The sequence below is a fragment of the Diuraphis noxia genome, unplaced genomic scaffold, assembly GCF_037042655.1.
Source record: "Diuraphis noxia isolate RWA-SAM2 unplaced genomic scaffold, SU_Dnox_SAM2 contig0001, whole genome shotgun sequence".
Taxonomy (NCBI): Eukaryota; Metazoa; Arthropoda; class Insecta; order Hemiptera; family Aphididae; genus Diuraphis; species Diuraphis noxia.
This window is the reverse complement of record NW_028301711.1, coordinates 5,880,556-5,952,644: the sequence shown is the minus strand read 5'-3', so window position 1 is coordinate 5,952,644 and position 72,089 is coordinate 5,880,556. Positions and strand designations below refer to the sequence as shown.

Below are 72,089 nucleotides of genomic sequence, written 5' to 3'. Positions count from 1 at the left end.
AAGAAAATGTTTTAATAAAAATGAATAAATAAAAGAAAAATGTAATTTATAAAGTGTATAATGAAATTATATAAATGCAGACACTAACTGCGTGGTGGTTATTGCAGGCGACCACCAAAAATGACGATGTTACACAAAATGTAAAGCAATATTAGGTCGATTAGACTGATAGACGGGCTTCTAAGAATGGCAAATTAAGATAATATTAAATACAGATAGTACGATAATGAATATTCTGGGAAAACCAACACAAATTAAATTCGACTAATCTATTTTTAGAAAATTCAAAATAACTAAAATATATTCAATATTAATAAATATTGATATATCCCATGCCATCTGTTGGTATATGAACTAACCAGCTATGGTGGTCAGCAACATCAACCACTAACTGGGAAAATAAGAAAAAATTATTTCTAGGTGGTTAGCTACACTAACCACCATGCAATAAGCAGAAAAATTAAGTGGTCAACTGTACTAACCACCATGCCGGAAAGAGTTACTCCGGTTCGTCATTATATACATATAATAACTCACACAACAGTTTCACGCCTATCCACTCTCCTGAAGAAGTTACCTCACAAGTATGCAACCAAAACGAACATTTAATAGATGATTTGCTGAACATGGGCTAAAAGGACGTACGTTTCACCAGCCCCCCCACTTTTATATTATAACAATTTTTTTATGCAATTATTTAGCACGTAATTAGCACGAATTTGCACGACTATTTTTGTAATTTGCACGATTTTAGATTGTGCGTAAAATCTAAAAATATCCATGGGGGGCTGAAGAAATATTTCACCAGCCCCGCCAAACATAAAAAAAGGCAAAACAGAATTAATTCCTGTGCCAATATTTAGCACGTAATTAGCACGAATTTGCACGACTAGACCCGGAATTCGCACCTCACTCCCCCGCCCTACAAATCGAATTTTCTTTTTTGCGCATTTCCCCAGCCCCCCACAAAACTTAAATAATGTGATTTTCAAACTTTTTCTTGTCCCAATATTTAGCACGTAATTAGCACGAATTTGCACGACTAGACCCGGAATTCGCACCCCACTCCCCCGCCCACAAATCGAATTTTCCTTTTTTGCGCATTTCCCCAGCCCCCCACAAAACTTAAATAATGTGATTTTCAAACTTTTTCTTGTCCCAATATTTAGCACGTAATTAGCACGAATTTGCACGACTAGACCCGGAATTCGCACCCCACTCCCCCGCCCTACAAATCGAATTTTCTTTTTTGCGCATTTCCCCAGCCCCCCACAAAACTTAAATAATGTGATTTTCAAACTTTTTCTTGTCCCAATATTTAGCACGTAATTAGCACGAATTTGCACGACTAGACCCGGAATTCGCACCTCACTCCCCCGCCCTACAAATCGAATTTTCTTTTTTGCGCATTTCCCCAGCCCCCCACAAAACTTAAATAATGTGATTTTCAAACTTTTTCTTGTCCCAATATTTAGCACGTAATTAGCACGAATTTGCACGACTAGACCCGGAATTCGCACCTCACTCCCCCGCCCACAAATCGAATTTTCCTTTTTTGCGCATTTCCCCAGCCCCCCACAAAACTTAAATAATGTGATTTTCAAACTTTTTCTTGTCCCAATATTTAGCACGTAATTAGCACGAATTTGCACGACTAGACCCGGAATTCGCACCCCACTCCCCCGCCCTACAAATCGAATTTTCTTTTTTGCGCATTTCCCCAGCCCCCCACAAAACTTAAATAATGTGATTTTCAAACTTTTTCTTGTCCCAATATTTAGCACGTAATTAGCACGAATTTGCACGACTAGACCCGGAATTCGCACCTCACTCCCCCGCCCTACAAATCGAATTTTCCCAGAGTATCAAATATAATTATATAATGTGTATTTTTTTTTGTATGTGTATTAAATCCATCATTTATGATGCTACATGTTTTACGTTGCTTTTTGAAGTATGATAAGAATTTATATTATTTTAGAAATAGCTATTAATTCTACTATAGGGCAAAATTGTATAATTCAATTAGTGATATCTAATTAAACAAAAATAATAATATTAGTACTGTGACGAAACAGCTGTGAGCTGTCACATTAAAAAACTACAATGAAACGTGATTCTTGTAGAATAAAATATTAAATAAGTAATAATTATATAAGTAAAATATTATAGTTATAATTTGAATTAACTATATGAGGTTATAGTAACTTGTACATCATTTTATTGTATAATATTTTTTTTTTTTTGTATCTATCTTATGAACATTTTTAAAATATTAATGTAACTCTAAAACAAATTACCGCAGATACTTGAAATGTTGACTGAATGTTTAAATAGCCATTTTATATATTTGATAAAATTTTCAAAATATTTAGATTTGTTTTGAGCTGTTTACTGACATTTTAATTTTTCAACTTTTTTAGTTTTTTTTTCTATAAATATCGATAAAAATTTATTTTTTCGGTAGAAAAGCTTGAATTAATTTTTAATAATCTATAATATATCCTAGACAGATAAACCCTGTTTCAGTTCAGAATCGTTTTTCGTATACAATGATATAATATCATTGAATTCAAATTTCATTCCATCCATTACAGTAACCCACTTATAACCTTCTGTACAGCAGAGTGACATCTACGACTTACCAGCTTTTTTTGTTTTTGTTTTTCTCGATTTTTTTGAGAACTGCTAGAAAATGTATACTTTTGATCTCTCTTATGCACAAAGGATATTCACTTTGCTATCAGGCACCATCAACCACCCCCCCCCCCCATGTATGAAATTGCAACATTATTTTAACAAGTTATGCTGTACATAGACAAAAAAAATACAAATCATTTTAGAATCAATACATTCATCACTCTTTCAGAATCTAAAATTGACTATTATCTTTATTATAATAATTTTATTATTGTATTGATTGTTATCATTATATTATTACACCAGTTAATTATTATTATTGTATAATAGCTTGATTTAAAAAACCTTGTTAAATGCTACAATTTATAATCGTTTATTAGTTGTGTAATTAAAACATTTTTACATACCATTTTTCATAAGCCGGACAGCCTCTCTTTCTCTTATTGTTTCACAAGCCATTCCTTCATCAAACATTAAAGAAATAGCTTTTTCCTTAGTGGGTCCAATAAGACGACGTTTTTTTGTGGTTATATGTTCGTTTTTATAATTACCAATATACGTGCAATAAATTTATTATAAAATTACACTCAAGAAATATAAAAATGCACACTGCAGACCGTAAATCGATTACTGTCGACTGTCATCGGTCGCAATAACAATTACAAATGAAATGAAATGAAATGAATAATATCTAATGAAAATGTATAATTAGAATTAATATTGATAAAAAGACGCGCTAAATAATATAATATGGTCGTGATACTATCATGAAATATATATATGTACAACAAAACATGATTATATGATTATGATTTGATACTCTGGGAAAATGCGATTTGAAGGGCGGGGGAGTGACGTGCGAATTCCGGGTCTAGTCGTGCAAATTCGTGCTAATTACGTGCTAAATATTGGGACAAGAAAAAGTTTGAAAATCACATTATTTAAGTTTTGTGGGGGGCTGGGGAAATGCGCAAAAAAGGAAAATTCGATTTGTGGGCGGGGGAGTGAGGTGCGAATTCCGGGTCTAGTCGTGCAAATTCGTGCTAATTACGTGCTAAATATTGGGACAAGAAAAAGTTTGAAAATCACATTATTTAAGTTTTGTGGGGGGCTGGGGAAATGCGCAAAAAAGGAAAATTCGATTTGTGGGCGGGGGAGTGAGGTGCGAATTCCGGGTCTAGTCGTGCAAATTCGTGCTAATTACGTGCTAAATATTGGGACAAGAAAAAGTTTGAAAATCACATTATTTAAGTTTTGTGGGGGGCTGGGGAAATGCGCAAAAAAGAAAATTCGATTTGTAGGGCGGGGGAGTGAGGTGCGAATTCCGGGTCTAGTCGTGCAAATTCGTGCTAATTACGTGCTAAATATTGGGACAAGAAAAAGTTTGAAAATCACATTATTTAAGTTTTGTGGGGGGCTGGGGAAATGCGCAAAAAAGGAAAATTCGATTTGTGGGCGGGGGAGTGGGGTGCGAATTCCGGGTCTAGTCGTGCAAATTCGTGCTAATTACGTGCTAAATATTGGGACAAGAAAAAGTTTGAAAATCACATTATTTAAGTTTTGTGGGGGGCTGGGGAAATGCGCAAAAAAGAAAATTCGATTTGTAGGGCGGGGGAGTGAGGTGCGAATTCCGGGTCTAGTCGTGCAAATTCGTGCTAATTACGTGCTAAATATTGGGACAAGAAAAAGTTTGAAAATCACATTATTTAAGTTTTGTGGGGGGCTGGGGAAATGCGCAAAAAAGGAAAATTCGATTTGTGGGCGGGGGAGTGAGGTGCGAATTCCGGGTCTAGTCGTGCAAATTCGTGCTAATTACGTGCTAAATATTGGGACAAGAAAAAGTTTGAAAATCACATTATTTAAGTTTTGTGGGGGGCTGGGGAAATGCGCAAAAAAGGAAAATTCGATTTGTGGGCGGGGGAGTGAGGTGCGAATTCCGGGTCTAGTCGTGCAAATTCGTGCTAATTACGTGCTAAATATTGGGACAAGAAAAAGTTTGAAAATCACATTATTTAAGTTTTGTGGGGGGCTGGGGAAATGCGCAAAAAAGAAAATTCGATTTGTAGGGCGGGGGAGTGAGGTGCGAATTCCGGGTCTAGTCGTGCAAATTCGTGCTAATTACGTGCTAAATATTGGCACAGGAATTAATTCTGTTTTGCCTTTTTTTATGTTTGGCGGGGCTGGTGAAATATTTCTTCAGCCCCCCATGGATATTTTTAGATTTTACGCACAATCTAAAATCGTGCAAATTACAAAAATAGTCGTGCAAATTCGTGCTAATTACGTGCTAAATAATTGCATAAAAAAATTGTTATAATATGAAAGTGGGGGGGCTGGGGAAACGTACGTGCTAAAAGGAGATTATTACGAGTACTACCTGTTACATCAAAGTACATGGTTCATGAAAATTATTTATTGTGCTTAATTTTATTTTATATTTCTATTTTTACATTACTATAATTCGTATGTTAATAAGTAAATAAAGAATCATTACCTAAATGTTATCATTAATCTTTCACGCACACATACACAACGACGGAAATGTGTGTCTTGTTTTTCAATAGCCGGTCCCACTTTTTCTACAAGTAAGTTGAAACTTTCTTTCTTCATGCGATAAAAAGATTGAAATTTTACATCGTCTTGCATTAATTCATTAGCGGCAACAAATATTCGACAATTAATATTATTTTGTATGTATGGATATATCCAATATTTCCTTTTCTTTTTAATTTTACGTTGTCGATACCAATATGACACAATACAAAACTCGTCATCTTCAGAAGACGACATGATTGCTACTGAGCAACTGCCGAAATATCGCCTGTAGTGTGCACAACTCATGACGTCAGGTCGTACGATATTTTACTTGGCAACTATTTTTTTTTAATCGCGTCAACGTCGCGTTGCCCTAGTGGGACAAGAGCCTTAATGAAATTGTGTGTGTGGGCGGTTGATATATCTGATGAGGCCGAGTTTATCGATGCGCGTTTGATAGTTATATCCCCGTCCGTAATGCCGATCGTTGTTGATGGTGGCGTGGTTGTGTGTGTGTGAGGCGGTGGCGGTTTGCCAGCCGTACCGTCTCGTGTACGTGGTTGGTGGAGCGGGCGTTGTGTCCGGACTTGGCCGGCTTGTTTGTATGCCGGTTTTGGTTGCGGTAGTGGTGGTAGTGGTGGTGGTGATGGTGGTCTAGAGCTGACTCGACACGTTATCAAACCGTACCGATCGGGTCGGCGTGTTGGTGTGCTGTGGCTGGCGGTTCGCGTGCCGCGGGACAACTCGTTCCGCAGTTTGTTGCGTTTGATATATTCACGTGCGGGTGTTGGTGTGCGTTATCGGTTTTTGATAATTCCGGTGTATTCCGGTGTTGTCCTGATAACATGGTTCTTTGGTGGTGGGACGGTGATGGTACTTCCGGTTATGGTGCCGGTGTCTGGTATGACATACCCATCTCCAGACGTCGCATTATCTCTGCTATGCGACGTTGGTCGTCGCCAAAGCGGATCATGCGGCCCTCAAGCATGGCCAGTCGTGATTCCAAACTGTGCGCATGTGTTGAGGTCGCTGCCGATTGCCGTTCCTCCTAAATTATGCTGCGGTACATTTGGATCATGTCCGTGGCTTGTTGGTTGGTTGTGTTTTTGTTGGTGGTGTTTAGCGGTTGGCGGGTGTCTGTTTAGTCGTCCGCTGCGGTCTCGAGTGGTCCGGCATGGTGCGCCTGACTCAAATCCGAGACACTTCCGGTTGGCCTAATGGTCTCCATAGGCTGGAACCGGATGGCGTTGGCCTGCAGGTCCATATCCGCGAAATGCTGGGACAATCGGATTTCGGGAGCGTCTTTCATGCCCCCTTCCGGTAGCCCGCGCTGTCTACACTCGTAACGTAATTCCGCATCGGTCAACTCATTAATGTATTTTCCCGACATCTCGCCCGGTTGTTTTTCCGGTGTTATTGACGGGAAAATATATAGTGCGGTTGTTGTTGTTGACCGTTTATCAGTGTTTATTTACGTACGAATGTAGGTCAGTGTGGGTATGTTGTTGTTATGCTCGCCGAGTGATTACACTAGCCGGTTTACGAATGGATCTTCGCAGGAAAAAAATTTTTGTGTCCGTATATAATATTGCTTACATTTCGCCCCTTTTGTGCAGCTATCAAAATGTGATAACATAATTTTCATTATAAATTATATTATAATTAGATTTAATGGTTTTATATATAGCAATTGAAATTGAAATAGTTAAATAAATTTAATATAATGCACAATTCGAATAAAAACACGATATTCACTTACGGTCGTCATTTAAAAGCTACCATTCAACAATTAAGAAATTCATTTTTTTTAACGCTATAGACGCTGTGCAAGCTGTACGATAGCGCTTCGTGGACAAATATTGTACTAATAGGAGGGAACATCAAAACGCATTATTACTTAACGTGTATGGGATACAGTGATTTTTTTTTTATTTGAATGCTAATAAATAACTATAATAATTAATATTTATGTTAATGATAATTAAAAACAGTACACTACCTACTTGATAATAATTTTTGATTAAAATAATCATATACATAATATATTACATATGATTATATTATATGATATTATCATTGCTATTTTCTAAATATTTTGATACGTATTACGTAACTAAAAGTAATTTGTACTTGTTAGTTTTCATTGCTTACTAGTAATTTTATTATTCTATATTTTATTATTATTTTTTTTTTTTAAATCATAAATTCATAATGAATAATAATAAAAAAATAAAATGCAAAAAAATGTGTTGTGTAGTGAATTGTCATAATACCTATCAAACAGAACATAAATTATTCAGATTTCCAAATAGAAGTTATGAAAGAGAATTAAAATCAAAATGGATAAATAGTATTAAACGAATCAAGTATGTAGGTATATGATTTTAGTGTATTTATTTTCAATAACTATAGTATAAAAATTTCTATACTTATAGTGTTGATGGATCACCATGGCAACCAAAAATGCATGATGTTGTGTGCAGTGCTCATTTTGTTGGAAATATTCCATCTAAAAATCCCAACAGCCCTGCCTACACTCCAACATTATTTCCTAACACATATAAGAAGATATCAATTAATGAAATGCAGCAATATGATAGACATAATCACTACAGATATAAACAAAGAATGCAATACTATTGTAGTGATCACGTCGCCTACAGGTATCAGTAGTCAAGGATGATGTTTGGAAGGTGACTCTTGAGTTAATTACACAACGTAGAATTCTTCTTAATTAGATTAATTGTTTATTTATTGTGATAAAACATATATTTGTTTATAACATGAAAGCTGAATGTAAGTTAAGTATTCTGAATGTTGGAATAAATTCGGTTTGATTCGAATATTTTCTAAGTTCAAAATATTGTTTATAAGAAATTTTCTAAGTCCAATGAATTAAATTAAACAACAGACTGGCGTGAAGGTGCTCTGGCTAGTCTGGTCAAGTCGCGTCTGAATACAGGCCGTTTCGGGGTCCCTTATATAGTGCTACCCTCTACTCCCCATAGTCTACTTGCTCTTGTCGCTGTTCTCACGGATGTGGTATAATCATATAAACTGACGGAAACGCCACCCGCCCACATATGAGATCAGTACACATCCCGTGCAGCTGCATGCTTGATAATACTGTATCTATTATTATGACAGTATATTCCTAATTTGGGTATCGTTTCTTGGAATTCTTTTCCCATAGTCGTGTCTGACGTCCTGAGGACATGGAACGCCTATCGATCTGTTTCCCTAAATGTTCAGTTAATCCCCCATTGTTATGTAATGTTATTTGGTGTCCACTCCCAACTTTTACCTTTAGTAGTCTCTTATTATTTTAATAATCCATGGCCACTCCCTTGGAATTGTTACCCTCTCAGGTGGTGTCTACATAATTATTACCTAGTTGACCGTGAACTAAGCAATGCGGGACGCTAGTCCATAGCACTATCATACCATTTACTATGACAATAAATGACTCAAATTTAGAATTTAATGAAGATGTGGTATCAACTAATCGTAGCCATGATATTGGAACTCAAGAAGCTTTTGATGTTTCTGACGTCCAATGTTTTTCATTTGAATGCACTTTTGAAAGGGTTAATAATTCAGTTAGTACTGCTATGGACTAGCGTCCCGCATTGCTTAGTTCACGGTCAACTAGGTTATAATTATGTAGACACCACCTGAGAGGTTAACAATTCCAAGGGAGTGACCATGGATTATTAAAATAATAAGAGACTACTAAAGGTAAAAATTGGGCGTGGACACCAAATAACATTATATAACAATGGGGGATTAACTGAACATTTAGGGAAACAGATAGATAGGCGTTCCATGTCCTCAGGACGTTAGACACGACTATGGGATAAGAATTCCAAGAAACGATACCCAAATTAGGAATATACTGTCATAATAATAGATACAGTATTATCAAGCATGCAGCTGCACGGGATGTGTACTGATCTCATATGTGGGCAGGTGGCATTTCCGTCAGTTTAGAATCTAAACTTTAGATGATTATACCACATCCGTGAGAACAGCGACAAGAGCAAGTAGACTATGGGGAGTAGAGGGTAGCACTATATAAGGGACCCCGAAACGGCCTGTATTCAGACGCGACTTGACCAGACTAGCCAGAGCACCTTCACGCCAGTCTGTTGTTTAATTTAATTCATTGGACTTAGAAAATTTCTTATAAACAATATTTTGAACTTAGAAAATATTCGAGTCAAACCGAATTTATTCTATCATTCAGAATACTTAACTTACATTCAGCTTTCATGTTATAAATAAATATATGTTTTACCACAATAAATAAACAATTAATCAAATTAAGAAGAATTGTACGTTGTGTAATTAACTCAAGAGTCACCTTCCAAACATCATCCTTGACTACTGATACCTGTAGGCGACGTGATCACTACATCTGGCGGAGTCGAGTACGGAACCCTAAGAAGAACATCAAAAAAAATTCAAGAGGAGAAAAAGCAGAATTTTTCGCAAAAAATAAATTTTTTCGAAAATTTTGAAAAATTCCACAACTTCGAGTCAATAATTTCACGGAGGCAGTTCGACAGAATCACCGTTGGGGAACTGATCACTTTCCAACAACTCCGAGGGTCAAAAGAATCTACGTAGAGGTCAACAGTCGATAGCGCAGGAAAATCAGCTTCAGTCAAGATGAACCAAAATACGAAGACGACAGTATTGTGAGTTATAATTTTTGTGTAGTATTTAAGAAAATGTTTTTGTAAGCTTTGTGGGGTCGCGTCTCCTTTAGATTTTTTAGGATCTATCGTATAAAACACTTTTGATGTGTGCACCTACACCACCATTAGAACATTAAATTCATAAATATATTATTTTTATATATAAATATAAATTAAATGATAAACTCAGATAATATATATACGTTTAATGAATATTATTGATTAATAATATAATAAAATAAACAGGCACAAAATAAAATCTAGGTAAAATAAAATAAAAAGATAACGTTATAACGAGAAATAATGTAATGAGAAATAAATGAGTATTGATGAATGAAAATAAGTGAATTGATAATTTTGAAGAATATTAAAGGATATATATATATATATATATATAAATAATTGAGAATAATTGAGATTTTTAGTAAGACAAGAAATAAGACCTTAGATTATAAAGTAATTGGGATATTGATAATTGTGATTTTTTGAGAAGGCAAGAGGTAAGACCTTATGATATATAGTAATTGAAATAAATAATAGTGATTTTTTTGGAAGGCAAGAGGTAAGACCTTATATGTTGATAATTGAGAATTAATTTGGAATTTTAGAAAAGGCGAGAAAATAAGTCCTTAGTTTTATGAATAAATATTGAGAATAATTATGAGATTTTGTTGAAAAAGATATATATATATAATGTGTGCGAGCACAGTTTATTGAGAATAGATATTGAATATATAGTAAAAAGTAAATTATAGAAAAATGATGAATAAATGATAAATGATATATGATAAATGATAAATGATAAATGATAAATGGTAAATGAATAATTGAAGTATAGAGAAAATAATTGAGAATAATAAGAAATAAAATTTTGAAGTGAAAGAAAGTAATATTAGGACCGGTCCGAGTTAATTTTAAATAGTATATAATATTAGATATAAAATAGTATATAATATTAGATAAATATAATAGCATAAATATAGTCCACATTAAGTAAAAATAGTATGATAAATAAATTAAAGTAGTCTAGAATAAGTTATAATAGTTTAAATAAATTTGAATTAGAATTATTAATTAAGATTTAATAAAATAATAATAAATAAGTTTATAATTAGTTTTGCGATATATTTAATTAATTATTTTATTTGGAGTAATTAACCAAAAGATAAACAATTATAACATAGTGGCGTAATATTTAATAGTAGTAATAATATAATTAATGCGTTAGTGTGAGTGCAGTTTATAGTAAAATTAATATAAAATAAATACGTAATATAAAACGAAAACATCGCGGAACACGATTTTTTTTAATATAATAAATGACGTGTTACGGAATCGAATAAATAATAAAAGTAATATTGAGTATAGAAATCGAAGTTGAGAATAAAGGTATTTAGAAAATAAAATATATAGTTGAATAAATAAATAAGAATAAATATTAAAAAGTTATTGAGGAAAGAATAAATGTTATTTTTATGAAATAAATAAAATTATTTTTCAAAATTTAAATGAATAAAAAATATATTGATGAATAAAAATTCAGGAAATACAAGATATTTTGACATGAAGCATATTAGTAACATCTGACGACGAAACTAGAGACGTAGGTGTTCAAGTAGACAACAACGAGGGGGCTGTAGTAGTCCAAACAAATACAAATATAGTTAAAACAGAACAAACATTAATTAATTTAGATATATTAGATTAGATTATATTTTAAAAAAATTAGACCAGAGGAGTATAAATATTCACAAGATTGTGATAGGGAAAAATATTTAAGAGCAGTTACAGATAAAGAATTTTTAAATTTAACTTTTAAGTCTTCAAGTCCAGCAAGTGATAGTGATAGTACAATAAAAAAACGAACAGGTTTACGAACTGACAAAGGGGGAGTACACGTACAATTACCAAACATAACTCGAACAAAAAAAATAAAAACAATGACTGAAATGGATATAGATAAAGCCACAGCTTTGATTCCAGTGTGTACAGGAAAAAAGAATGTATCAGAATTTATTAATACATGTGATATCGCGGTAAAATCAGTAGATAAAAGTAATTTACCATTATTAATAAAAATAATAAACTCGAAATTAGCAGGTAATGCACTAGAGGCAACAAAATATAGAGACACAGAAAAATGGAAGGATATAAAATCAATTTTAAAGGGAGCATTTGAACATAGAGCATCTGAGAGAACGTTAACAATAGGATTAAATTTCGCGCGTATGAAAGAAAATGAGGACGTAACCAGTTTCGCAGGACGAGTTGAGGAATTATTTTATAAATTATGTAAGGAAGGTTCGAAAGATATGACAGAAGAGGAAAGCAAAGTATATAAAAAACAACTTAAAAATCAAGCATTAATAATTTTTGTAAACGGTTTACCGAAACATTTAAATTTAGCACTAAAAGCTAGGGATCCAAAAACGTTAGAAACTGCTATGCAATTCGCAAAAGATGAGGAAATGGAACATAATGCTAACTTACAAATGGAAAAATTACAAAAAGATTTAGAAAAACAAAATTTAAACGGAAATAGTAATACATCAGGAAATAATTTCAAACAAAATAATAATAGTCAAAATTTTAATCGCGGTAACAATAACTATGGTGGTCAGAATAACGGATATAACAATAATAATAATAATAATTTCAGACGTAGTAACGGTTATAATAATTTTAATCGAAGTTTTAATCGTGGCGGATATAACGGGTATGGACGACAAAATTTTGCTAATAATAATAATCAGAATATGACAACTAATAATAATAATAATAATAATAATAATGCATGTTATAATAAATTGTGGAAAGAATAGTCATTTAGCAAGAGATTGTAGATTACCAAGGCAAAACAACGATAGACAGTTCGGTACCAATAATAGGCAACAAAATGCAAATAATAATACGCGTACAATTAATAATAATAATGGACAACTACATTGTAGCTATTGCAATAAAGTGGGACATGAAATTGTAAACTGTTATACTAAATTACGTAGTGAAAGGAATAATTCTAATGTTTCAAAAAACTCGATGGTGCCAACTCAGGGTGTCAGGTTGGTGCAGGAGATAATAGACGCAGAATCGCCATTAAACAATGTTTACATGTAACAACCGTAATATATAATTTTAGTACAATTAAGTTATTATTAGACACAGGTAGCGATTTAAATATTGTTAAAATAAATAAATTAATAGGCAAAACGGTAATAGACGAAAATCAGAAAATATATTTAAAAGGGATAAATGAAAAAATAGTACCGACTATAGGAAAAACTAAAATAAAATTAATAATTGATAAAAAAGAATTTATAACAGAATTTCAAGTAGTGAATAAGCAATTTCCGGTTGAAGGCGATGGCATTTTAGGACATACATTTTTAGTAGATAATAATGCAGTTATAGATATTGCCAATAATATTTTAACAATAAAAGATAATGATGAAATAAATGATGATAAAATATGTTTTAGTTTAGAACCTAGAACGGAAACAATAGTATCGATTAACATTGCAGATAAAAACATGAATAATAAAAATATTTTAATAAATAAGCAACAGTTATCAGCAGATGTATATTGTGCTAATATATATAATACAGTCAGGGACGGGAAAATTATAATAAGTGTGTTAAATATATCGGAGGCGAGACAGGATATAAAAGTAGGTCAAGTTAATAGAATATCATACGAATACGACATTGACACTGACATTAATGAAATAAATAATATACAAAATAATAATGAATGCGTAAATAAAATAAGGAATTTGATAAGGAGCGGTCATTTAAATTCGGAAGAACGCGAATCGATAATAAAAATTTGTGAACAATATGCCGACATATTTCATTTAGAAAATGATTATTTAACAATAACAACAGCAGCGGAACACGTAATTAAAATACCTAAAGACACTACACCTATTCACAAACGACCGTATCGTATCCCCTTTTCACAACAAAAAATAATTCAAGAACAAATAGAACAAATGGAACGGGATGATATTATAGAAAAATCTATGAGTCCTTTTAATGCACCACTATTATTAGTAAAGAAAAAATCTGATGCGTCGGGAAAAGAAAAATTTAGAATAGTTATAGATTTAGAGCACTCAATGATGTAACTATAAATGAATTTAACCCTTTACCAAATATTACGGAAATATTAGATCAATTAGGACAGTGCCAACTCTTTTCCATAGTAGATTTAAAGAGTGGGTACCACCAAATTTCGTTATCTAAAGATTCTAGGGAACTTACAGCTTTTTCGACAAGTCAAGGACACTATCATTATAAACGTATGAGTATGGGACTCGCGTCCGCACCAAGTACATTTGCTAAGGCTATGGCTAATGTGATGGCAGGTTTAATAGGTATAAAATCTCTTGTATATTTAGATGATATAATTATATATGGAAAAAATTTGAATGATCACAATAAAAAATTAATCGATGTATTCGAACGATTACGTATTCATAATTTAAAAATAGAACCAGATAAATGCGAATTTCTTAAAAAGGAATGTTTATTTTTAGGTCATATAATTTCAGAACATGGAATTAAACCAGATCCAAATAAAATTACTTCAGTTATGAATTTTCCGACACCGAAAAATGTTAAACAAATTAAAAGTTTTTTAGGACTTAGCGGTTACTACCGAAAATTTATAAATAATTATAGTTCTATAGCTAATCCGATGACAAATCTTTTAAAGAAGGACGTAAAATTTAATTGGGATGATAAATGCCAACAAGCTTTTGATAAATAAAAAACAAAACTTTGTTCAGAACCAATTTTGCAATACCCAGATTTTACAAAAGAATTCATACTTACAACCGATGCTAGTGGTAAAGCACTAGGGGCAATTTTATCACAAGGCAAAATAGGGAGTGACTTACCAATTTCTTATGCATCACGAACATTAAACAAATCGGAATTAAATTATTCGACGACAGAGCTATAATGTTTAGCAATAATATTCGGAGTAAAACAATTTAGACCTTATCTATATGGCAGAAAATTTATAATATTTACTGATCATAGACCATTATTGTTCACGCGTGAACAATTATGTGCTGCGCTCTAGTAGTCGATCCGGCACCTACGCTCTGGCAATCACCTGATTTTAAAGTTTATCAAATGTAATCATTGTAGAAAAACAAAAATTGTTAATTAATTAAGATGATGACACTCAATCAAGTTTTTTCTGTTTTTTGAATTTATATACCTATCTTTTTATGAGTTTTTTTAGTAGCAATTAAGCACGATAGTGTTGCTTTAATTATTGTTGAAATTATAATATTAATTGTTAATGTGTTGTAATATGTATTTAATCCTATCAACAGAGATAGTTCAATCAGTATAGTGATGAGTGAATTATATTATACCTAGTGAGAAATATTATACATGATAAATAGTTTTATTATATTGTTATACCTTTATTATGTTGTTACTTGATATATATATTGTAATAATGTTATAAATTGTAAGCCATACAGGCAAATAATATCAATTTCAGTGCAGCTGGCCAGTTCCTGCACTCCACATTACCGTGAGTTATATTATATTATATTATATATTGTTTGTTGCTATACATTGCGAATTATTATTTTATTATTTTGGTTACCCCAAGTTGTTACCTGCTGCACTCAACCCCTTGTATACTGCAGGCGAACCCTCCGTTCACAAGTAAGGTTGTGTGTAAGCAGAGCTCCTTTATAGTTTATACAGTCCATTCCAATGAGAGCGTTAGGTGTCGGGGAACTTATCATATTGTTTGACAGCCCCCGCCCGTTCATTTGGTCCTTCGAGCCGGATTTGAGTTTTAGTTTTTAGAAATCAATTTATTAAAATAATAATAAATATATAGTACTTGTTCTGAAGGTGGAGATTAATGAGTTTATCTGTAAGTGGTAAGTAATCATAAAATTAAAGAATTAATAGTTAAAATGTCGACCCACAACGCAGATGAAAACCTTTTGGAAATGTCAAACACTGATTTAGTATCAACTCTAGTTAGGCGTAGAGGCCAAATTAAAGCGTCGCTTACTAGACATAGCACGTTTGTTAATAAATATATTGAATCGCCAAATGCTATATCTGAGGCTGAGTCCAGACTTAATGTAATACCAACACTATTAAATCAATTTGAGGATATTCAGTCGCGCATAGAAGAGATAGATGACGACAACGATGATGCTCATCTTGCGGCAAGGGAAGATTTTGAAACCCGATATTTCAGTGTAGCAGGCCAACTTAACAGGTTAATCCAACCGACAAAATTTGCAATGGCAAACTCAGGAAATTCTATAGACACCAAACAACAAAAAGCATCAGCTCAACAGTGGGAAGAATTATTAAGAAGGAGCGAGGGCAGCACTCTACGCTCGCGTTCATCATTGCCACCGCTACCACTAGAAAGCTTTGAAGGTGACTATAATAGTTGGCCTAGATTTTATAGTTCGTTTGTGAGCCGCGTAGAAAACGAGAAAGGAGTATCAAATGCAGATAAGTTCCATTATCTAAGGTCATGTCTCAAGGGTGTACCATTAGATTTAGTTGACGCATTAGAGATTAATGACTCTACATACACTACAGCTATAAAATGTCTTAAGGGTCGGTATGAGAGAAAGAGATTGATCACCGAAGCCCACGTCAGGTCGCTATTAGAGTTACCAAAATTGACAGGTTCATCAGCTAGTGACTTACGAGGATTCTTAGCCAACATTACAAAGCATATCGAAGCGTTAAGATCCCTAAAAAGACCAGTGGATCATTGGGATGATTTGCTAATTGGTATAGCAAGAAGTAAATTGGATCTAAGAACCTTAGAACAATGGGACCTATCAATCGGTGTAACAGAAGAAGTCAATTTCAACAAATTGACCGAATTTCTAGAGAGAAGGGCTAGCTCATTGGAGTCCTTTGAAGGACAAAATTCTAGCATATGTAATAACAGAAAAGGTTATAGAACCAACGAAAAAGGTGCATCAGTGCTAAGTGCTCAAGGAAGCCGGACAGTCTGCTGTTTATGTTCACAACCACACATGCTATTTTTTTTGGCACAAATTCAAAGCGATGCAACTGACGGAAAGGTATAACACAGTAAAAATGCACAGATTATGTTTTAACTGCCTTTCTCCGGCACACATTGCTTCAAGCTGTACTCAGAGTGGTTGTAGAAACTGCAAGTACAAGCACAACACGCTGCTACATGGTCTTCCTTATCAGAAAAAGGCAGATCCCGTGGGGACCAACAAGTCAAGAACAGCCGAGCATGATCACTCAAAGTCCCCTTCGATTCAAGGTAGTCTTGAAGTTAATGATGCTAAAGCTGCAACCGAACCGCCAGCTACGGTAAATCTAGCAGCGCTACACAGTCATTCAAACGCCGAACAAGTTTTATTATCAACCGCCATAGTATTTGTGCTAGATAGTAACGGCACGAAAAGACCTTGCCGTGCAATTGTAGACAATGGTTCTCAGATAAATATTATAACCAAATCACTAGTCAAAAGGTTAAGATTGAAGGGTGTGCAAAGTAAGTTACCTATAAGTGGTGTTAATGGAGCCAGTACTATATCTTCTGAAGAAGCTGAAGTAACAATTTTCAGTCAGAATGCTCAGTTCTCTGCGAAGATTGGATGTCATACACTCCATGAAATTACAAATGCGCTACCAAGTCAATCGATAGACTTTTCATCTTGGTCAATTCCGCCACACATACTACCACATTTGGCTGACCCTAAATTCTATTTAGCGTCTAAGGTAGAGTTATTGCTTGGAGCTGACATTTTCTTTGAAGTGTTAAAAGGCGAGAAGTGGTCGTTAGGCAAAGAGCTACCTTGGTTGTATAATACGTCATTTGGATGGATAGTGTCAGGCTCGATTGGCAATACTAAGTCCCGTATCAGTCCAAGATCTAACTCCTGTTTGTTGAACGTAGCTAGTTGGATGAAAAACGATCAAGTCAAGGCGTAATGTGGATGAAGCTAGTGAGATTATGTTTCGGGAAACGCATGAAAGAGACACAACAGGACGATTCTCAGTTTATCTCCCATTCACAGCAGATGTAAGAGAGCTAGGTTCATCATTCCAGATGGCACTGAAGCGATTCACAAATTTAGAAAAGAAGTTTAGTGTCGCGCCACATCTGAAAGATGACTATGTGAACTTTATGAATGAATATGCATCACTAGGACACATGAGTAAAATTGATGATCCAGTTTCAGATGCACCATATTACTATCTACCACACCATGCAGTGATTAAAGAAACAAGTCAGACCACGAAGGTCAGAGTCGTCTTCGACGCATCGGCAAAAACGAGTAAGGGAAACTCGTTGAATGATGTTCTCGCTCAAGGACCAGCAATACAGAGTGAGCTTTTCGACATAGTGCTACGGTTCCGCTGCCATAAGATCGTCATCACCGCTGATATCGAGAAAATGTTTCGCCAAGTTTGGGTTAATCATGAAGACCGGGATTACCAAAGAATACTGTGGAGGGACTCACCAGAAAAAGAAATAATTCATTACCGCCTAAACACTATCACGTATGGGACTGCGCCTGCCGCCTTTTTAGCAACAAGAGTGTTAAAGGAGATTGGCCTTTTAGCAGCTCAGGATAAACCCGCAGCCAGTAGAGCAATCCAAAGGGATTTCTACATGGACGATTTTCTCAGCGGTGGAGACACGGTAGAAGAAGTTGTAAGCCTATATCATGAAGTATTAGAACTACTAGAGAGTAGTGGTATGCGTCTGAGGAAATGGTGTTCTAGTGTCCCAGAGGTTAGAGCAGAGATAGCAACAACATCAAGCGAGCCACATTATTCCTTAGACCTTGGAGACGACGACACAGTTAAATCACTTGGCCTTATTTGGTGTCCCGAGTCAGACATATTGAAATTCAAGGTGAGAAACGCGAATGACACTCGAGTGCAAACTAAAAGAGATCTACTCTCATCGTTGAATAGTGTGTTCGATCCATTGGGATTTCTGGGTCCCACTCTCATAAGGGGAAAGATCTTTCTGCAAGAGCTGTGGCAGATAAAACTAGGTTGGGATGACACACTGTCTGAAGATTTTCAAATGCGATGGAGACGGTTCCTAGATGACCTAGCAACTGCTCATCAGATAAGCATACCACGTGCGATAAAAGTATGCTTGTCCGAAGAAGTTGAGTTACACGGCTTTAGTGATGCGTCACAAAGCGCATATGGCGCATATATATATTTTAAACAAGCATCGGAACAAGGAAAGTGGAGTGTGCGACTCCTTTGTGCGAAGTCCAGAGTGGCCCCTATGAAGAGCCTCACAATTCCGAGACTCGAGCTGAGTGGCGCTTACCTGTTAGCGGAGCTGATTAGTCGTGTATCATCGAGTCTCGAAATCTCAAACGATAAGGTATTTTGTTGGTGTGACTCTATGGTGGTGCTAGCTTGGATAAAGGGTGGAGCAGCACAGTGGAATACATTCGTAAGCAATCGTGTAACTCAGATCATAGAACTCACTGGAGAAAATAGTTGGCGGTATGTAAGTACAAGCGTAAATCCTGCTGATCAATTGTCGAGAGGAATTAATACTGCAGACCTAGCTACGTCTGAATTATGGTGGAACGGTCCGAGCTTTCTTAAGGAAGACAAAGCGTTGTGGCCACAAGTACGACACGACTCAAGTTGTAGCGAAGAGGCTCCAGAAAAACGTACGATAAAATTCACATTAAATACCATTGCAGCTAAGAACGAGCTAATGCATAGATACTCTAGTTGGACCAAGCTGTTAAGAATATCTGCCATATGGATAAGATTTTTTCAATGGCGCAAGTGGCAGAAGGATCCCGCATGCACCAAACCACAAGTAGGTCCCTTAACGGTAGCAGAGATACAACGGTCAAAGGAGCGCTGGATTAGAATAACGCAGAGGCAAGCGTTTCCTGAAGAAATTAATGCTTTGAGAAATAAGAAGCAGATTACGCGGGGACCACTTAAAATGTTGTCACCATACCTTGATAATGATTTATTGAAAGTTGGTGGCCGACTGGAAAATTCAAATATATCCGCAAGCAGAAAGCATCCAGTTATACTACCCAGGTAACACGTGGTGACAGAGATGATATATAGAGAATATCACCAGAGGTACATGCACGTTGGGCCACAAGGATTATTGGCAGCAGTAGGAGGAGAATTTTGGGTACTTCGAGGACGCGATGTAGCCAGAGCAACAGTTTACAAATGCCTTAAATGTTTTAGAGCCCGCCCTAGTTCGTTGCAGCCAGCTATGGGACAGCTACCTTCAGCCCGAGTTACTCCTAGTCGAGCATTTGCACAAACAGGGGTAGACTTTGCTGGACCTCTACTGATAAAGCTTGGACTACGAAAGTCTACCACAACCAAGGCTTATGTGGCAGTTTTCGTATGCCTCTCAATGAAAGCAATACATTTGGAAGCGGTTAGTGCTCTGACTACCGCCGCATTCATGGTGGCATTGAAAAGATTTATGTCTCGGCGGGGAAAGCCGTCGCACATCTGGTCAGATAACGGAACAAATTTTGTGGGAGCCCGAAAAGAACTAGAGTGCTATTTCAAAAGGCAGCTGACTGGGCGTACGATATCCGATGAACTAGTAGAAGAAGGAGTTCAATGGGTATTCACTCCTCCTTCGGCACCGCATTTCGGCGGTGTTTGGGAAGCAGCAGTTAAGTCGTTCAAACATCATTTTGTGCGTGTCGCAGGTGCCGCTATTCTAAACTTTGAAGAGCTGGCTACGTTACTTGCACAAATCGAAGCATGTCTCAACTCCCGCCCTCTGACTGCAGTGTCGTCAGACCCTGCAGACCTGCAAGCTCTTACACCAGGACATTTCCTGATAGGGGGGCTGGTACTCATGCTTCCGGAAACAGACTATTCAGAGATGCCAGATAACAGACTGAAGAGATGGGAATTGGTTCAAAAAATGACTCAAATGTTCTGGAAGAGGTGGCGTTTAGAATACTTGTCATCGCTTCAAAGCAAAGCCAAATGGTTGAACTCTACTACGAATGTGAAAATCGGAACATTGGCAGTTTTAAAGGATGATAATGTCCCACCCCTCCAGTGGAAGATGGTACGAATCATCGAAATACATCCTGGATCAGATGGCACAGTACGAGTAGTGACTGTACGTACTGCCAGTGGACAACAGCTAAAACGACCCACAGTAAAGATATGTCCGCTACCTATGGGTAAAGAAGAATGAAGCACAGGGCTTCATGGGGGGCGGGATGTTCACGCGTGAACAATTATGTGCTGCGCTCTAGTAGTCGATCCGGCACCTACGCTCTGGCAATCACCTGATTTTAAAGTTTATCAAATGTAATCATTGTAGAAAAACAAAAATTGTTAATTAATTAAGATGATGACACTCAATCAAGTTTTTTCTGTTTTTTGAATTTATATACCTATCTTTTTATGAGTTTTTTTAGTAGCAATTAAGCACGATAGTGTTGCTTTAATTATTGTTGAAATTATAATATTAATTGTTAATGTGTTGTAATATGTATTTAATCCTATCAACAGAGATAGTTCAATCAGTATAGTGATGAGTGAATTATATTATACCTAGTGAGAAATATTATACATGATAAATAGTTTTATTATATTGTTATACCTTTATTATGTTGTTACTTGATATATATATTGTAATAATGTTATAAATTGTAAGCCATACAGGCAAATAATATCAATTTCAGTGCAGCTGGCCAGTTCCTGCACTCCACATTACCGTGAGTTATATTATATTATATTATATATTGTTTGTTGCTATACATTGCGAATTATTATTTTATTATTTTGGTTACCCCAAGTTGTTACCTGCTGCACTCAACCCCTTGTATACTGCAGGCGAACCCTCCGTTCACAAGTAAGGTTGTGTGTAAGCAGAGCTCCTTTATAGTTTATACAGTCCATTCCAATGAGAGCGTTAGGTGTCGGGGAACTTATCATATTGTTTGACAGCCCCCGCCCGTTCAATTATCATGGTTATTTAATTTAAAAGATCCATTGTCCAAATTAGCGAGATGGCGTATTGAACTTGAACAATATAATTATGAAATTAGATATAAACCGGGAGTACAAAATTCGAACGTAGACGCATTAAGCAGAATGTATAATATTAACGAAATTAAGGAAGAAAGTTACGCAACATTTTTAGAAAAATTCGAAACAATAATGATAACAAATAAAAACGTAAAAGAAGTACACGGTGAATTATTAGAATCGCCAAGCGAGTATCATATACTATCAGAGATAGAAAAATATTATAATTTTATATCAGGAATTAGTTACGAACTTAAGAAAAAATTTGGGAAGGATAAAATATTAAAAGCAAATAAAGACTTAGGTGATGTCGTAAAGTTTAAACATGAAGATAGGTATATAATATTTTTAATAACAAAAACTAAAGAAAAACAATTAACAACATATGAAAATATGCATTTAGCATTGTTAAATTTAAAATATTTTTGTGAGAAACATAATTTAAGTAAACTAGCTATGAATCAACTAGGACGAAAAGATGGATTAGAATGGGCTAAAATGAGATCGATGATTCGATATGTATTTCGTAATACAAATATAGAAATAATAATTTGTTCTAAATTAGAATATACTAGAGAAGAAGAATTAATAATTTTTAAACAATTTCATGATTCTAAATTAGGGGGGCACGGTGGAATACACAGAACATTAAAAAAGATAAAAAGACAATTTAATTGGCCAAATTTAAAGGAAGAAGTAAAAGAATATATAAAAATTTTCCTTCGTGTCAAACGAACAAAAATACAAATAAACACCATAGGAGTCCGATGGTCATTACTACGACAAGTACTAAACCATTTGAAAAAATATTTATAGATATTGTAGGACATTCATTAACCACTGAAACAGAAAATACGTATATTTTAACAATGATGGACGATTTATCGAAATATTCGTTAGCAATACCTCTTGAAAATCATACAGCAAATAATGTAGCGAGAGCTTTCGTAGAAGGATTTGTTTGTGTCCACGGTCTTCCAGAGACAATTTTGACAGATCAGGGTACAGATTTTCTTAGTAAGATTTTCGCGGAAGTATGCAAATTATTAAAAATAAATAAAATAAATTCGAGTCCTTACCATCCACAAACAAACGGTAGTTTAGAACGATCACATAGAACACTAGCCGAATTTCTAAGACATTACGTAGATAAAGATTTAAAAAACTGGGATAAATTATTACCATACGCATTGTTTGTATATAACACAACGGAACACACGGCGACAAATTATCAGCCATATGCGTTAGTATACGGGAGAGAAATCGATATACCAGTTAAATTGAAGTGTAATCCGGAACCTAGATATAATTATGACGACTATATTTACGATTTAAAATACAAAATTCAATTGTCACATCAAGTTGCTAGGGAAAGATTAATTAATAGGAAAATAAAATCGAAAAAACAATACGATAAAAAAGAGCATAACGAAAATTATAACGTAAAAGATTTAATATTGCTTAAAGATGATACACAAAAAAATAAATTAAGTCCTTTATGGAAGGGACCATATGAAGTTTTAGACGTATTAGACACGGAAAATATAATTATTTCACGAAACAGAAAACAAGTGACGGTACACAAAAATAATGTAAAGAAATATTACGATAATAATGAGCAAATATAAATATATAAATTTAAGATAAATAGAATTAAGTAAAATTGACATAAAAAAAAAAATTATTGTTTTAATTGTAGGAATAGGAACAAAAGATTCGTGATAGAATTGGAAAAACGAATTATACTTGGGGAACACGATACCAGTACTGTGGGAAAGAATCAAATACCTAAATGTTTATTAGAACACATAAAAAGGGCAAATTTTATGCTAAACGAAGTTTTCTCGGAAGAAGAATTAGAAATAATTATACGAAACATAACGAGATTTATGTATGACATGACACAAAATCACGGACATATAAACAGATATCGTTGCATCGTTGCAGGGATTTGATAAGTTACATAGGTCATGTACCAAAACCAGAGGATTTGTTGTATTATTTAGATAAAGTTAACTCGTAAAAAAAAAAAAAAAAGAGAGAGAAACACTAAATTAGAAATAAGAATAATTATAAGATATAAATAAGTATAATAAGTTAAATTGATAATATTATAGATTAATGATCATATGGGCAGTCAAAGGACAACAAACAGCGATTGGAGACTATGTGGTGGGAACAACAATTTCGTATAGTTATGAGGACAATGTAAAGATTAAAAATGTATCGGGTGAATTTGACGACGAATTCGAATTACCTTTAGCAAAACCATGTAACATAGCTTTAGTACGAATCAAATGTATAATGATAAGAGATCCACCACTATTTGACATTGAATTAGTAGAAGTACCAGTAACATATTATTTACAAAAAGAATGTACAATGTACATAAAATGTGTAGATGGAACGGTATACGAACCTATAAAAATACCAGTAACATACAATTTCCTAAAATTTAAATTAATATACAATTATACAGATTATATAATATCTAAACAAAAACAAACATATACAACGTTAAAACCAGAAAATTATATACTAAAAAATCAAAATGTAACCATAACTACAAATAAAGAGGAAATAAATATAACAACATTAAGTAGCAATAGTACCAACATTGATAAAATATTAACTACAAATAACATATCTAAAATAACAACTATGATGTATAATTCAAGTTTAACGATACCACAAGTAACGGAACAAACTACGTTTAAGAATGATTTAACAACAAATACGGAATTATATGAACTAGATTATACAGAATCCACCAATAATAATAACGAAAATATCACAGAATAGAAATATATAATACAATTAAAAAATTTAAAAAAGGATGTAAAAAATACAGATAATACCAGAATGGGAAATAATAAAATATTTAGTTACATGATGTATGTAATTTCAGGTACGTTCCTGATAACAATAATGTTAATAATAATGATACTACATAATAGATATAAATGCGTAGATAGAAACAGATATAGGTACGCGATGCAACAATTGATGGAAATACCAGAAATTGAAGTAACGGAAATTTAAAAAGAAAAATAATAATAATATTAGAATAAGTGAATGAAATAAATTCCACATGGGATGTTTCTTTAGAATTAGAAATAGAAATGATAGTATTAGACGCAATAGGAATATAAATAACTAAAATATATACAGGGTGATTCTTTTATCAAACAACACTCATTATTTGAAAAAGTATTGACTTTTTTCAAATTTTTTTTTTTCAAAATTGTAGATTTATGCTGTTCTAGAATTGTATATCTTTTTTATATTTTTCACCCTTATATTTATTAGGTAAACCACTGTCAACTTTTGATTTTCAAATGGTAACCTATACTTAAAATTTCATAATTGAATAAAACTATTTTTTTCATTAATTAATACGTTCTAATTTTCATTTTTCGTTAATCCGTTGATGAGATATTGCTCCTCAAAGTTAGGTGGTTTTGGGAGATAGTTATCGTATGTAAATGTGTTATACCTCGTCAGCAGATACCGCAGCTATCAGGATTTTTATGTCCCAGGGCAAAAGATATCACACTTTTCAAATCAGTTCATAAAGTACTTAGAGCCCCTAAATGTATTTTATTATGCCCATTTTGTAGGGAGACACGAAGTTCACCCCACGAAGGTGATTACGGCAATGGTCAGTGGTCGTAATAATTATTATCAATTATAAAGACCAGAAGTTATAAGTAATAAATTCGATATCGTTCGACCCAAGATATAGCGGCGATAATTTTTGTACCTGATAGCCGATAATACCTACATACAATAACACACGATCATAATATTATTATTATTATTGGTCTGCTTCTGTTTGTAGCTTCGATCACGATTTCACCTCTATTCTATGCTCCAACACACCATAGAATAACATACGGAAATAGTAAATACAGAATTATTTTAGTGTTTAGTGTTTAGTCCATAAAAGTTACTGTTGTCCATGGTTTATCATTACAACTAATACAACTGTCTATCATAAAGAAAATACAGTGTTACCAATATGTGTATTTACAAAATAAATAGTAACTTACTGTTTATTTATGTCACAAATAAAATCCCGTTTTTGTTACTCTAGTAGACAGCCTGTACTACAGTTGCAACAACTGTTAACTGTTTTAAATCACTGATGTAGTGTACAGTAATTTATTTTCCGTTGTCAGTATAATTTATAGCATGGTGCCATGTCGTCAACGACCGATACTACCAAGTACTAATTACTTGTGTACTACAGTCTACAGTAGTAAACTTAATAAATTTCACATTTTTACAATAATATTATCATAATAAATAATATTCTGTGCCTTTGTAGTTTTAACGAACTAGCTGATCTATATAGTTAACTGGAGCTCTAGTTAAATATTTCAATATGTTTAATTTACCAACTTACTTATTTTGTTATTTTCAATAAAATTCCAAGACCAATTTATTAACTTGATGTACATGTGCCTACCAGAAATTCATTCGTTCGCAAGTATAAGAATTCATATTAAATATAAATTTTAACAAACTTTGGTTAAGAATGGAAAAAATGTAACATACATACATAAATAATACATAAATATACATGTATGTATTTGTATACCATTTGAATAAAAAATACATGTTATTTATATTTTAGCTTATGTTCAAATTGCTTGCCATCTTCAGTTAAACAAAAATGTTTTAATACTTCAGAGGAAGTAGATTTTTTCAATATTGAGTTTTCAATTTTGTTGCAACAATCTCTTATTCTTTGTTTAAGTTCCTCTACACTATTGCATTTTTCTTTATACACTTCATTTTTTAGATGGCCCCAAAAAAAAGAAGTCAAGAACACTTAAATCGAGGGAACGAGGTGGCCATTGAATAATGGGGCTGTGAGTTCCAAACCAGTTATTGTCTCCATACATCTTATTGAAGTATGCACGTACAGCCAAGGTATTATGTGCTGGTGCACCATCTTACTGCCAAATCAAATTCAAGCGCTGTTGAAGTGAAATATTTTCCAATAGTATGGGTATATCATCTTTCAAAAAACCAAGATACTTATTGCCATTAAGATTTTCCTCAAAAAAATATGGACCAATTAAATACTCATCAATAATCCCACACCAAACATTCACACCCAAACGAACTTGCTTAGTTCGTTAATTCTAAGATTTTTAAATTAATAATAAAAACAAAAATCTAAACAGTAAGCACTGAATACGACTTCAAACTTATTAATCCTACCATCCTACCATCCTACACACACTATTGGCAAAATTAATTTTAGTTATTTAGGTATTCTATGGTATTATCAAAAGTAATAACCTTTATTCTATGGTCATAACCAATGGTATTTTCAATCATAAATGAGTGCAATAACAATTAATAATAAATATATTATATATAATACAATATATTATATAATAACCATATCTAATAATGGACCTTAAGAGGATGTGATACCCAAAGCGTCCGAGAGAAAGCGCTTTTAGGTGTTTTCAGGATCCGCAAGCATAATATTAACAATAAATTAACTTAATAGGTAACTTAATTTATTTTTTTATACATATAACTGTGTATAGCTTTGGTAGATTTAACTAATACAAAATAATGTGTTAATTATTATTATAGATTTAATATATCTATTTAATGCTGTTTACCATATGGATACTTTGAACATGTAAATGCCTATTAGGATTTAAGTTTTTTAATGATAATTTTGTTTTTTAACAAATCAAATATTGTACCTCTTCTCATATAAAGTATCATTTGAGCACATGCACATTGAATAAAGAAGTTAGACAAGTACATAACACTATGGTACATAATGTTTATTACAAATCTGGAAATACAATACTCTGAACGTCTGAACTACTAATTTAATATTAAGTATAAACAATATTTTTTTTATGTTTACAATTTCAATTTAATACATTTACAATTTCAAATCAAATATTAGTATAATATAAATAATTCACCACACATCGCTTCAATAGTTGTAATATACTTTGATGATTTTAGGTTCTGTTTAGCCCTGAACCCTGTTCACGACAAAATTCCTCACATATTATACTGATATTATTATGAACCGTTAAACAATTTTACTTTAACAAGCCTAGGACTATGAAAAACCTATTTCAAAATGATACAGTTTAATCTAAATGTTCGTTTTGCAGTTAATATGCAAAATATGAGTAAAGATAAAACATGTATTCAAAAAATTAAAACAAACTTTTCAATCACCCCAGACTTAAAAAGTAAAATTAAAAAATGGTATTAATAATATTCTAACTTGAATTTAGTAGGTACTAATTATTATTTGGTTATTTGGTGACAACATCAATCATTGACAGAAATAATTTAGTATTTATCATTATGACATTATACAATGTAGCACAGTAGACTAATGTTTTTGGATGTTTTGATTATTATATCTTTTTTGTTAAAGGGCTTGTCCGTAAAAAGTAAAAATAAAATAATTATTAATCACATAGCCACTTAAAAATTCTTAATTTGATTTAGGACATAATCTACATATTAAACACAAAATAAATATCTATATCTATGTATATTATCTTTTAAGTTGTAATGATTGATGTTGTCACCTAATTTAAATTATTTATAAACTAGCATACAAATTATAAAGCTTTAACATTAGCACAATTTTTAGTTTTCAATACATTTTTTTTTTCATTCCGAAAATCGGTTAAATGATTTTTGATGTCCCTCTCCACTTACATTCCTCTTCAACTTTCAGTATGTTCCTATAATTCTAGTACCTTCAATCACTTGCTTCAGAAATGGAGTTCTAGCCCTTCCTTTTACAGGTTTCCTCCTTATAACGTGTCCGATCCATGCTTTTCTTCTCAATCTTAGCGTACTCCGTATTGATTTTTGATTCTCCTGAATAACTCAAAATTTTTTTATCTTTTCTGTCTATTGAATTTTCAGCGTTTTCCAACAATAATACTTTAAAAGCTTTTATTTTGGCTTTCTCAGTCTTCAGTAATGTCCCAATATCTGCTCCATATAGATCTACATTCCACACAAAGCCTTTTATAAGTGATTTTCTGTTGTCCAAACTTATTCTATTTGAGGTAAAAAGATTTATTTTTTTATAGTAGGTTTGGCATGCACTATTCTACATACTGCATCTGTACAACTTTTCTCATCGCTTGTGATTGAATAGGTATGTGAAGTTTAAGTGTTCTTTAAGCTAATGAGATAGATTGTTTTATTAATTTTAATTTTTGCAATTACCAACAAGTAAAACTTACCAATAGGTACATTGTACAAATGCACTTGCAAAGTATCCAATTCAGGTGTGATTAACCAATTTAGGTACTTAAATGTTTGATTAAATTACTAAATAAAATACAATATGTGGTAAATATTATAATTTAAGTATATACAAGAACTAATAATATTATAAATTCACCATTAAAATTTAAACATTTAAAATTGTTAAGTATTAACAAATAAAATACTTTATTAGTTATTACTTATTACCGACTCACGATTCAAATATTGTTGTTATGACTTGTCTTATAAAATTTTAACCTAAATTATAACCGTTTATTCACTCAACGTATTGTTGGTATGTGATTTACGTTAACCAGGTATAAGGTTTAATTCCATATCATGTAACCATGGTACCATACTTTAATCGTCCACAGCGTACAAAACAAATAACAGCTGATCAAAATTAGTTTTACTCACGATTTTACCTAATCGCAAATCAGCCTAATAAACCATATCGTAGTACCCGTATTGTTCTGTCTTCTTATCCGTAGTCCGTCACGGCCATAGACATAACATACTACGGCGTACTCCATAGGTATGGAGGGGGGTCGACGGGGGTATACGACGTGAGTAGGTTGCCACCACGGCACCACGAGTGACACTAATGGTCCGATTACTTAAAATATGACATCATGACAATAAGTTAATGTAGCGAGTTAGTAGGTACAATTAATATCATTTATCACTATTAGGTATATCTTGGGTTCGAATGATATCGAATTTATTACTTTTAACTTCTGGTCTTTATATTAGATAAGTATTATTATGACCAGTGGCGAGATCACATTCAGTGGGGCGAACTACATGACACCCAGTCAAATGGGTATTGTAAAATACATTTAGGGGCACAACTTAAGCTTACTGTACCTACTACTTGAAGTGATTTGAAAAGTGTGATATCTTTTGCCCTGGGACATAAAAATCCTGATAGCTGCGGTATCTACTGACGAGGTATAACACATTTACACACTATAACTATCTCCTAAAACCACCTAACTTTGAGGAGCAATATCTCATCAACGGATTAACGAAAAATGAAAATTAGAACGTATTAATTAATGAAAAAAATAGTTTTATTCAATTATGAAATTTTAAGTATAGGTTACCATTTGAAAATCAAAAGTTGACAGTGGTTTACCTAATAAATATAAGGGTGAAAAATATAAAAAAGATATACAATTCTAGAACAGCATAAATCTACAATTTTGAAAAAAAAAAATTTGAAAAAAGTCAATACTTTTTCAAATAATGAGTGTTGTTTGATAAAAGAATCACCATGTATAGGAAATTAAAATAGTAAAAATAATTATAAAGTATAATAATCTAAACATGTAATAGTCATTAAATTAGAGGTAAATAATAGAATAACAAAAAGTAAAAGAAATGAATGAATGTAAGAGACATGATTAACTGATTGCATATCTGTGTCAACAGAGAAAAGAAAAAGAAGCCGGTGGGTGTTGTGACTATATTCTATTGGAACGAGCAACCACCGACACTAAAAGGAGATAAGACGATAGAGCAATTAGTTATTTACGAAAAAGTGGCAAATTCAGCACTTAAAAGTTTCAATGAGACTAGAGATAGGGCATGGATTTGGCCAAACGATGATAAAATGCTAAATAATGGTATAAGAAATAATACCTGAGTAAAAATAATAATAATAAATTTAGAATTATAAAACCAAAATATAGATTAAGTAAATAATAACTAGAATATAAGCCATTATATTATGAAACATAATTATTAAATTAAAAGTTAAAATAACTTATATAGAGAAACTTTATTGTAACAGAAAAAGGTCACACAAGTTCGTGATAATGGACTTTGAGTTTTCAATGGTGAATAGGACGAGTATGGTGTTGATATCAGGAGCAATATCAAACAGTTTTGACAAGTGTAAGGTACGCAAACTTGAAGGGAGACCACTCCTCTTGCCACTTCATGACGAAATACGACCAATGAAAAATCATGAACTACTGTTGGCCAAGAAGGAGATAAAAAGAATATTTAAATGCAAAGAAGTACTGCAAAAAGCTTGCCTAGAACAACTAGACAAAAGTTTAAGATCAACTCTAAACAACCTAAGTCCGTCATTTATTGAAAATTATATCACAAAAGGAGACACAACTAGTGTAGTAGTATTTTGGAACGGAAATTCGGATTTAAACGTCTTAAAAAGATTAGACATAAACAGATTCCTAGTATTAAACATAACGTGTTATGACACTAAATTCAATGGCACTTTTAGATTATTGTTAGAAAACTTAAATACAAAAAGGAAAATCTTCGAGTACGAAATAGGTACATTCAAAAAAACAGGAAGACTATTGAATTTAGAGGAAACACACGGGATGGTTTGTAATAAAAAACATAGATTAACGTATGCTCACGATCCGAGAACTGATGTAAAATTGACAAAATGTATTTTTGATTTTATGGTGAGGAAAGTGAAACACGATAATCTAATAAGACATTTTTTTTTTAAAAAATACGTAAGGATTCAATGTAAAGTAAATACACAAAAGAAAAAAAAATACTACTACAAAAGTAATAAATATTAATATAAAGTTTAATTTAGCTTAATTTTAAAAATGAATATAAATATATATAAAATTAAAATTTTTAATAAGTATAATTAATTTAGTCAAATCATTAAATATAATATTTAAATAAAAGAGAATATTAGTACAGTCATTACGAATTATGAGAATTCTAACAGAAATCGTATAATCAGAATGGATCTGTGTTTGATTCTTGTAATTTAACTTGGGCATATATCTACACGAAAGAGTAACAGAGACAGTTGAACAATTAGAAGTCTGATTATGAATTTTAAATATTTGAATAATAATAGTTGTGACTTCTAGTGGTTCACATGTTAAAAATACTATATACCATGTTCGTCTTGAAAAACTTTTTTTTTATATAATAGTTTTTGAGTCGCGCATCAAAGATTGAATGGATGATAATCCACTAAAATAAGCAATAGTTTAACAAAATGACAAATAAAATAAATGACAATAATATATAAGGAATTTGAGAATAAATTTAAGAAAAAAATAAATAAATAAATAAATAAAAATAAAATATTCTTTAAGTAAATAACATAAAAATAATAAAGTGGTGAGGGATAATATTAGACATAAGATATTCATATTATATTAATCAATTAATTATAAAAAAAAAAAAAAAGAAAGAAAAATGTATTATTTAATCACTTTATATTCACATACAAATAAGAAAACATATGGGAATGATATATTTTAATGTAATTATATGGGATTATGGGAATTAATATTATATAAAAGGGTGAGTAACACTTAATATAAAAACTAACACTAACCAAATATACTAACATTTTAAAGGAAATATATATATATATTGTAATACGAAAATATATATTTTATTGTACTAATAAAAATACTATTGTAATCAAAAATGACAAACATGAAATGTAATAATATATAATTTTAAATGCTTCATGCATATGTAATATTGAATGTAAAACATAAAATATGAAATTAATGAAAATTGTATTGTAAACAAGTTGTTTGAACTTGTGAAGATATTATTGTAACATAACTATATTGTACACAGATTGATTGATTTCTGTCTTTAATAACATAAATCAATTTTTTAGAGGGGAGGTGCTATGGACTAGCGTCCCGCATTGCTTAGTTCACGGTCAACTAGGTAATAATTATGTAGACACCACCTGAGAGGGTAACAATTCCAAGGGAGTGACCATGGATTATTAAAATAATAAGAGACTACTAAAGATAAAAGTTGGGCGTGGACACCAAATAACATTATATAACAATGGGGGATTAACTGAACATTTAGGGAAACAGATAGATAGGCGTTCCATGTCCTCAGGACGTTAGACACGACTATGGGATAATAATTCCAAGAAACGATACCCAAATTAGGAATATACTGTCATAATAATAGATACAGTATTATCAAGCATGCAGCTGCACGGGATGTGTACTGATCTCATATGTGGGCAGGTGGCATTTCCGTCAGTTTAGAATCTAAACTTTAGATGATTATACCACATCCGTGAGAACAGCGACAAGAGCAAGTAGACTATGGGGAGTAGAGGGTAGCACTATATAAGGGACCCCGAAACGGCCTGTATTCAGACGCGACTTGACCAGACTAGCCAGAGCACCTTCACGCCAGTCTGTTGTTTAATTTAATTCATTGGACTTAGAAAATTTCTTATAAACAATATTTTGAACTTAGAAAATATTCGAATCAAACCGAATTTATTCCAACATTCAGAATACTTAACTTACATTCAGCTTTCATGTTATAAACAAATATATGTTTTATCACAATAAATAAACAATTAATCTAATTAAGAAGAATTCTACGTTGTGTAATTAACTCAAGAGTCACCTTCCAAACATCATCCTTGACTACTGATACCTGTAGGCGACGTGATCACTACAGTACATTTGTTGCAAGTACTTCTAACAAAATGCTTACTAATTCAAAAAAAATATTTGTTCATAAATCATCTGACCCTATTTCTGACAACACAATTTCATGTCTTGATTTCCAGAAATTCCACGGGTATTGTTACGCACTGTGAAAACATGTGCTATGAATCACAAAGCGATTTTATTAGCGCTCGAACTTTAATTTTATTTTACATAAATAATTTAATAATCATATGCTCATTTCGAACGAGACGGCCGTTACGCTCGTTACGCCGGTTACGTATCTACTGAAAAGAAATATTTGAGTATGTGCGATATAATCGCCGAAAAGAGCCTCTATCTTATCTACGATCGATATGACGATACGTACCGAACATACCGGCCGCCTTGAAATAATTCGTTTCAAATAACAATACAAGTATAATAAATGACGAAACAAAATATGATAATAATACAATAGTAATCACTCATTAATAATAATGAACATTAAAGTTACAAGGACTATAAAATATAAATACATTATTCTAAAAAATATATATCAATAATAAATAATCTTCTTCTTGTCTGTAATTGACCATTAAGATCATACATTCAAATATATATCTTGCCATTTCACTCTATCCAACGCTAAGACCTTCCAATCGGCACTTGGGTCTGTCACTTGTACGTCCTTCCTGACTTGGTCTTCCCATCTTAGTTGAGGTAATAATAAATAATAATACATATTAATACAAATTTTATCTGATAACATTCTACTTTTTTGCCGATTGATTATCATCAGAGGGTAATGGGCATAAATTGCGCACAGCGCGCTGAAACTTTCCATGGCTGGTTTTAACAGTGGCTACGCGTACCTGGTTATCCGCGCCGACGGTGGATTTCGATTACCCGTCCAATAGACCATTGTAGTGGCGGAAGGTTGTCGTCACGAATGAGTACGACTGTTCCCACTTGGATACTGGGACCTTGAGATTTGGACCATTTATTACGCGATTGTAATTGGGATAAGTAATCTCTACTCCATCGAGACCAAAGGTGTTGCGACAATTGAGTGACTCTCCTCATCTCGATAGCCTATTTGGAGGTGTAGCGGTTTCATCCTTATCAGGAAGTGCGCATAAAGAGTTGCCAATAAGGAAGTGTCCGGGCGTTAAAACGGACATAACAGAAGGATCCGTGGAAAGAGGGGTTAAGGGACGAGAGTTTAATATCGCCTCTATTCGTACAAAAATAGTATTCAACTCTTCGAAGGTGAGCGATGCGTTGCCTAATGTTTTTTACAAATGTGCTTTCAAAGATTTAACCGCCGCCTCCCACAAACCACCAAAATGTGGTGAGCGGGGCGGAATAAAGTGCCACTGAATACCACATTTCGTTGCTGCGTCGATGACCTTGTGTTGATGCTCCTCGGATAAAAATAGCGACTTTAGTTCTTGAAGTTGGCGATTTGCGCCTACAAAATTAGTGGCATTGTCCGAGTAAATATCGGTACATAAACCACGCCGATCGCAAAATCTTTGTAGCGCGTTTAAAAAGGATTGCGTAGTTAAATCGCCAACTACTTCTACGTGAACCGCTTTGGTTGCCAAGCACACCCAAATACAAGCATACGCTTTATTGGTAGGCGCATTTCGACGCAGACTAGCTTTGATATAGAATGGTCCGGCAAAATCTACTCCGACCATTGAAAATGCTCTTGACGGTTCGACGCGAACTTTCGGCAGGTCGCCCATAATAGGTTGCACGACAATAGGACGGTACCTAAAACATTTTACACACTGATGCGCGATTGTGCGCGCAATATTTCGTCCATTCAACGGCCAATATCTTTCACGAACCGAGGCCAACATAGCTTGCGGGCCGCCGTGTAATAATCGTTCATGCTCGTGCAAAAATATTAAGAGTCCATCGTGGTAAAAGTGAAAAACATACAACGCTCAAGAGATGGCGTTGTATTCCGTATCACCGCCGTCGCGGCTGGCCGTAACCACGCCCATCATCTACGCGCTGTGGCGCGTGTGTTATAATCGCGGGAGCGGTACATTATTATATCACCGACTGTCGTTATAGACGTTTCGCGTCAATGTAGTTGACCGTTGCGTAAATTGTCATCCAAGTATTTCTTACTATGTACTAGCGCACGGTACGTGGCTCCTAGTTCACGAGCAGTGTTGAGCATAATAAGATAAATTTATCTAGATGAATTATATAGATAAATAATTAATCATCTCTTATCTTATCTAGATAAATTTAAAAATGTTCATATGATGTGCCATCTTAGATAAATAATCTCATCATCTTAACCAAATTATCTAGATAAAAAAATGTCAAATACATATATATTTTTTTTAATACAATTAATTCTAGAAGAAATAAAAATTGAGAACCACTAGATAAAAACAAAATAATAGATACGAAGTACAATAATCGTACATATCGTACAATTATTATTGTTATGTTTTATGAGTCATAAATTATGACTATGAACAGGCAATGTGCTCAGTAGTCAGTACAGTCGTGCACACATACATACATACATACATACATACATACATACATACATACATACATACACATATGTATAAATGTTATCGCATTATGTTATTTTGATAGCCGGTAGAAAGTATTTTTATACATATTTTAAAAATAGCCGGTATTTCAAATAATATTATGGAAACGGAGACACCATCGTCTATTCGTCTCTAAACCGTCTCTAAATCACAATTAAATGCCATATAAATTAAATATATATTATTATTTATTATACCATTAATTATACCTACCATTATAACTTGTGTTCCAGTAGCTTAGTCATAACTCATAACTCATCAATTTTAAAGCATTAAGTACTAAATTGGTACTATTTATAAAATATTCTAGTGTATTAATAAAAAGGACTCTTACTTATAGAATTTTAATCGTTAATTCATGAGTTTGTATAAGTTCTTATTTCTAATACCTGGCAATTTTTTACTTTAAGAGTAATTTTGTATAGGTATTCTGGGTATTCAACATTATAATAAGGTTAAAAGAAATTGATTTTTGTGTAATTTTAAATCACTAAGAAATAGAAAAAAAAATATTATCTTTTTATTTATCTAGATAAATTGCCATTATCTTTTATCTTTATCTTTATCTTTTTATTTTACTGAAATATTATCTTTATCTAGATGAAATTAAACTCAATTATCTTTATCTTTATCTAGATAAATATTTAATTATCTTTGTTCAACACTGTTCACGAGTCACGAGACGCGACCTATTTATTAATTAAAGCCCCTGCTTACTTAAGAATATTAATCAATAAATAAAGCATACAAATAATAATACTCCAAAACTTGATTTGTATTTCTAACCCAATTACTTTTTAAAATACATGTAATAACATGTAGTAACAATAATTTCATTACGATTAAATAGGTTTTTTTAGTAACTGTGTTGTTGCAATGGCCACAAGGTCTGAGACCACACATATATTGTTTAGAAAGTATTCACAGGATGTACGTGTTGTACATGTACAAATGTATCACGTAATGAACACAAGGAAAAGTTAGTTTCTAAAAGTATATCGAAAAGCCCACTGCGAATACTCAAGTGGGACCTTGTAGAAAGACAATGCATTCTGACTGTTGTCTTTCCTATATAAAGACGCTCGTAGGGCGATCTCGACACACTATTTCTGCGTTACGACTAGTTGACAGTATTCATGCTAGAGATATTTGTCTTAAGTTGTACATTACTCTGAGTGTTTAGAATAAACTTGTTAAAAATACTAATCTGTCAATAAATCTATAATAATATTTAAATTGACTACTGTGTTAAATTCATTTGATTCGACCCTTGTCAACCGAGCTCCATAACTGGTTCGCAACAGAAAAAATTTGGTGCCGAAACCAGGGATCTTTACAAACATCGTATCAACACGACGAAGATTTCTACCCGAATCATTCAAGGGAAATCTGATCAACTTCTCAAGAATAAATTCAAAACATCTGCCGTGGACCAGCGAGTTCTAGAAGTGTCGATATCAATTCAATGAAAAATTCAGTAATGTACAATAGTTGGTAAGCGTAACTCATATGTCAGATAGTCCAAAAAAACGTAGTAGTTTAAATATAACGTTAGACGATAGTCCTACGAAAGTAGAATTATCCAAAACACAGGTTTTTGAGATTGTGGTGGGTACTCCGACAAGTGAAAAAATGTTAGGAGACAATAGTAACGCTGGGACAACACTGTCCACAGACACCACACTATCAGCTTGCTCTATAGGGCTCGATAAAACCGTGGAGCATGTAACGCGTATGGTACCCGAATTTAGTGGGGGTATCGATGAAAAATTAATATTTTTTATAAATGCATGCGAGTTAGTATCGGAAATAACTCCGGTAGCTAATAAGGACATAATGTTGAGAACTATCTTAACTAGAATAAAAGGGCAAGCTTACGAGGTGATAAGATATGAGGAAATCACCAGCTGGGGAATGCTAAAAACTTTGTTAAAAAACACGTATGATAAACCTATAAACGCGGCATACTTACAGATAGAATTATTTAGCGCGAAACAACGTTATAAGGAATCGTTAATAGAGTATGCCACTAGAATACGTAATCTGGTACAAGCGGTATCAGAAGGTAGCACCCAGGGAAAGAGCACGAGTGATGCTCTCGCCGTTAAAACCAATATAAGGGAACAGGCGTTATTAGTATTTTTGGAAGGGATTAATGATAAAATAAAAGTAATGGTAAAAAGTAAAAACACCCACAACGGTAAAAGAAATAAAATCGTTTCTCGGATTAACAGGTTACTATAGAAACTTTGTACCTGACTATGGAAAAATCGCTAAACCAATAACAAATCTATTAAGAAAGGGAATAGAATTTATATGGACACCGGAGTGTCAAGAGGCTTTTGAAAAATTAAAAAGTATACTATGTAACGAACCACTATTGCAATATCCGGATTTCGAAAAACCATTTATTATTACGTGCGACGCTAGTAATTACGCGGTAGGATGTGTTCTCAGCCAAGGTGTTATACCGGCCGACTTACCTATCGCTTACGCATCACGTACACTCAATAAAGCTGAAATAAATTATTCAACAACCGAAAAAGAACTAGTAGCTATTATGTTTGGTGTTAAACAATTCCGACCATACGTTTATGGACGAAAATTTACAATCATAACCGACCATAAGCCATTAACATGGTTATTTAGTGTCAAGGACCCAGGCAGTAGACTACTTCGATGGCGAATAAAGTTAGACGAGTTCGATTATGAAATTCAATATAAAAGTGGTAAAACTAATTTAAGTGCGGATGCATTAAGTAGAATAAAAGAAATTAACTTAATTGAAACTACAACCACATACGATAAATTTTGGGAACAGTTTAATTCTAAAATAATTATAAATACTCGAATAAAAGAAATAAGTGGACAAATAGCAAATGCACCTAGGGATTCAATAGTAGTGATAGATATACCTAAGGATAAAATAATAACTAACGAATTAATCCAAACCATAACTAGAGAGGTTGACCTAACTAATATTAATACCATTATCGGGGATATAGCGTATATAGAAAAAGACAAATTAATTTGTTTAGTAACTAAGGAAAATGATAGCGACGTACCTACTTACGAAAATATATATAACACGTTAATAAAGCTAAGACAGTTTTGTGAAAGTAATCGGATAAATAAACTGACAATACTTAAAAATGAAATAAATTATACGAAAGATAAATTAAATTGGGCACAAGTAAGAGCCATGTATAGATACATATTTAAAAGTACACCTATAAACGTTTTAATATATTCTGAAACTGTAATGAGTAGCCAGGACAAAATAGATGTAATTAAGTTATATCACGATTCACTTCTGGGATGTCATTTAGGTATGACAAAAACGTTAAAAAGAATACGAACACAAATACAATGGAAGGGAATGAGGAAGGACGTACGACAGTATATAGAAAAATGCGAATCATGTCAAAAGAATAAAAATTCTAAAAATATTAAATTACCAATGGCAATCACTACGACATCGACAAAACCTTTTCAAAGGATATTTCTAGACATAGTAGGTAAACTACCCACATCTTATAGGAATAACTCTTATATATTAACTATTCAAGATGACCTAACAAAATTCTTATTAACAATACCTTTAGAGGACCATACAGCTAACACAATGGCTAAGGCATTTGTTACTAATTTCGTATGTATTCATGGGATACCTATGATTATATTAACTGATAACGGTCCCGAATTTGTAGGTGAAATATTCACGGAAGTATGTAAAATTCTTAAGATTAATAAAATGATGTCTAGTGTATATCGACCACAAACGAACGGGGCTCTCGAACGGGCTCATAAGGTAATAAAAGAAATGCTTAGGCATACAATAGATAAGCACGCACAAAATTGGTGCGAGCACCTGCCATTTGTAACATTTGCATATAATTCAGCTGTACATGAAAGTACCAACTTCCAACCATACGAATTATTATATGGAAACCCCGTAGAATTACCATCACCTTTGCAAAGGCGAACCGAACCTTGTTATACATATGATAATTATGCATATGAAATGAAACAAAAAATGCAAGCAGCACATGGACTTGCAAGAGAACTGCTTATAAAGACGAAACATAAAACAAAAGAATACTATGATAAAGGACAGAATGAACAGAATATACATGTAGGAGATAGCGTATTAATACTTGACCATGCTAGAAAGCATAAGCTGACACCAATATGGGTGGGACCGTATCCGGTAATAAAAGTATTAGACTATAATGTAAAAATACAAAAGGAAAAACGAATAGCTACTCTGCATAAAAATCATGTTAAATTATTTAAAGAATAATAATAATTAGTTTACTGTACATTAATATAATTTAATTATAGGTTTATAATAGTGATAGGAGCTTTCCAAGCCGTTCAATCGCAAAATTCGTCATATAATGTTTCAACGATTCCGCACGAGAGTGGGATCTACTTCGAGAATCGAGGTTCACTAAGGTTAACCAATTCGGATTGGAAATTATTAATATATATTAATTTAGATAATTATAATAATAGGCATGTAGAAACCATTAATTTTTATAACAAAACAGTTAACATATGCGAAAATCTACAAAAGGAGCATCCTGAAATATTTAATACTACGTGCGGTAACTTTGCATTAACCTCCGCGTCATTGTTACAAGAAATTAATAGAAAAAGGTCCAACATGTTACAGTCCATAGACGTGGAAGAAATAAATAAACGCGAAAAAAGGGGACTAATTAATATGGTAGGACATATACAGAAAACGTTATTCGGAACGTTAGACGACGAGGATGGGGAAATGTATAATACGCAAATAAGGGAGCTTCAAAATAGTAGAGTAGGCATGTTAAAAATAGTTGATAAACAAACTAGCATATTAAAATTAACCAATAGTGCATTTAAAGACGCACAAGGAATGGAAATCCAAATAAAAAGCTTAAATATAACGTGTAACAATCTTGAAACCAGTTTAAGACGTGTATGGTATCAGGTAGATATGTTAGAAATACGGACGACAATAACGAATTTAATAACAACATTGTTATTGTTACTCCAACAATTAGTATTCGAAACGGACATGGTAGGTGAAATAATATCTGCAGCACAGAATGGTATAATACATTCAGGTATAATAACCACAAGAGAACTAAGGATGCAACTGCGGGACATACTAATAAGTCTGCCCGGGCAGTTAAAATTACCATTCGATGTAAACTCTATATCACTATATGAATTAAGTAAAACATCAAAATTGGCTATAGTGTATATGAACGGAACTCTCGTATTCGAGTTAATAATTCCATTACTAAATCCAGTAGAGCTGACACTATACCACATAATACCACTACCAGTACGAAGGGAAAAACTATATATGCATCTCACACCCGAATTCGAATACATGGCCATTTCAAAAACACACGAATACTATCTAACGATTTCCGTAACACATTTAATGAAATGTAAAGAACTAGCAGGCATAACTATGTGCCCCGAAACCCAACCATTACGTATAGGATCCGCAGGACTACCTTGTGAAATTGAATTATTCATGAAACCAACGGTGGTACCGTCAACCTGTGCAATAAAATACTTAGAATTATCGCGTAGCGTCTACCATAAGTTAAAATATCATAATAAGTGGATTTATATAATAAACACGTTAGACAATGTAGCTGTCACTTGCGATCGGTGGGATAACGCTAAGAATATACAATTAAGGGGTGTAGGTATAATAACTTTAGACGAACATTGCAAGGCACACACACCGCAGGTAGTATTAACACCTAACCGGCATCTGAAGTCTATTCAGTATCTCGACTTCATTCCTCCGGCGAACATACCAACTAGTGCTAAAATTCCGTTACTACCCAGTGCTAAGCTCGACAGTTTACTTACCCACCAACATTCAGTAGTCAAGTTAAACGACATTAGCGATTTCTCCAAGACAATCGAGGAGTTGGAAAGCGCAGTCCAAGAGGAAAAAGATAGGAACATATTAGAAACGACGAGTGGTATGCATACAAAAATAATCATTATATTAAGTATAATATTAGGTTTAATAATAACTTACAAGTTATTTAAAATATATAATAATCGTAGATATCATAATCATAGGATAATAGTGCCTAGAGTAGAGGTAACCAACTTATAAAAAAGGGAATTTTATTATAGTGTAGTATAATATACCTTACCATTCTAGAGAAACACACAAAAACAATGAGCACGATAGTCATTAACAGGGCATTACTAGAGCAGTTCATAGAGCAACTGAAGTTCACTTTAAACCAGGAATACCATGTAGTGCCAACAGACCCGTACCGATACCGAAACCCGTCCTGTTTAAGGGGACACATAAGCACCACCAGCAGAGATCTAGGGGATCCTTTTACCGAGGATCAAATTGATTTAATTAATGCACACCTGTGCAGTTTCATACATTTTTCAAAATTAAGGAGCATGGCTGATAAAGCACCATGTATGTTAATTTATGGGTTTCTAGGGTTAAGGAATGTGGTAATTAATAGATTGATTGATGGCTATGCTGACAGTAGGAATACGCTAACTTACTATTTTAATACATGTAATATTAAAAAAAAAAAAATTTTTTGTAATATTTATTAATAATGAATTTCGCTGTATAAATATATATATGTAATTGTAAAAAAAAAAAAAAAAAAATGATAATACTATAGTATAGTATAGTCATATAGTAACTATACTAACATAGCATAAGAAATAATTGTACCACCAGAGTAAAAAAAAAAAAAAAAAAAATTTGTACAGTATGGATACCGAATATTAGTCGTAAGACAACAGTTAGAGGTCTTATTTAGCATAAGCCCTCGTTTTGTGGGGGAGGTGTTGCAATGGCCACAAGGTCTGAGACCACACATATATTGTTTAGAAAGTATTCACAGGATGTACGTGTTGTACATGTACAAATGTATCACGTAATGAACACAAGGAAAAGTTAGTTTCTAAAAGTATATCGAAAAGCCCACTGCGAATACTCAAGTGGGACCTTGTAGAAAGACAATGCATTCTGACTGTTGTCTTTCCTATATAAAGACGCTCGTAGGGCGATCTCGACACACTATTTCTGCGTGACGACTAGTTGACAGTATTCATGCTAGAGATATTTGTCTTAAGTTGTACATTACTCTGAGTGTTTAGAATAAACTTGTTAAAAATACTAATCTGTCAATAAATCTATAATAATATTTAAATTGACTACTGTGTTAAATTCATTTGATTCGACCCTTGTCAACCGAGCTCCATAACTGGTTCGCAACAGTGTCACGTTTTTTACGATACCTATTACTTATTAATGACCTGAAGTACTTATCGTACGATATTTTCATCTCCAATTAGTATAACGTTTTAAATATTTTTGTTAGTATAAAATACATACCTGTTTACTTATTTTATTTTTAAACTTAATATAGGAAGTTGAGTGTTATACATAACATATTATATGAAATAAATAGAATAATACTTTAATTTTTTATATTATTTAATACAATAGCAATTTGCAGTAAAAAAACAATCTGTATACAAACATTACAAACTTATCATGTTCATATGATCTTAATATAAATAATGTAGGTACTTACAAATGTAAAGAACACATTTAATTTATGTATCATAATTAATTGAAACATAACATTAATAAATATTTAATAATTTATTAAACGGACGAACCCAATTACAATAATTATAATATGAAAACATAAAATAACGATATACAGTATATAATATAGCTGTGGTGAGAGGTGTTCAATATTATTTAAGTGATTAAATTATTAATGTATAAATTAAAAGATACAATAGAGATACATATACAAATTTGGATTAGAGACAAATTTTTACTATTGAGAATTTAGATTCATATACAATGGATAACTAACGTATAAATAAGCTTATAAATATGTGATATGTACATATTGTACAATGTACATATTATCTATACACAAAGTGCATAATTACCTAAACGTACATAATAATAAAATAAAATATATAATATAACAATGTACTTAAATATTTTACGCATATATTTTCCGCAATAATAAAAAACCATCGGTGATTAATTAATTTTATTTGTGATCATAAATCGTTACAGATGATTTTTAATTAGCGCGGCAAATAAACATGTAAAATATATTTACAAAAAGTTATATTTTATTTTATTATTATGCGCGTAGGTAATTATGCCCTTTTTACATACAAAATGTTATAATAATATGTACATAAAAAATATTATTTATTTATTTGTTTTATGGTTTTAAACCATTTCATACTGAAGTTTTGGGTATATATTTTTTTTTATTATGATGCTGACATTTTTTTTTTCCAATGAATCTTCATCAAACTCTCGATTTTTTAAGTAGTTGTTTTTATGAGATTGGAGTATCAAATTATGTGTAATGCTGTTAAAAAATCCTGGTAAGAGCTTTATGCTCCACCCAAAAGTTCGATACAAAAAAGTAATATTAATACCCGTGTCAACGAGTGTTAATATCACTTTTGCAACAAAGAATATCCCCATTAGTCCCGATATAAATGTTCCAATTGTTATAAACCAACCCCATAATTTAAATAATTTATCTTCCACCATTTTCCCTATGGTGTGTTCGTCTATTAAATATTTAAATTGAATCCCTTGATTTACCGTTTCATACCCCATTGACTGTCTAATTATATTATTTTTAACGGCGTCTTGTTCCTGAGGATATATAATATGTTGTTGTAAAGCTTTCATTGTATCTTTTGTATATATCCCAGAATTCATTAAAAAATCTACACCTTTATATGTCCATGTCCATGCTGTATTTGGTTTCAACTTTTGTGGCGTTTTTATTTCCTGGACATTTGGGAAAAATCCATACCAATTACCATCTAAATTAAATGCTGATGGGAATAATGAATTGCAGTTAATTTGCGTTCCATATTTTTGTAATGAATGTGTTTTTGAGGCCATAAAGAAAGTTTGATTGTTATATAAAACAGGTAATTCGTTATAACATTCGTCTTTTTTTGTTATCTCGACACTAACTTTTTTACATTTAATTAAATAAATTATTTCGGCATGCTTGACGGCCGTGAAACCAGGACCGCCGCCCATAATATACGCAAACTCCGGAAGATTGTTTGAGGCTAACGAAAGTCTTTGCTGCAATAATTTCCGTTCAAGAACACATTGTTTTTGTAATTTAATCATTGTATAATGAGGTTATTGTTGATTTGAAGAAATTTTCTACATATACAAATTTCGTATTTACATAAGCGATTAGATCAGTGTTTTGCGGAGAAATGGATTTTATTTGAAAATGATTTAAAAACATGGTATCTGTAAGAATAAGTAATTGAGGGTGTTCAGTTTGAATTACCAGAATTTCACACGCAAATGTTTTTTTTATTTGTTTGAGAGCAAAAACTATTTTATCCGTCTCTACGAGGTATGTAAATAAATTCAAGTTGTCGTTTGTAATCGATGTTATTAATGATGCTGGACCATCATATAAAACTACGAAATCTTGTTCTTCACAATTATAATGGTTATTAGTCCATACGATTTCACCTTTAAAAGTGTCAATACCATAATTATCGGATAATTTCATTTTTGTACCCGACGGAAGTATAAGGGTGTTATCTTTGCTATTCGCTATAGCTGTACCTTCCGATAAATATATTTTAAATTTACCTTGTACTATGGTGTTTTCCCATTCTCAGATTTAAAATTCGCGCCTCTACAATTACCAAATCTGTCCAGTGATCCGGCCACAGTGTGTGAAATTAAAGTTGTTTCGTTAATTTGCAAATCCGTTACTATACCCCCCATGGGAAAAGTATAAGATCGTTTTTGATAAATTTCCCAACATCGAGCATTTCCTAAATCTACTACATCAGAAAAATACCCTCCCTCTACTGCTTGTGCATCATCAAATGTCGAGCATCTTGTTATTAAATAATCAACTGATATAAGACACGACTTAAAATGAACAGGATAGGTTTCAATCCTTTGTAGTAATTGAATTCTCGGTACCTGTTGTGTTGTTGATGGTATAGGAAAATCACAGTTGTCCACTTCTAAGCTTTCAAAAGATGTCACATTTTGAGCTGACCCATCACAATCGTACGCAATGAATCCGAAAGTGAGAGGTGTAAGTGTAATTATGTAAAATATTATATTTTTAATATACATTTTGATTGGTTTTAACCTATTAAAAGCAAATAAATAAATAAGTAAATAAATGTTATTCATAACTAAGACCAGAAGGTCATATACTTAAAAATATCGAACAAATGCACACAATCGTATAATAATGTATACCTAATATATCTGCTAATTAATTCTAAATATTACAACTAAAAAATCGGAGATTCTAATAAATTTTCAAAGATAAATTAACATCGGTGCGTATTTAAAATATGAATGTATTGATTTTACAACGATGTGTGTTTTATTATTTATTTATTTTTATCTGTGTACACGATAAGTTTTTCAATTTGTCATATCTTGTTGTTACATCATGTATCTATTGTACCTACCTTATATAAAATCCTGACTTATCGTAAATGTAAAAAAAAAAATAATTTTATATAGGTACTATAAACAACAAAAATATTTAAAATTATTTTTTTATTATTTAGACGTAATTCACTTTCAAAAAATATACTTAAGTTTAAAATCGATGTATTATTTAGGCTGTTTGTCGTGTATAATACATATTCAAAATATAAAAAAACACCAATCATTGTAAAATTAAAAAGTAAATAGGATACATTCATCATCTCTCAGCTATGAGCTTAAAAAACAATTATTTATAACAAATGAATTTAATTTTCCAAAATCTAGGTATTCTTAACAAGTTCTAATTTAATAAAATAAAATTACTAATAATTTACTATAACAGAAAATAGTTTTTAAAAAAATGTAATACTTTAACAGTTTATTATAATATTAGTATAAAATATCTTACCTGATTTTAAGTGTTTCTGTTTAGTTTTATTATATCACGACGTGAATTGAATGTTGAGGCCAAACTGTGAAAGAACACTAATGTCGTCAAGAACTGCTGCCATGATATTTATATCATGTATAATAAATATTTATCGAGATGATAATTAACAGCATCATTTGATATTTAATTTGAGTGTAGTAGGTACCTAATTGCTGTAATTGTAATAGACTAATAACCTAATATCTTACAGATTACTAAACTTATGGTGATGTAATAAATAAAGAATCTATACAAGCCTCTGCACATATTATTCATATAATAACTTGAAATGTAATTAAAATAATTTGTGTAATGAATGTAAAAAACGTCGAGCGATGTTGTTCAGAAATTATACATAATTACTTATTGAAGTCTAATATTAATTAATTAATTAAATTAAACGAGTGAGCCCAATTACAATAATTATCTGGAAACATAAAATAACGATATACGGTATAGAATATAGCTGTGGTGAGAGGTGTACAATATGATTTAAGTGATTAAATAATTAATATATAAATTAAAAGAAACAATAAAGTTACATATACAAATTTAGATTAAAGACAAAGTAATAAAAAACTAATTGTAACAATTTATAGCCACAATTAAAATTAATTTTTATACACATTAATTTATTTAATATACTAATCAATAACTTTGATACAAATTATATGTATAAGAAATGTATATTAGTTTTATTTGTGACTATAAATTGTTACATATGATTTTTAATTATTGCGGCAAATAAATACGTAAAATAATTTTTTTTATGAGATCGGAGTATCATCATCGATTATAATACAAATCATTTAATCACGGTTATTATAGAATCAGTGATATTAAGCAAGCATAATTTAAAAAAAAAACGAATGTATATTTCGTTAATCGTTAGAAAGAATCGATCAAAATATTTCTAAACAGTACGTATATTATAATATCATAAAATTAATACAAATATATTCATTATTTCAAATTAATTTTTGTGTTAAGAACCCCTGGTCTTATTAGTTAGTATATAATATAGCTAGCGTATAATAATATTGTACAGCGGCGACTGTCTGGAAGGATTGCTGTGACAGCAATTCCAGGCAAGCGCTGGCTATAGGCACGGCTCGTATAGCAAGCCGTGGCAGTTGGATTTTAGAATAGTAAGACAGAACATTGTTATTCTCTTCAGAACATTTTATTGTCAGACCATTTTCTAACTCATTATATTAATTCCATAAATTTATTGTAAGTTTTCTTTTCAAATTAAAATATAGAAAATAATAATTAGTTCGGAAGTGTTTGTTCTTTAATTGTGTGCGGACATCTCAGGATCGTCCGTAACATTTTGGTGGCAGCGGTGGGATACGCCGATTACCAGTATCTCGTTACTACAGACAATAATCGGACTAGACTTTCAGAAGTATATTGGAAGAAAAGTAAAACGAACAATCAGAAAAGTGGAGCCATCTGAAAACAGAACATTATACACAAATCGCGTAAGGTAACATTTAATAATATAAGATATTATAATTTTATAATATTTTATAAGGAGGCGTACATTGACATATATAGTATATACATCTATATGGTGTGTATATATATATGCATACTATAGCGTGTGAACGTGTCCCCGAAAACGCGCGATCAGCAAATTCCCGTTGTGGCGTATTACGTACATACGTCTAAAAAAAAAAAAAGATATATATATATTGACGACGGGCAGCCGCCGTGGAAGTGACCCTGGCGTACGTTCTGCCGCCGCCGTCGTAGTGGTGACATCAGTGTCGTCGCCGCCGACGTTTGAAAACTGACAACAACACAGTTACTACGATAATACGTTTATCAGAGCCGCCGTGCACCGACGTCGTTGTTTATAAACACGATAGCGCCGCCGTAACGACAGAACATCAAAATATTACGATATATTTACGTAATCTAATCACCGAAGTGAAACCCAATAATTAAAAAATTAGTTATTGGTCGCCGCGCCAGCAGTTTCGGGGCGTAGAACATCGTTCCGGAGCAGTTAAGGTGTCGAAGAGGAAATTCGACGTGTTATTGTTCCGAGATCAATTCGACGCCGTTATCAGAGCATTCAGAACCATACGCAGTCGGACATCGAACATTTCATTTCATTGCATTTCAAAAAAAAAAAATTGTGGTGGTCGTGAGTATTTAGCAATAAGTTATTAGCTCTGTTTATAATTAAATATTTTTTTTTTTACAAACATAGGATAGTTAGTATATACTGTATATTACGTAAGCCTATGGTAGGGAAGAAATTTTTTTTTTGTGAACACATGTTTCTCAGTGTTTTATTATACTTATTTCTTTTTATTTTCTTCTCTCTCTTTGCGTTATTAGAGTAAACCTTTTATGAAGGTTTCAAGCCCATTTTAATGAGCACAAATTCGGGGAAGGATTCAACCACCAAGGGGGCAGATACGTCCATTTCTGACACCCCTACCCCTACACCAAGGGTGAGTTTGCCTGTAAGGTGCTCAAATCCCGACAATCCCGATTCCGAGCGTCAAGTACACGAACTTTCCGTCGACCATTTATTAATTAGGGAAGCGGATTTGACTGCATCAACAGATAATCTGTTAGCTAAAGTTAATGAAGAAATTAGTGAAATAGATAAAAGTTTAATTCACGTCGCCCAAGATACCACTTCAACAGAAAATTCAGAAAATTCTCGAGATCCACAACATATTAAAATAAAAACTCAACGGACCAATCAAGAAAAACTTTTAGACTGGTCTGCAGACGACACAGTTGAACCGACCGACCAAGGAATTAAGTTATTTTTAAAACAAAAGCCATTGAAAATTATGGAGGACCAAAACCAACCCGGTGATACCCGATTGAGCACGGTCGTTATCGGCCGACCTTTTAGACGACCCGATTGAGCACGATAAAAAAATAAAAATATTGTATACAACGTTGTCAGATTTTCACTAGTACCTACGTATGTTGTGTAGTAGATATTACCAATAGGTAATTACTAACACATTACTATATTAGTCGAAAACGATTTTACTATCGATCGATGGGTAGGCATACCCACGGAAGTTGAAAATAACTGGGATACATAGGAAAACAGAATTTTATCTACAACGATTGCACTAAATTGTGATTAACTGTTATTGTATGTACCTATGCTGTAAATAAGACTTGGTCACAGTTAGTCTGTTCTGTTGTCTCGCGCGTGCTCGTAGTGCGGTAGTGTGCGAATTTTACAATAAAATATGGAAAATAATGAAATAAAAATTATTTACCCGAGAGAGGTAAAGAGTTGGCAAATGTTGGAGCTTTCAAGTACAGGTTTATTGGGATACAGGTTTACTGGATCCAGGAAAAATGGTGAATTGTTGAAATGGTGTTGTACAAAAAATGATTGGGCAACAATCTATTCTTGCCAAGAGAAAAATATTGTACTGCAATCAAATTTTATTTTTTAATATTAATATTATACGATACAAAATGGCAACGTCGCACCTATTTTCGTGCTCAATCGTGTTGTTTTTTGGGTTTTTTTGGGTTCCAATTGTTTGATTCCAACCATGCTCAATCGGGTTGTGAAAAACGTCAATCGTGCTCAGTCGGGTTCCAGCCAAACCAACCAACCGTGAGTGGTGCACCTGGACCGCAGTTGATTTCAGGCATTTCAAATAATCCAGATTTAAGCAAACTAATTGATCTCAAGATTCAGGAGATCATGAGGACAAGAGGTAGTGCCAGTTCGAGACAAGAAGATTCGATATCAAATAATCAAATAGGACTTCAAGATGCAATAAGGCTACTACCCAAATCATTTGATGGAAAAGATACAGAAAATTTAGAAATTTTCCTTGAAAAATGCGAATTTGTCGTGTCATGTGTAGTGGAATCGGCAATTCCACGATTACTTCAGGCAATCCAAACTAGATTAACAGGGAAAGCAAGGCAGGTAACAAAGTTCAAAACATTCGAGGCATGGGAAGAATTACGGGAAACACTTAAAACCAGTCTTGAACCCCAGCGAACCACACAGCATTTATTTTTATAATTGTACGCCATCAAACAAAAAAATGGTGAAGATATTCTGACCTACTCGATGAGAGTAGAAGCTCTACAAAACCTTATCATCGAACAGGAAACTGCAGATTTTTCGCCAGAAATTGCTCAGGCGATGGAAATTTCTATTAAGAGACAGGTAATTCAAGTCTTTATGGAAGGCTTGGGGAACCTGAAAGACTACATCAAGGCCAGAAACCCTCTTACTCTAGATAAGGCCATACAAGCCGCCAGAGAGGAAGAGCGGATTAGGATGTCATCTGAAGAAGCGAAGAAACTTTATAAAGGGAACTCGACGACAACAAAAAAGGTGACTGGTTCATGCAACATTTGCGGCAAACCAGGACATTGGGCCCGCGATTGTAGATCGAACAAAAGTAATAATACAAATCAATCAAAAAATTCGAGCACACCACACGGAACCTCAAAAGCCACAGTGAACACGATCACGTGCCAGTACTGTAAAAAACCGGGACATACAAAAGATGTATGCCGGAAATTAAAGTATGTTACCGAAAAAAGGAACGAAGCAGCAAAAGCCGAGACTTCGGAAAACCAAAATCAACCGGGCGCTTCCGGCGGACGCCCGGTAGGAAGCATAAAAAGCGCCGCCATAACATTCCCAGAATCTTTACATTAAAGTCAAATTTAACAGATAATACTTTTACATGCAGAACCTCTCAGACAATTAACCCTAATGCTAAATTTTTACTGGATTCAGGAAGTGATCTTAATCTAATCAAAATTGGTTCACTTTTGGATCAAGTAATGGTATATGAAGATACCGTTTACTATTTAAAAGGCATCAACGAACAGTTAGTACCAACCTTAGGACGGACGACTATAAGTATTCAAATTGGAGAGCGTATGATGCAAGCAGAATTTCAAGTAGTACATTCTAAGTTTCCCATTACACAAGATGGAATTTTAGGAAAACCCTTCATAATAGGGAACCAAACAATCATTAATTATCAAACTAACGAGTTCATAGTACCAGATACCAGTGACATGAAAATCCAAGCTCGTACAGAAACTTTAATCGCTATACCTGTCACAGAATATCAAGAAGGTGAAACACTTTTAATCCCAGCTCAAAAGATTGCAGAGTCTATCATATGTAGCAATACGGTCAACCAAGTGCACCAGAATCAAATATTAGTAGCGGTCATTAATCCCACGGAATCTTCAGTTGAACTTACTCAAGCACAAACGAAATCCATATCTATTTATAAGTTTGATGAAGTTAATGTTTATACAACTCAGAACCTCCCAGGAACTTCCAGTGGAAAAAACCGTTTAGAAGCCCTAAGAGAGAAACTAAATTTGGATCATCTAAACCAAGAAGAAAGGGAATCTCTTATGCCAATATGCGAGGAATACTCAAATATCTTCCAATTAGATGGAGATAAACTAACTTGCACCGACCAGATTTATCATGAAATTAAAACAAGTGGAGCCGCACAACCGATTAATGTACGTCCATATCGGTTGCCTTTTAAGCACAGACAAGAAATCGATAGACAAATTCAGAAACTTGAAGAGGACAATATTATTGCTCCAAGCAAAAGCCCTTGGAATGCACCATTACTCGTAGTTCCAAAGAAGCCCGATGAAAACGGTGTAGTGAAGTATCGCGTGTGCGTAGATTTCAGAAAATTAAACCAAATATCAACGGGAGACGCTTACCCTTTACCGAACATCACAGAAATCTTGGACCAATTAGGAAAGTCTAAGTACTATACTACGTTGGACTTGGCCCAAGGTTATCATCAAGTCAAAATGCACCCAGACCATTGCCATAAAACCGCCTTCTCTACGGACAAAGGTCATTTTGAATTTTTAAGAGTTCCATTCGGGTTGAAAGGGGCTCCAGCCACATTTCAACGTCTAATGAATTCCGTATTAACGGGATTGAATGGGATCAAAGCATTTGTTTACTTGGACGACATCATAATCTATGCCCTTAACCTTGAAGACCATTCAAGGAAATTAAGAGAAGTATTCGACAGATTAAGAGAATCAAACCTCAAACTCCAACCATCCAAAATTAAAATTTCCAACGCCAACAAACGCTAAGGAAATCAAATCATTTTTGGGACTGTCCGGTTATTACCGACGTTTCGTTCCAAATTATGGGCAAATTGCAAAACCGCTTACGTCGTTATTGAAAAAGGATGTTCCATTTTATTGGTCGGACCTTTGCCAAGAAGCGTTTGACAAATTAAAAGCTATTCTTACAAAAGAACCTCTCCTAAAATACCCTGATTTTGAACAACCATTTAACCTCACATGCGATGCCAGCAATTTTGCAATTGGCTGCATATTATCTCAAGGACCAATTGGGAATGATCCACCAATAGCTTATGCATCGCGTACTCTTAACAAAGCAGAGCAAAATTACAATACAACGGAGAAAGAACTTTGTGCAATAGTATGGGGAGTTAAACAATACGGACCGTACTTATATGGGCAGAAATTCAACATTATTACAGACCATCGAGCGTTAAGCTGGCTTTTCAACGTAAAGGACCCCGGGTCCCGACTAATCCGATGGAGGTTGAAATTGGAGGAATACGAGTATGAAATCCATTATAAGCCAGGCGCTAACAACACCAACGCGGACGCATTAAGTCGAATCAGAACTGTCACGACTAGATCCAAAACTAAGTCAGAACTTTTAAGACTAGACGATAGCTCAACGTCTACAAATGATTTCGACAGAATTGAAAACACAGAATCACCTGAAATCTCAAACCCTTCGGAACCTCTAAGCAATACAGAACCTTCAGATGATCACCAACTTTTTCTCAATACCGAAGCTAAACCTACTACCAATGTAATTGAGCTAACAGGAAATATCTTCGATTCAGAACCTACTACATCAATAGCACAATGTGTTTCCGCCGATTTCAGTATGTCTCGAGGTATCGCTCTTCAAATGAGACGGAAGTTTGGACATGTGAACCAATTGCGACAAGAACAAAAATCAGTTACGGAAGTAGCTGTAATTCAGTTAGAACAACGAACAATATTCTATTTAATAACGAAAGAGCATCACTGGCAAAAGTCTACATACAAATCCATCTATATTTGTTTACAGAAGCTCAAAGAATTGTGTATGGATTTAAAAATAACCAATCTCGCGTGTCCAAGAATGGGAAGTGAATCAGACGGACTACAATGGGAGATTATCCGAAACATGCTTCGAAATACCTTTAGGAATTCGAACATCAAAGTCTGTGTCTACACCAGAGAGCAGTTAACAGAAGATCAGAAAATACAGAAAATAAGAGAATTACATGAAAACCCTCTAGGAGGACATCATGGATTAACCAGAACGTTCAATAAGTTGTATGAAGAACATAATTGGAAGGGTATGAGAAAACAAATCAAACAATTCATAAGACATTGTCCGGATTGCCAAAAGAATAAAACAGCAACAAGAACACCAAAAGAGCCTATGGTGATTACCAGTACAGCTACCAGAGCCTTCGAAAAGATATTCCTAGATGTCGTCGGACCTTACCCCGTACACATAGTGGGAATTCTTTCATTTTAACGTTACAGGACGACCTCACTAAATTCGCATGGGCTTCCCCCATGGAGAATCATGAAGCAAATACGGTAGCACAACATTTTGTGACCAAATTCGTATGCTTACATGGAATACCGCAAAGTCTAGTGACGGACTGTGGTACGGAGTTCTTAAGCAACGTTTTTAAAGAGGTGTGTAAACTCCTCAAAATCCGGCAGACGTCAACTACACCTTATCACCCTCAGAGCAATGGCAGTCTCGAAAGAAGTCATCGCTCTCTAGCAGAATATTTACGAAACTTTATCGGAAAGGATCAACTAAACTGGGATACAAGAATCCCGTATGCGATGTTTTGCCACAACTCCACTGTTCATTCAGCTACGAAATTCCAGCCGTATCATTTGGTTTATGGAAATTCTGTAAAAATCCCCACATCTCTCACTAACGAACCAGAACCTCAATACAATTATAATGACTATCAATATGAAGTCAAAAGACAAATGCAAGAAGCTCAGGCTTTGGCAAGAAGCAATTTGCTGGAAGCAAAGAGTAAGTCAAAAGAACAGTATGACAAAACAGCGAAACATCAAAGTTTTGAAGTAGGACAGAAGGTTTTACTGCAAGAAAAAGCCCCAAAGAACAAACTGGCCCCGAAGTGGTTAGGTCCGTATGAAATTTTCGATGTAAACCCCACAAATAAGAATGTAACCATAAAAAAAAGTAACAAGAAAAACCAGACCATTCATCAGAATTTACTGAAGTTATTTCATGAAAAAAAAAATAAACCAGAAAATTAATTTGTTCTAGGAAACTCATTATGGCGTTCTTTGGAGTTTTCAAGAAAAATACATCAATTCCGAAAATTATAATCCTGATAATGTGGATATGGGATAGTACATCAGAAGCTCAAGAAAATTATAACATAACTACCTTCCCGGACCACAAAGGACTCTATTACGAATCTCATGGAATGATCAAAACTTCTTACACTGCATGGAACTTGGTAACGTATGTGGACATTAAAATCTTGACCACAAATTATGATAAGTTGATGACCCAGTATATTAAAATGGGGACAATTTGTAAGCAAATGATAGCAAACTTTTGTAATGCAGAAATAGAAAACATTTGTAATCAATTCCTTCACCAATTTTCTACTACAACCCGACCATATTTGTATGAAATCCAAATAAATCGTGGTAACGCAATGTTATCGATAGAGCATAACTCAAACAATGAAATTCGAAATTGCCGAGGATTGGGAGGCACCTTCAAGCGCCTGATCAACGTTTTGTATGGTGTGTACTCGAAAATCGACACCGAATTCATTTTTAACCAAATCTTAGAATTAACCAAAAACAAAATTCGAAATATTAATTTAGTCAAAGAAAAAACAAGAGTTGTACAAGCAGAAATATTGGACGCGAACCATACTTTGCAGGAAGTCACAGAGCATCATCAGAAACTTGAAAATAACTTACGGTATTTACAAGGACTGACTAAGGAAAGTATCGTTAATATTAACAGATTAGAATTCAAAAATAAGCTGTTAGAACAAGCCTTTTTATTTGAGGTAACTCTAAATCAATATGCTTACGAAACACAGAATCTTATTGCCATTATAAATGCAGCACTAGATGGCAAAATCCACACTAGCGTAATTACCCCCAGAAAATTGATACAAGAATTAAAAGAAATTAAAATCAACTTACCCATGGGAAATAGCCTCCCTATAGAACTAATACCTGAGTCCATGCCAAACCTTTTCAAAATCTCTGAAAAAACGATTTTTGTGCAAGACGAGTACTTAATATTCTCTATTGAGATACCTTTAGTTGCAAGTAAAGTATTTAATGTGTATCGACTCATTTCATTACCAATTCTATATTCTACCAATACAGTAATTTTAATCGAACCAGAAGTTGAATATTTGGTAATTAACAATGATAACGAGGAATTTTTCACTATAACAGGGAAACAGTGGGAAGCATGTGTAAATTTAGGAACCTATAAATTATGTAAAGGTGGTCAAACATTTCACCGCCGCTCGAGATCAAACCTTTGTGAAGTAGCACTTTTAGCATATCAGACAATCCCAGAAACTTGTAAAATAAAATTGGTAACATTAACAACACCCATTTGGGATAAGTTAATAGATTCCAATGCATGGTTATTTTATACACAACCAACTTTAGTAACTATCAAGTGTGTGGAACCCCCACAAATAGTAACGTTAGAGATCTCAGGCGTAGGAAGGTTGACTACCTCCCAGGATTGTGAAATCCATACAGATTATTCCATTATATTTCCGACAAGTAGATCTAATAGAAGTATCTATACAGATTTAATCCCGGAGAATAAAAAACATGAAGTATTATTATCAGAAAGTCTTAAAAATATAATTCCTCAGAACCTAAAAGACATAAGTATCATACACGATTTCAATTCTATTGCCAAAAGGTTAGTAGAAATAAGTAAATTACAAAAGGTGACAACAGACCCTTTAATAATATTTCAAATGGAATTTCATATGGTACTTGTGTATATTTTAATAATAACTGTAATATCTGTAGCTAGTGGATTAGCTATTAAGTTTAGAAATAGAATAATTAGAATGTATTCTCCGGATATACCGAATATTTTAACATTGAATAATCAATAAGTAGATATTATAAGCATAAAATTTAGTTGTTAACACATATTGTACGGAACATTTGGAACCATTAGGTCCCTAAGTTCCATTTAAGTTGGGGGGTGTTAAGAACCCCTGGTCATATTAGTTAGTATATAATATAGCTAGCGTATAATAATATTGTACAGCGGCGACTGTCTGGAAGGATTGCTGTGACAGCAATTCCAGGCAAGCGCTGGCTATAGGCACGGCTCGTATAGCAAGCCGTGGCAGTTGGATTTTAGAATAGTAAGACAGAACATTGTTATTCTCTTCAGAACATTTTATTGTCAGACCATTTTCTAACTCATTATATTAATTCCATAAATTTATTGTAAGTTTTCTTTTCAAATTAAAATATAGAAAGTAATAATTAGTTCGGAAGTGTTTGTTCTTTAATTGTGTGCGGACATCTCAGGATCGTCCGTAACATTTGTTTTGTTTTAATGTTTTCCAAAATGTGTTCAGGATCTTTAATGTCATCTACTAGCAAACGTTTTCCATACTGAGGATTAACTATTTCTGGTAGTAAGCATTCCATGTAAAAACTTCAAAAAAAGTTTCAAGAATATATTAGTGAGCATTCTTGGAAATCAAAATTAAAGAATTTTTATAACTTACATTTTTAACTTGTCAACCATTTTTTTTGTCCCAGAAAGATTTATCATAATTTATTGTTTGTATTTCGGTCCAATTTTTTGTGTGTACGACGAAATAACAGAATTTCCGTTTAGAAATGTGCATTTGTCCTTGGACTTGATAGTAATATATATGATCAGTTTTTAATTCCATTGTTCCATTGTCATTAAGACGACAAAATGATAACTATAATACAAAGATATGTTATGAAAGAAAAATTAAAAATTTTTACGTTTCTTAATATACTAAACTTATAATATTTTAATAATTAAATTATTTACTGAATTTATTTTATAGGACATATGTAATATGTATCAATATATTATAGTTATATACTTATATAAGTATACTTATAGTTATAGTTATAGTTACTCACTTTTTTACTACTTATCGCTTCTGAAAAGGAAGTTGTATCTTTTACTGCAAACGGACATTTAACTTCAACTATGAAATCGTCATCAATTAGACCATCTGTGTATTAAATTAAAAAAAATATTATTTTCATATTTATTTTGATATTACATTATTAATTATTATAATATCTTATGATTTTTTTTAATTATATATTACCAGGAGTTGATGCTAAGTAAGGAAAATGTTCATCAATGATAAGTCCGCATGGATTAACTTTGCATTTTAATATGTTTTCCAATGCAACAATAGCTTCTGGTTCGGTGGCTTTACCATAGTCAGTTGCCTTTGAAAAAAATTTTTTTTATAGGCAGTCTAGGGCCATAAGGCATGATCTCAGCAAGCCTTTTTGAAACGCTTGAATCTCCATCACCTGGTCAAATTATTCAATAATACTATTTATTTATAAATACCTAATTATAATTATTTTTATTATTTTAAACATATAAGTGATAATATATTCATATAAGTATTAACTGTAATTTAGTTATTATAATATTTATTGAAAATACAGTCGTTGTGGATCGTACTGAATGGCCCTTTATTTATTATCATAATAAAGTCAACTACGATAACTCTTATCATCATTTTAATTATTATGAATCAAAAATGTATAAGAACATTGGTATTACGACAGATATATATGTTATATAACTTATAACGAACCTATTAGTTTATTGTATTTGAGCCCATGCAATTCCACACTTTGTTTAAACCCATCAGCAATGGCATCAGCTTCCATGCTAGTAGCACCTTTTTTCCAATTCATAAAACACGTATGTTCGGGTGGAGATAATTTTTTATTTTTAGACCTTTGGCAAATAATGCAATAACGGTTTCTGATTCTCGCAAACAAAATTTTTTTCGATTTGTAACCTATTATTGTTGCCTAGAATAATATTTTAATTTGAAACTCGTACCTATACATTTGTGCATTAATATATTATATAATTTTATCATAATATGATGAATATAATACCACGCCGGATAACGCATCATATTTAGTTTTGTAACTGCGCTTGGACCATTGTCCATCGGCAACTACGGTGCACATCGGGGTCCCGCACAGTGGTATAAAAGACGATTTTAGGCGGCCAAAAGTATTATTTTTAAAACTAAAAAATTATTGTTTTTTTTTATCAATAATTTATCTTTACAATATTCTGTGGTTAAATATAAAATTTCAAATTAATTAATTAACATACACCCGACTTATAGTACTGTTTGTATAAAATATATACATTTTTTGATTGACATTTTATAACTTTCACATATTTCATATTATTTTATTCTCTCACTTAAAACGATAAACAATATTTTTTTTTTTATGTAGTTATTATGTTGTCTTAAATGCAATAATAACAGATTTTTTATTTTTTTATATTATTTTTTTTTTTTTTGGTATTTGCTTATTATTGTGTTGAAATATTGAGTATTTTAATGGTTTTTTAACTTCGGCGTAATGGTACTTAAATTTACGCACTTTTACCAATTATTCACTATATACATATTGTATAGAAAATTGATAGCTATTTAGAAGTATAAACATTTTTTGCATTCAGTTGCAACAGTAATTTACAAAAATGGATTTCTTTAAATAAATATGATATACCTACTATTGTAAAAACCATGATTTTAGTACTTAATCAACTTTTAATGTTAAATTAAATGTTTTTGCTATAAATATAGGTATACATTTTAAGAAATAAAAAAAGTAATGAACTAAATTAACCATCAAATTTAAATAATTGTGTATAATATAATCTTCCGAGATAAATCACTGATTAATCAGTCAGCGTGATTTCTGAAAAAGATTGATTTATGTCACTTTCTTCGTCTTCATCTGATTCTGGTATTATCAATAATTTTTTCACATCATCTGATAACTCATGTTCATATTGTTTTGACACATTTCGAATGGACGAAATATACGGGTCTGACGAAATCAACAATATGTATATGTAACAAATCCTCGTTTGTATTTAGCCTAGAGTTTTTACGAGTATTATGCTCTCTGTATTGTTTGTAGTCTTTGTTTCGACTCTCCTGCGCTTCTTCAGATAGTTTACCTAAAATGTATAATATTAATTTTTTATAAAACTTGAAGAGTATTGTTTAAAAACAGCAAAGATGTTTGTCACGTTATATCCATGGTACTACATGCCCGCGAGTGTGCATAAAGTGTTATTACACGGTGCAGATGTTATAAGATTTGCACCACTTCCTATTGGTAATATTCATTTAAGAGTAAGTTTTATAAAAAATTAATATTATACATTTTAGGTAAACTATCTGAAGAAGCGCAGGAGAGTCGAAACAAAGACTACAAATAATACAGAGAGCATAATACTCGTAAAAACTCTAGGCTAAATACAAACGAGGATTTTGTTACATATATTGTTGATTTCGTCAGACCCGTATATTTCGTCCATTCGAAATGTGTCAAAACAATATGAACATGAGTTATCAGATGATGTGAAAAAATTATTGATAATACCAGAATCAGATGAAGACGAAGAAAGTGACATAAATCAATCTTTTTCAGAAATCACGCTGACTGATTAATCAGTGATTTATCTCGGAAGATTATATTATACACAATTATTTAAATTTGATGGTTAATTTAGTTCATTACTTTTTTTATTTCTTAAAATGTATACCTATATTTATAGCAAAAACATTTAATTTAACATTAAAAGTTGATTAAGTACTAAAATCATGGTTTTTACAATAGTAGGTATATCATATTTATTTAAAGAAATCCATTTTTGTAAATTACTGTCGCAACTGAATGCAAAAAATGTTTATACTTCTAAATAGCTATCAATTTTCTATACAATATGTATATAGTGAATAATTGGTAAAAGTGCGTAAATTTAAGTACCATTACGCCGAAGTTAAAAAACCATTAAAATACTCAATATTTCAACACAATAATAAGCAAATACCAAAAAAAAATAAAATAATATAAAAAAATAAAAAATCTGTTATTATAGCATTTCAGACAACATAATAACTACATTAAAAAAAAAATATTGTTTATCGTTTTAAGTGAGAGAATAAAATAATATGAAATATGTGAAAGTTATAAAATGTCAATCAAAAAATGTATATATTTTATACAAACAGTACTATAAGTCGGGTGTATGTTAATTAATTAATTTGAAATTTTATATTTAACCACAGAATATTGTAAAGATAAATTATTGATAAAAAAAAACAATAATTTTTTAGTTTAAAAACAATACTTTTGGCCGCCTAAAATCGTCTTTTATACCACTGTGCGGCATGCTCGTCCATAACATCGGAAATGTTGATGTCTGTGACAGCATCAATATTAACACGGTACGAAAAAGGTGTATCAAATAATGGTGGACATTTTGAAAATATATTAAAGTAATTTGTAACTATTTTTTCAAAAATAAATTTTATGTTGTTAGTTTATTACTGTTATTGTTATTATTGCTTCTAAACAATGTTATAATAAATAATTAACTACTATAATGAAATTGTTTTATTATAAATTAATGTAAACAAAATATTTGGCCGATCTTGAATCTTGATTATTGATAACTATCCACTATCACTATTTAGAATTTGATAATATGTTAATCAAATTGATAAAACACGCGTTTTAAGCATAGACCTTATACTCATAGACGGGCGTAACCGTTTTCCGCCAAATTGACCCTAGCTCGTTATCACCATGGTCGTTTTCCGCCAAAGGTTATATTTCCGATTTCCACCAAAAAAAATAATAAATAATTATTGAGAACCCCTGAACTGAATCCATCAACCAGTAATGATTACGATGTACTCAGTACATCTACTGAGTTTGTCAAAAAATCTCTTTTTCGTATGGTAAATAATTTGTATAATAATGTATTATTTGGAAAACAAACATGTGATATTTAATGTGTACTTTTATATAATTTTAATTTTTATAATAATGAGTGATGCTTATCATCATATAAATGTATAGGTACTTAAATTGTTTAGTGTTTTTACGTAAAATGCTTTAAATTTGTATAATAATGTATTATTTGTACAACAGACATGTGATAATTATAAAAATTATCGTTTTCGTATGGTTAATATTGAATGAGTACTTTTATATAATTTTAATTTTTATAATAGTGAGTGATGTTTATAATCATAACATTCATAACAATTCGTATATAGTATAGTAGTAGACTATGCTTTAGAAAATACGCTGGGTATACCTAAATAGTCGAATAATAATACTTTATAATAGTCGTAAGATAAGAATTAGATAATATAGTTTATGATCAATATCTGTGTGAGGTGAGCTGGCGCATATATGATACAAGGTGAGGAGCTATTACATGGTATCTGGATTCAGTTCAGGGGTTCTCAATAATAATTTATTAATTTTTTTGGCGGAGATCGGAAATACAACCTTTGGCGGAAAACGGCCATAGTGATAACGGGCTAGGGTCCTTTTGGCGGAAAACGGAAACCCCCTCATAGACGGAGCATCACTGGTTGGCGGGGTTGGCTGGTGCGGTCGCGTAATTTGAAAACGTGTCATGGTCGGCTCATTTAACTGGCCCCTTCCACTATCGCAATATATGCATCAATATTATTATCATTTAAAACCTTATCAACTGTTAACAATCTGTGTTTAGTAGATTGATAATAATTTAGGAATACTTATTAATAATCATATTATACTGACATATTGTAAATTTGTAAATATATTTTTAATATGTATTGTATAAACCTTTTTATTAATATTATTATTATATTGTAATTTATTTTTTTTATTATTCACAGCATTAAAACTTAATATAGGTAAACATAAAAAACAATAAATATTTAAACATATATATATATTTTTATTAAAAACATTCACATAACAATTTCAAAATACATAAATTTACATTCAAATTACAATGTATATAATTAAATAAAAGGAAATACAGGTAAGCATAATAAAACAATTTAAATTTATATTTTTAAAATTCATAAAATCATTACAATTAATTAAATTAAAAAATAATAATAAAAATATTAAGTGTACATACATTCTCATTACTGCAAGAATCTAAAAAAGAAAACAAAATAATATAATATATTAGTACATATTATATTATATTGAGTGAACAATTAAATAAATAAAAAATATTTTAAAAACTTGCCCATGTTAAAAAAAAGCGTCAAAATAATAAAATATTAATATTAAAATTAATTAAATATAAATTTTAACCCTTAACTTGACGCTGTATCCTAAAAGATACACGTAAATCAGTTAATTTTGATTTAAAAAATAATATTTATTTATTCCATGAAACTTTTGTAATATAGTTTGATTATAGTTAAAATTGATTACGCTGTTATCATTTTTCTCACACGTGGATTAGTGTGTACACGTTTTTGTGATTTCCTGTAACTTTGGAGTGCTATAAGTCATCGAATATACGCGACAACGAGCTGAAAGTTAGTAATATTTATTCAGGTTATCCTCATTATCGTTTTAATATAATACAATGTTTGGTTTTAACTCTCGAATATTGTTTTTTTATGATTAATATTTGATGTATCCAATAAGATACATTGCTCAGCTACCTCATGTATAACATTGTATGTTATAAGATACATTGCTCAGCGGCCTCATGTATAACATTGTATCTTATAAGATACAATGTTCAGTTGTCTCATGTTTATTGTTGTATTTAAAAAGATACGGAACCTTAGATTCTGAAATAAAGTATTAAAATATTAAATAATAATAATATTATTATTTTTATTTTTTTATTTCTGTTTTACTAATTCCATTTATTTATCTACAGTTTGTTATTATTATATGTATTAACATTTCTACAGTGGCTATTTTTTATTTTTTTTTTATTTACCGTAGTGCACATATTTAAATTTGAGCTTATGGTTGCAGAATGTTACATAGTACTATAAAGGTGGTGCACAATTTTATTTTTCATATTGCACAAAATGTGTCGTAGTACACACAAAAATAGCCACTGTATTTCTACTTATCATTATACTAGCCATGCGAATAAATAAATAATAAAATAAATATTTAATTTTTATTAGGTAGCTATGTATAGAAATAAAAAAATTATTTCATCTCGAAGTTTGCGGCTTTTGAAATCTGTTCTTCCTCCATCAGATTCAGAAGATTCTGAAACTGAAGATGAGACAGAATTATCTTTAAATAAGAAATCAAATGCCCCCGACCTGACTGTTATAAACGATTCTGATTGTAGTACACTCTCGTCAAGTACTCCGAGTGGTTCTTCGGAACTAGAAAATTATTTAAACGATATTGATGATATGCCAATGTTTGATGAATTAGGTACAGACATCAATAATTACATAAACTTACCAAGTACAAGTTACAATGATACATTGGCTGAAGCTTCTATTTCTAATCCTATTTTAGATTTGCCTAATATTGAAAGTGATATAATTGATAATCCAATTAATTTAAGTATTATCGAAAATATATTAGATCTCTCTTCTCCAAATAATTTGCAATCAGTCAGTTTACATTCCGATTCTGACTTATCGATTGTTCAAAGAAAATCAGCTAGATTAGCTCAAATGACCTATGTGGATCCAAATTCGGTAATCTTCTGCATATTTTCAATCGGTTGAACCTCCTCAATCAACATTTACAAATAAAACCAAAAAAATGATACGACAAAAAATGACTTTTAAGTGGACAAAACAGTTTAAATTTCCTGTTGATTTACCTCCATTTAAGTATTCGTCCATACCTCAAAATATTTCAACTCCTTACGAATATTTCAAAATGTTTCTTAAAGATGATATTTTAGAACTCATAACAAAGCACACTAACATATATAGTTCCCAAAAACTTGGCAAGTCTTTAGAAACAACAGTAGAAGAAATAAAACACTATATTGGAATTGAATTACTTATGGGAATCGTAGCAATGCCAGCATACACTGATTATTGGTCTGCCGACTTAAGATACAGTCAAATCGCAGATACCATGCCTCTAAAACGTTATCAAATGCTACGTCGATATATTCATTTTGTTGATAACGAAACAATCGATACTTCTGACCGTTTTTACAAAGTAAGGCCAATTTTAGAAGGTGTAAGAAAAAATTGTTTGTCAATTGAACAGGGTAAGTTGTTTTCCATAGATGAGATGATGATTCCTTATAAAGGGACTAAAGCTGGCTCCAGAAAGACAGTATATTCGAAACAAACCTAAAAAATGGGGTTTTAAATTTTTTGTAAGAGCTGGAATTGATGTTTTTGTACATGATTTTTTTCCATATGCGGGCGAAACAACGTTTAGCACAGAATCATTTTCAGATTATGAAGAAACTTTTTTTGGGTTAGGGCAAAAAGTTGTTCTCCAACTTTGTAAAACCATTTCGGATAAACCACTTACAGCTGTTTATTTTGATAATTGGTTTACATCACTTGAACTTGTGACGTATTTAAGAAAAGAGTTTGGAATTTTAAGCCTTGGAACAACCCAACAAAATAGACTGCGTGGATGTGATATCATAAACGACAAAGATTTACTCAAAAAAGGAAGAGGAAGTTTTGAAATGAGGTGTGATAGTAAAAAAAAAATTGCTGTTGTAAAATGGGCAGATAACAAATGTGTAACATTGGTAAGTTCATTTGTACCTGTAAATGAACAAACGTCATCAGTTCGTCGTTACGATAAAAAAATGAAAGCTAACATTCCTATTAATTGTCCAACAATAATCAAAGAGTATAATTCTAAGATGGGTGGTGTCGATTTAGCTGATATGCTAGTATCTTTATATCGTACTGGTCTAAAATCGCATCGTTGGTATTTGGCTGTATTTTCACAGTTATTGGACATATCTGTCAACAATGCATGGCTATTATATAGGCGTGAATTTGAAGAGTTAAAAAATGATTCAAGCGTTAAACATATGCCATTAAAACAATTTAGAACTTCAATAGCTAAAACTCTTATCAACCAAAGACAACCTGGCAGACCAATAAAAGAATTGCTAACTAATCCACGTATTCAGAAATTACCCAGATTAAAACCTACGGATGATATGCGCTTGGACAATGAAGACCATTTACCTCAAAAAATTAAAAAAGGACGATATATGTTGTGCTCAAAGGTCAGACGGTTTATAGTTGTACAAAATGTAACGTGAGACTTTGTACTCTTAACAAAAGAAACTGTTTCTACACTTATCATAAACAGAAATAAGTGCAATACAATTATATTTTAATGTTTTTTCTTTATATTTTTTCTTTAATTAATTTTGTTTTTAAAGATCTTAAATATGGTTTTACTAATTTCAAAATATTTTAATCACTCTCATATGTTAAAAATGTTAAAACGGTATGGTTATATAATTATATTTTAATTTTATTTGAGTAAATTGTTTCTTTTGTACATTATTTACCAGGTAGGTAGGTACATAAAATAATATATTCATTAGGTAACTGTTATATTTTATTATGCATTTTTTTACTTTGTTTTTATTGATGAAAGAAAACTGTTCCTACATTTATCATTTTGATAGAAATGCAGTTATATTTTTAAGTTGTTATATTCTTGATATTTTTTATTTAATTAATTTTGTTGTGAAAGATTTTAAAAATGGTTTTCTAATTTCAGAATTCTATTAACTTTAATTTGTTAAATACGTTAAAATAATATGATTGTATAATTATTTTTTAGTTTTATTTTGAAAAAGTTGTTTTCTTTTGTATACATTACCAAGTAGGTAGGTAAAAAAAATATATCCATTAACTGCTATGTATTATTATAAATTTTTTCACATTTTCCTATTAAAAGCAATAAAAACTATATTTTTTGGACTTTTTATTACTTAGTTTGCCTTAAGTAGTAACTTTTTAGTTATAAAACTTACAATAGACATAATCAAGTGATGTACACTAATGGATACTAGATTCAAAATTAGGAATTTATAGTGATGTATCCATTAAGATACAAAAATAAAATATCGTTTACGAGGTAGTGTATCTTAAAAGACACGAAATTGAAAACAGCTTCTATGAGGTTATGTATCTTTAAAGATACACATTTTAACACAAAATATCTCAAAAACTAATGTTACATTTTTAAAAATAAGGTCAAAAATGACCTCCACGTGTTTTAATTATTAAAAATAGTGATAGTTTGGAATTTTAGTGCAATATTTTTGTTTCTGCCAAGTTAAGGGTTAATGTGTCAAATAAGTATTCCTAAATTATTATCAATCTATTAAACACAGATTGTTAACAGTTGATAAGGTTTTAAATGATATTAATATTGATGCATATATTGCGATAGTGGAGGGGGCCAGTTAAATGAGCCGACCATGACACGTTTTCAAATTACGCGGTGCGGTCATAGCCGTCGTGGTACAGTTATCCCAATCATGATAAGAACTATGTCATGACATAGTACCAACCTTCAAAATAAAAATCCCAAAGTATTCTATTTATTAGAATGAATACCGGTCTCATCGGCTCAACATTTGGCGCGAAAATATATTTAAATTATTACAGCCAGCAATCAATCAATCAATAGCCAAACATCCAAACAAAAACATAATTAAGAATTAGATTTAGTATTTAGTAATTTATTATTAATGAGGTGATCAAGATTAGGTATATTAAGTATGAAATATAATACATATGAATTTTGAGATTTTGCATTTGGTACACAATCAGTTACATTTTTAAAGAAATTGTATGGTTTCTTTTTTTGGTGTCTGTGTTCTATTGAAGCACCTATTGAATGAACCTAACTGTTATAATAACCTAACCTAACCTCTCAAATAACTCGTTATCGCAACTTCGAAAATATATTTGGTTATTTTGGTCTTCAATGAGCACGGTTGTAGTGATCCACACAGCATTTGTCAATGATAATGATTGTATTAATGTTTAACTTTGATTGGAATTTAAATATTTAAATTTAAAACTTTATCAAACATTAAATAGTTATTTCATTTTTAATGTTATAATTGAAATATTTAATGAGAATTAATTTACATTTGAGAACATATATTTAAAAGTTAAAATAAATTTTAAATTGTATAAGTCTTAATATTCAACATTTATTTAACTTACTTGGATTAATAATTATTATAGTTTGAATATCAAACTTTCACTCAATAATTTATATATTGAACGTTTAATTTTAACTTTGCGTTCTGTGAAAATCAAATGTTTGATTACAAAGATATTGAATTACATATTATAAATAATTAATAATAATTATTATAAAATATAATTAACTATGTTTTTTTATGAGAATGGGGAGGGGGACGATTGCTCACTTAAATACATTAATACATTTTGCAGGTCAAACATTATAATTATAATTATAAATATAAAGAGATGTTTAAGTGTGAAGTAGGCATAAACCAATAATTCGGGCATGCTACATGCAGCATATAATTATAGCGCGCGGTGTGTCATATCACTATTATACGACCAATTACATTATAATTATAAATTATAATAATGGGTGGATAGGCCATATATTATTATTTGGAATTGCAGAAAAAAATTCCTGGTTAAAATTTTCTACACTAGGAAAAAGTTAAGTAATTAAAAAAGTCTAAAATAATAAAATGTAATACAATAATAACAAATTAAATATTATTCATCTATATGTATCTTATTATTATAGTGGTATTAAGTTTAGAAATTAAGAAATATGAACTTAAAATTACAGAATTACTAATTATGCATATATATATTATATATATGTACTATTAACTTTCAGCATAAATATGTTAAAATGGCAATGAATTTGCTGTTTTTTGAACACCTCCAACGAATAAAATTAGAGCATTCTGTGTGGAAATTGTACAAAAATCCCACTTATACGCAACCTTAGGATATTTTTTGTTAGAATTAATTAATTCCATTTTTAAATGCAAACTTGCTTATAAAAACATAAAATTTGAAAACAAACGTATTAACGATACGATACACGATGCCATCCAAAAGATGACTGGCAACAATCTCATTACATGTAAATAATTGGACTGTGGAAAATGTTCGTAGATAGGGAATTTTCTAGTTGTTCAAATATTATAGGATCAAAAGATACGAGTTATGATAGATATAGCAGTATTTTAGATAACAAATATAGGTTCATATACAAGCATTCTATATATTATAGTATTATACACACTAAAATACAAAGTACAACTTTCCATCGGCCATCATGTCATGGGCTATAGGCTAGGGTGTATACAACTGTATAGCGTGTATTGCGTATTGCGTAATATCTCGTAATCGCTGAGTAACTACTATATTATTGTATTTCAACAGTGTAATATTATCTTTAATCATGATAGTATAATAATTTATATCTATGGGAATTCTAGTTGCTAACAAGTACAACTATTAAAGGCTATTTTTGGACGAGCGACGCCGGATGAGCATTATCGACTAATAATTGAACAATCCATCAAAATTCGGGGCGTAGTGGGGATGCGTAACGGCAAGTGGCGACTGGCGACTGTGAATTGTGAATCGTTAATTTAATAGCTGTTTTTGGTCCTCGCGCGTTCTGCGGTTCTGCCGTTATTCTGTATTTTTGTATTTCTGTGTGATTACTAATTCTTTTTCTGTATGTTGTTCAGTGAATATACCCAGTTTATATACTTTTTAATGCATACTCTTTGATATTTTATTGTTAAAGCAGGACTTCATCGTCTTCGTTATTTTGTTCATCGTTTTGTCGTTTTGCTTTTATATTTTGTTCGTACGTTCAAGTGTTCAACTCTTCAACCCAATTTTAAACGGCTGGTGTGCATCAATGTATGTATAGCTATTATTATTTATACTATTTGATTTTTTGAGATTGAGTACCACGCGGTCTAATACTGGTTGATATTTCAGATTCAGACTATTGCGTAGCATATTGTTGCAGTTTTGGTCACTGACCATCGTCGTATATTCGTATACAATAATATACATATGCAGGGTTGGGCAGTATCTTCGATACAAGTATCTTAGATACATTTGTATCTTGTATCTTGTATCGCGATACAATTATATGAAGTATCGAGTATCTTGTATCGCGATACTTCAAAGCAAAGTATCTTGTATCTAGTATCTCGATACTGCATTTTTAGTATCTTGCCCTTAGAAATTATTTTTCAGTACCGATAAATCATAAAATATAGTTATATATAATATATGTGATATATTTGATATATATATCTGTAGACTGTGACACACGTAATTGAATTGGATTTTACGTCTGTACCTTATTAGATATCCGTAATTTTACATGTATAAACGTATAGTCTATTATATTATACCTTTCGCGATAAAGTAGGTATTAAACACGATAAAATTAGTAGATTAGATTTTTACACGGACACTGTCGCCTGTCGGGTACAAAGGTGTTCTGTGGACATCACTATGTAACGAACATTTGCCCTTTACATACCTACTAAAATATTTATTGTCAGTGTGTTAAATATTACTATATTAATATGTCTGAAGTGAAAAATAATTTGTCTATTCCACTAATATTGGATGGAAAATATTTTAAAATAAAAAAACTACCAGAGACGGAAAATGAAAACATCAAAGCAGAATGTGTTCTCTGCAATGATGCTAAAAAAGAATATAGCGGCACATTAAGATCCACTTCAAATTTTCGCATTCATATCAAGGTAAATTTATCAATTATTAATATTTATTATTTATTTATATTTATTAATTATATAATTTTTATAATTAATTATGTAATGTTGTTTTAAATTTCAGAGAATTCACATTAATGTTCTGGAAGAATTCGAGAATTATATTAAAACTGCTGTTAATGAACGTCGTGGAACAAAAAGAAAATTAAACGATTCTAATCCAAACACACCTAAACAGCAGAAATTACATTTGTATTTGAACGATCATCAAAAGAACGAGTCCAAACAAAAAACGTTTGATAAAAATCTTTTAAATTATATCATATGTAGCATAAAGCCATTATCGTCGGTTGAAGACGAACATTTCATAAAGATGATTAATGGTATGTACCTATGTCGAGTATTGTCGTATTATATTTGTATATTAACGTACATAACGTAAAATATTTAATCACCTAATTAATTACCTATATCGTATTACTGTTAATCAGTCCAAATTAGTGTAAAGACCGTTTAGTTATTTATTAATTTTAATAATAATATAAAATATATAAAATTATTGTTATATATTATTATTAAAGCTGTATAATATATAATAATATTATTGTATATAATATATAAATATAATACTATACGCCCATATGAGAAACTACGAAAATTAATTCTGTAACGCATAACTTTTTGTTTTTTTCTAATGACTTAATAGATATTGATGGTACTTTAAAAATATTTTCAAGAAGAACATTAAGCCATCGCATTCTAGAAAATTATACATTTATTTGTGAAAAATTAAAAAATCTTTTTGAATCTGATCCTAGACCTAGTTTATGTACAACAGCCGATATTTGGTCAACAAAACATAAATCATTTATGGGAGTCACAGCACATTGGGTATATTT

At 32.0% G+C, this 72,089-nt stretch overlaps 4 protein-coding genes and 2 pseudogenes across 4 annotated transcripts in view; 2 read left to right on the top strand and 4 right to left on the bottom strand.

Moving 5' to 3' along the window:
* Positions 1 to 30,971: 30,971 nt before the first annotated feature.
* LOC149059330 (uncharacterized) lies at positions 30,972 to 32,249 on the top strand. Its single transcript, XM_089217257.1, has one exon. The coding sequence runs from the start codon at positions 31,061 to 31,063 to the stop codon at positions 31,802 to 31,804; it is 744 nt and encodes a 247-aa protein (XP_089073383.1). The 5' UTR covers positions 30,972 to 31,060; the 3' UTR covers positions 31,805 to 32,249.
* A 2,719-nt stretch (positions 32,250 to 34,968) lies between these two features.
* Positions 34,969 to 35,424, bottom strand: LOC149059329 (uncharacterized). The gene has a single exon (XM_089223592.1). It carries the CDS (start codon positions 35,422 to 35,424, stop codon positions 34,969 to 34,971), a length of 456 nt encoding a protein of 151 aa, XP_089079718.1.
* Positions 35,425 to 44,530: 9,106 nt separating this feature from the next.
* Positions 44,531 to 45,473, bottom strand: LOC149059328 (uncharacterized). Its single transcript, XM_089216778.1, has one exon. It carries the CDS (start codon positions 45,464 to 45,466, stop codon positions 44,531 to 44,533), a length of 936 nt encoding a protein of 311 aa, XP_089072904.1. The 5' UTR covers positions 45,467 to 45,473.
* LOC149059327 (uncharacterized) lies at positions 45,451 to 46,450 on the bottom strand (annotated as a pseudogene).
* Positions 46,451 to 57,872: 11,422 nt separating this feature from the next.
* On the bottom strand, positions 57,873 to 59,603 carry LOC149059326 (uncharacterized; annotated as a pseudogene).
* A 12,346-nt stretch (positions 59,604 to 71,949) lies between these two features.
* The window catches only part of LOC149059325 (uncharacterized), a 1,770-nt gene continuing 1,630 nt past the window's right edge, over positions 71,950 to 72,089 (top strand). The window contains exon 1 of the mRNA XM_089216212.1: positions 71,950 to 72,081. Coding sequence (XP_089072338.1) covers positions 72,061 to 72,081 — 21 coding nt within the window. The 5' untranslated portion in view covers positions 71,950 to 72,060. The remainder of the gene's footprint in view (positions 72,082 to 72,089) is intronic.

Excerpts from the sequence above, each read along its gene's own strand:
- LOC149059328 (XM_089216778.1), bottom strand. The coding sequence starts at position 45,466 with ATGATTAAATTACAAAAACAATGTGTTCTTGAACGGAAATTATTGCAG.
- LOC149059330 (XM_089217257.1), top strand. The coding sequence starts at position 31,061 with ATGGACTTTGAGTTTTCAATGGTGAATAGGACGAGTATGGTGTTGATA.
- LOC149059329 (XM_089223592.1), bottom strand. The coding sequence starts at position 35,424 with ATGGGCGACCTGCCGAAAGTTCGCGTCGAACCGTCAAGAGCATTTTCA.